Source organism: Neopsephotus bourkii, unplaced genomic scaffold (genome assembly GCF_033783945.1).
Source record: "Neopsephotus bourkii isolate Nb327-2 ecotype Australia unplaced genomic scaffold, CSIRO-AGI_Nbou_v1 NB_551, whole genome shotgun sequence".
Classification (NCBI taxonomy): domain Eukaryota; kingdom Metazoa; phylum Chordata; class Aves; order Psittaciformes; family Psittacidae; genus Neopsephotus; species Neopsephotus bourkii.
In genome coordinates, this window is record NW_026901052.1 from 32,511 (window position 1) to 104,599 (window position 72,089).

Genomic DNA, 72,089 nt, shown 5'->3' on the forward strand with positions numbered 1-72,089 from the left:
TCCAATTTCTGCAATACACATTAGTAGAAGAGGTAAGACAAAACAAGTCTATAGATTTCTAATGGACTGCTGTATGTTGAGCTCTTTGGGAAAGATCTGCTTACATGTAGAACCATGACTTCTAATTTTTTGAATATGTATCTGTGATACATCCTGAGGTCAGCTTCAAAAGAGTCCAGTTTTCTTTGTTACACTCTAAAGCCAGCATGTTTTCTGTGATAACATCAGAATTGTTCTGTAAAGCTCTTGACCCTCAAGTCAGGCATTTTACTTGATGTCTTCTCTGTTAACACTACTCACCATTCTATTGACTATGATTGGCACACAATAATTTCAGTCTTTATACGCAGTAGTTAGCTTAGTTTTAATGAAGGCCATCAGAATTTTAAAAAGTCCACCACAGACCTGCCATCTTACTCTCTCTTCCTATAGTGCCTTACTCTGTTTTTATCCCCAGTACTTCTGGCCTCAATTGCTACAGCATTTTAGGCTACAGAAGAAGCCCATCTCTATTTCAGTAAGTTGCAAGATAGTGTTGAACAAGGCCCTGTAAGCATAGGCCAAGCCCCAGCACGTTGCCATGATTTGTCTGTCTCTGGTATTGCCAGAATGACCACACACCTCATTTAAGTGTTTTACTAATTCTTCTGGATTATGCAGTTGTTCAGTGGTGAAATTCCAAAGTACTGGAGGGGCCCACTGACCTAGATACTTGCCTGTAGTATCCTACACACCCATGACTGTCCAGCCTCGGGGAAAATCTCTTGGTCCTCCTATATTGTCGTTTAACCCCAAACAAAACTCAAACCTGACTCTGCTTAACTCTTGAAATAAGGCAAAATGGTTGTGGGCAAAATACACTCTGTAGGCATGCCAACATGGTGATCCCCGTCACAATCAGCAAACAGGTCTCAAGGGTATTCAAAGGCCATTCAAAAACTTCAAAACTCTTAAATGATGCTGTAAACGATCTGGAGGTGGGACAGGGAAGGTAAAAGAATGTCTCCTTCACAGGTTGACCACCTGAGAAGGAGAAAAAAGACGTGTAATTGTATTCCTCCCAAAGTATAAAGGTGGTGACCACACTGGTAAGATAAGCCAGATCAGTTTCATGATCAATGATTCTATTGTATTACAAATCATTACCATAAAGTACAATGAAACAAGAACCTTAGCCAAAGCCCCACACTTAAAAAACACTAATACAGCAAATACCAGCTCAAAATAAGGTATGATATTCTGAAACTGTGAGACCAAGAGGAACAACTTTGAGAGCCAATAAATCAGCATTGTGACAAGTAACTATTAATCTGGACAGATCTGTGGTTATGTCAAGACTTCGTGCCCCACGTTGGGCGCCAAAAAGAACTTTGTGGTTTAAACCAAGCCAGACTGCTCGTTCACTCACTCTCCCTCCCCCCACACTTTTTCCCTCCCTCATTCTTTCCTTCCCCCCGCAACCCTCTCTGCTCCTGGAGGGATGAAGGAGAATCAAAAGAATGCAACTCCCACAGGTTGAGACAAGAACAGTCCAGCAACCAATGTACAACACAAATCACCACCACTACCACCAACAACAATGATAAGAGAAAATAACAAGGGAAGAGAATACAATGCCACCCACCGAAAAATGAGTTTGATCCAGAAGACCCTGTGTCCTTCCGGGTAACTCCCAGTAAATAGTCCAATTGCAATGCTGGAGACCCTCTCACAACCCCCACATCCTCTGGCCTTCAGCACCCCAACTCATCACCCCAGGGCTTGGTCAAAACACCAAGGCCTCAGAGCATATTCCCAAACCGTTCTTCATGCAAATCCTATTGCCTTTGCTCCCCACAAAGGTCACTGAAACTACAGTCCCCAGTTGGTCCAAAAGACTGGAGGGACTAGTACCGAGTTAATCCATTCACCACACTGGCGCCCTCAGTAAGCCACAAGCACATTGGAATCCTACCCTTAAGAAAGCCAACCTTCACTGAACTAGGTGGTGTAAACTGCACCCAATGCAAGGCAACATGATATGCAGCCATTCTGGTTACTGGGCTTTGTGATTCTGGTCATACTAAATATTTTTACCGGTACGCAAGCTTTGACTGATAAGTGTCATTTAAAAATCATATTCCCAGTAAACACAACAAATGTAATTGTTTTTGGCTAAGAGCTTGAGGCAAAAATAGTTTTAAGCAGCAGCTAGTGCAGCAGCTCCTGTAGATGCTACTGCAAATTTGATGTGCTACCAATAGTTCATAGCTGCACAAGAGTTTGAATATCACCTGTCAGTACACAAAAAACAAAGAATCACTTCCACTCCTCATTCCAGTACAGAACCAATAGAAAATAGATCTGAAGCCTGAATATTCCCCAAGTAGGGGCTGCCTTAAGGTGTGGGGAGCTGCTTAAGTCCCCAGGGTGGGTACAGAGTCTTAAGTTCAGCTCAGATTTCACCAAATTTTTGACTAGAGGAGACATTTCAGATACTTCACTGAAACTGCCTTTCTGTTTACTCCATTTAAGCCTCTCTTCCGTATATAAAGCCCTAATAACTTTTCTGTCACATGCTCTGCAATTAACAGATAATTGAATCAACTCAGCAAGAGCATGACTCATTAAGTGAGCAATATCCATTTTCAACAGGACAAAAATATCCATATAGGCCCAATTAATTGTTCCATGATACTATTTAGCATGTATTTAATTAATTAAAAGGCTTTCCTTCCTGTCAAAGGTATAATCAAGGCAATTTTCTTACAAACATAATCAAGAAACCGTGCAAGGAAAGCTGAGCAATATGAGCTATTTTTTCATGTGGAAAGTTAAGTGTTTTTCTATCATTTTTCCCCTCTGGGATTCAAATAGAGCTTTACAAAAGTTGTTGTTCTTTTATGTGCAATTGGTCCATGTGAACTTTCAGAGGTTACCTGAAACTAGGCCAGGAAAGTACTTTTTTGCCCTTTATCTTCTGAGAGATTGTATCAATAGTTCTTTAAAAAGAAGAATGACCTGAGGTCACAGAAAAATCAAGAATGCTTATACTAAAACAACTGACGTTTAAAACAGAGAAACTTTACTGTGAGGTAGCTACTGATGGGGGTGGTTTGAAGAAACACATGGTTTGGGGTTTTTTCCTCAGTGCTGGCACCAGAAGTAAAATTCCATCTGGAAAAGAAAGGTTAGGGAAGGTCAACTGAAATGCTTGAAAAAACTGAAAGCTCAGTTAAACCAACAAGTGATAATCATAGAATCACACAATGGTTTAGGTTGGAAGAGACCTTAAAGCTCATCCAGTTCCAAACCCCCCTGCATGGAAGGGACACCTTCCACTAGATCAGCTTGTCTGAGGCCCTGTCCAGCTGGGCCTTGAAAACTGACAGGGATGGACCAGCCACAGCTTCCATGGGAAACCTGTGCCAGTGCCTCACCAGCCTCATAATCATAACTATAACCACAACCATAATCATCATCAGTTGGCATTGGTATTCTCCCCTAGCTATTCCTTTGGGGAGGTGAGTGTGAGGCACATTTTGGAACATAAATTAAAATTACACTCTCCTCTGGGAAGCTTCTTGATAAGCTGCAGTTCCCTGGAAATGTCCCAGAGAAACGCAAGAGATGGCAGTGAAAGTCAGCATGTTTCCTGTGCTGATTCTCATAGAGCTACTGTGGGATGGGAGTATCAAGAGAAACTTACAGTGACCACAGGGAAAACTATTTTAAAGTTGATTGAACTGAGTTTTCTTCTGAATTATTTCAACCAGCAGCACCTCCCTGACTTGGGTAATACAAATGCTTCATAAAAATAAGGGCTTTACGCAATACACATCTATTGACATTGAAAAGTGGCTATCCAGAGGGAGCCTCTTAGGCTCTTGATGTGGAAAAGGTTCCCCCTTCCCATTGAAAAATGCAGCAATGCCACACCCTGTTATCTGTATATAACACTGGAACCAGATGATCTTTAAGGTCCCTTCCAACCCAACCCATTCTATGATTCTCTGATTATATGTTTATTGCTGTATAGTGTGGCTGTTAAGATCAGTAAAGGCAAGGAGGAAAAACAGTACAAGGAGCATGCCCTACAAATACAAATTTGTTACTGGTTTTGAATTCTGGAAAAAAAATTAACTTCATATATTCCAAAGTAAGACCAAATGTGATGTAATTTACTCAGGCAAAGCATTCAAGGCTGAGCTTGAAGTCATGAGCCACAGATCTACATACAGACACAGGTTTTCTCAAAGCCCTAATGTGGTTCCTATCCAACATTTCCTTTCAAGATTCTGGATTAAGGAGTTTATGTAAAAGAAGAAAAAAATAAAAGCCATCTCTCCTATACTAGCATGCAACTGTAATGCACTAGACTGCTCAGAAAAACAGAATATTTAAATAACACATCATTTGAATTTTTGCAAATGCTGGCAGTGATGAGTCATAAATGGGTTGCCATTCTGTGTACAAATCAAGATTTTATAGGGATGCCCTGGAACTAAGTCAGACTAAACCTACATCACTAAGATGTACCATCCTTTTTACCATTTTCAGAACTGGAATGCCAAGACAATAACAATCATAGCAAGCAAAATTCTCCAGACTTCAACCATTTGTTCTCACATGCCTTAGTCTTAGAGGGAAAATGATCAAATCCAGCTCCTAGCTGATGCAGTGCTTTGTTTCTATAGTATATTCTTCACCATTTTTTTTCAGATTTATTTTACTTAACCTTAGCCCACCAACTTCCCTTTGTGGTAGTTGCAGAGTCTAGTATATAAAATAGCATATATTCACAACAGAGAAAGAGAATAATATATATTCAAGGCCACGGGAGGGCTAGGACTGGATGAGCTTTAAGGTCCCTCCCAAACCAAACCAATCTGTGATTCTATGATTCTATATCTGAATTTCAGCAAGTTGTTTTTTTCCTAAATTTAACATAATTATGTTTTGTTCCTTATTTCATCACTTCTGTTACGAGAACTCTGTTTTTTCAGTAACATCTCTGAAGGATGACTTTAATTTGTTGGTTCTAGGGCAGTGAGTGAAAAGTGAAAAGAATAAATATTTCAAAAATGAAATTTGGACAAGTAGAGGATTCCAAGCGGATAAACACTTATTTGAATATTTCTGCTCAGAAATGCTCTCAATTGCAAGCACGTTGTAAAACACGCCCTGTAATACTATTACCCTTGGAATAGTAAGTAATTAAATTTGGATAGCTTGTTTGCCAGCACATTCATACTTGTGGGTTTGGGAGTGGAGTTTTATTCAGCCAGCTCTTTTGACAAGGAAGATTCTTGTACAACTATTGTAAAATCAAAAGAAAACATCAAGTGCCACATTCAGAGCACAGGCAATATTTGGCTGCTCAGCGAAACTCTCCTTCCACTAGCTTTCCTTCTTCCTGCTGTCAGCAGAAAGATACTCACTGGGCCATTATCTTTTTTATTGCTAATGTACATTATCAAGTACAGTTTACCTTATGAATGTTTATGAACATTAACTAGATCTGTGGAATTCTAGAAGTGTTTTAAAACCCAAAACAAAAAGTCTTAAATGGATCCTAATTTGGTTCTGGGAAATGCTATTCAGCTAGTGAGGCTGTCTGTACTTTTGACAGTCTGGATTTTGAAATACGTTACCAGAACCCTTGGTGGGCAGAGGGGTCAGATTGTCATCAGCTGACTTAAGCACAGGCAGCTTGTAATTAAATTTTCATTCAGTAAGCAGGCTGGCCAGTATTTACATTTTTCTGAATGATTGTTTTTAATGGCTTTGCAAATGCTAAGCTTGTGCATGATATTCTAATGGTGCCTGGCCCAGGCAGCAGCTTTGCATTTTTTTTTACTTGAAAAATTTATCCAGCAGGAAAGTCACTCTTCGCATTAATGCAGTGTCTTGTCAAGTTTAGGTAAGCTAGTTGCAAATTTGACATAGGAAAGACAAAAACAAAAATAAGGAAGAGAGGATGAAAAAATGCATCTCAACATTTCCCTCTCAAAGAACAAATGTGCAATCTGCATCAAATCTAAATGGCAGAAGCAACACTTCCAAGTAATTGGTAAAATTTGTCTACTAGCTAAGTCAGTCTGAGGAATATAAGCAACATGATAAATGACACTTGCCTCTTTCTAAGAATTATGCATATCATATTGCATATTACAAGGATTTATACATACAGATAGAAAGCAGATGAATTCAACAGAACTTACTAAAATTAAGGTTTACTTGCTGCAAGTACGTACCTGCACTCCAGAAAGTGCCACCAGATTCCTCAACCACAATAGCCACAAAAGAACGAAGTCTGTTGTAAAAGATGATAGAATGAGGCTAAAACCTTAATTTATAGTGTTAGCACTGCCACAAAATACACTGAAGAATCCTATACAATTTTTAATCTCATTTTAATGGCTCAAGAGGTAACTGGGTTGTAAATCTATTTGAATTACAAAATCATTACACTAATTTTTCAGCTGGGTATTCAAAGGTTCTCAAGAATTGTGTGAAGTTAACAGAATATTTTAGTATGGTTTATTATCTAGAAAAATGTATTTTTCCACTTAATGGTACTGCCTTTAGAATCCTTTTATCCATTATCTTCCTATACAGTTATTCCAACTGTCATGTTCCATAGTTTTTTTCTATGGGCAGGTCCCTGACTGCTATGTGTTTTGCAGTCCAGATGGGTACTAAATGGTTGCCTGAGAAAGGTTTGGTTAGAGATTTTTCAAAGTTTGGGAACATTCAGATTAAAGAGGGCTTTATTCAGTGTGAAGTTAGATTTAGGAACTTTGTTCAGATCTATCTTTGCTTATTATTTGGAAACATTTATGTGGATAGATGTACTGAACAAGACACCCCAGAGCACATAAAATTATAGATCAGGGGAATTTTGGAACTTTTTAGAAGTGCTGTAAATGAGACAAATACTTCTGAATTTTTCATAGGGCATTAAAATAGATTTCCATTTTAACTGTGGAGCACAGCAGTTGCAAATAAAGTATCCTGTCTATAAAAGTGACAGTACCTCTTAAGACTTGCTTTTCTTCTCACAAACTTGTCATAAACAAGCACTAAAACTATCTTCAGTCTAACTTTGTGGCATTTCACAGCACCTGCAAAATTGGCTTAGAGTACCTTGCCAGCAAAACACAAGGTGTCACCTCCAACAGCCAGCAGTCCCAAACTTACCAAACTCATCACCTTTTGAGAGGAGGTACAACTTAACACTATGTCAGAGAAAACTGTCTGTCTTTTTTTCCCAAGGGATAGGCAGTCATTTAGCACCCAGGTGAATTGCATATGTCCAAGACTGGCAAAAGTAGCCGCCTTTCAGTGAGAGGGTGCATCCCTCCGTGAGGAGCCCAGGACATGTGGTACCTCACAACCACCTGTGCTAACTGGCCTCACCACAAGAAAGCACACCATGATGGGAATGCACTGCGCTATCACAAGTGCTCAGCTCTCTGGTGAAGGGACCTCACCTCCTGAGACCAGAGGGAGCCCTTATCATGGGTTGGTCTGAAAACTGGGTGGCCTGAAAACACCAAGTCTGAACTTCAGCCTGTGAAGGGGGGTAGTAAGCCACTTGTTCAGCATGGTCCAAGAAAGTCATGAGGTCATAAAATCATAGAATCATGGAATGGTTTGGGTTGGAAGCTCCTCCAGTCCCAACTCCCTGCCACGGACAAGGACGCCTTCCACTAGACCAGGTTGCTCCAAGCCTCATCCAAACTGGCCTTGAACACTGCCACAGATGGGGCAGCCACAGCTTCTCTGGGAAGAACTTCTGCCTAAGAGCTCATCTCAATCTCCTCTCTGTCAGGTTAAAGCCATTCCCCCTTGTCCTGTGCCTACAGGCCCTTGTCAAAAGCCCATCTCCATCTTTCTTGTCAGCCCTTATTTCTTATTTCTGTATTTAGTGATGCCTTTATAAGAAAGTATGTTTTCACAAAAGATACCAGACACTTCTAAATTAATTCCAAGATAAAGCAAAGTTCACTTTCAATCCTTGCCAAGGTGCAGAGGGAGAAAAGAAAAAAAAAAACCCAACCAAACCCAACCCAAACTAAACCAAACAAATTTTAAAGCAGGTGGGAATCTTTATTAATGTGTTGCTGTAGAAAATATATGGACTCAGTCAGGGATCAATATGATCAGACCAAAGCCTTTTATTGCAAAGCCTTAACTTCTTATATACTATTGCTTATATACACTTACAGTGGTTTGGCATATTATGATTGGACACGTGTCTTGAAGACCCTTAGAGACTAGCATATAATTGGTTACGTACAGGTGTGAGAACTTGACCTCGAAAGCTTGCCAACAGTCCACAGTTCTCATAATTCGGTGAATTCCAGCTTCTTCTTATCTTGATTGCTTAAGCTTCCTTGGGCCTCTCATGGCCTTGCTGTATCTTTCGGGATTATTCAGAGTTCATGTACCAATTATCCTTTTTCCCGTGTGAACACTGTGTGTAATCAAGTTTCATGATTTGAACAGGACTTGAAAATACATGTGATATTTTTGTTAAAGCAAAAAGCAATGTTCTAAGCACACGCCACTACAGAAACTCCAAAATTACCAGAGTAAAATTAGTAACTGAATTGTTAAAGATGTTTTTTACATTTCAAGATATGTTTTTAATATTGCATGTTTGCATTGGCTGTGTATTTAAATATTTTCCCATCATGATAGTAGGTCATATACATAGCTATATATTCAGTAATGTTGAATCAGGAGCTGCTTTGGCTCCATATTCTTTCAGCTAAGACTGCAAATACCTGGGTCCCATCTGCTCCATATGAATACAAATGGCTTCAGTGGAGTTCTGCCAGTTTATAGCAGCAGAAAATCAAGGCCAGAGGATCAAAGGGTCTTCTCCATAAGCGTAGGGATTTGTTTCCATGCCATCTTCTTCAAGAGGTTCTGAATTATCTGGTGAGTGCTCTCCATACTAAAATTATGTATGTATTGTATGGAATGTAATGATACCTTTGTGCATTAATAGAAATATATTTAGAACCGTATCTGAGTCAGATTTGTCTGCATCTCTTCATTTCTTCCATTTTTATCTTACTCTTTCACAACCATTATCTCAGCAAATAATTACTCTTCCTTTTATGCGCACAAGAAGTAACTCTGAGCATTAGTAATATCTAAGCTTGCACCACAGCCAGCCAAGGTAACAACCATTCAGATTCCTACCCTAGTGGAAGGAATACTATTCTTTCCATAAAACTCCAGGAGTTCCTCCTCACAGCTCAGGATCCATCAAGACTGTGGAAAGAAACAGTCTGGTAACACCTTCCACTATATCATTCCCCCTTGTCTTACCATGACAGTCCCTTGTCTTATCATGACAGTACCTTGTCCAAAGCCCCTCTCCAGCTTTCTTATATGTCCCTTTAGGCACTGGAAGCTGCTCTTAGGTCTCTCCAGAGCCTTCTCTTCTCCAGGATGAACAAGCCCAGCCCTCTTTGCCTGTCTACAGATGAGCTCTCTGAATTATATGGATGCATATCTGTTGCACTTTGGACATCAGTGAAGTCACATACACAAAGGGGTTAGAGAGATGCATCACCCAGCCTTCACTTCCAAGGGGTTGACCCAATGTGAAAGATTCTGCAGTTCTAAATCCTTGCCAGTGTGTTAGGGATAAAGTCATATTTCCTACTGCAGCAGATCCTAAGTTGATTCCAAGTAGCACTTTTAAGTTTCCTGTTCCATGTGTGAGTTTTGCCTTTAATTCTTCTGGAAAAAAAAAGATAAATGTTTAGAGGAGACTGTAAATAGAAAAGGACAACACACCTCACAACTCATGCTGAATATTTTAAAGAGAATACAAGCTACAAGAGGAAAAGATGCATATTATTCAGACTTCGAACCACCTTAACACTGAAACAATTCCAGGTAACTAACTCCATGTACATGTATAAAATCGAACATGCACATTATGTTCTTAAAAATGACAACCTGGTAATGGAAAAGAGCGAAATACGCCTCCTCTGTGAAGGATAATCAATTGAAAGGTACAGTCCAAAAACAACCACAGGGGCAGGCCAATAAAATATTCAGAAAATGAAGCCTGCATTGCCTGACCACAACTGTGATATTCATCTCTCTTAAAAAAGAGCAAAAGTCTGTCTCATGAGTGGTGTAAATGTAAGTGAATTATCCCCATTCCTCTGTCACTAGAGTTCCAATTTTGTTGGGTATTTTTTATGTTTCTTTATATCAAACAGAACCATACAATGAGTAGACAGAATGATATTTACGGAGCATAATAGGTATTCTGAACATCTGGTAAAAGAATCATCTCATCATACGAGAGAAGGTCCTGAATGGCTGGATGTATCTCTAACGTACAGGGGAAGACTGATAATGAAATGAATAGAAAATGTATTAAGAGATTCCAGAGGTGATTTAGCCTGAAGATCATCATGAATCCCTGGACAAGATTTTTCATTCATGCTGCTGGCTGTAAGATTCCAACAGGACCAATCTCTAGTTTGTGTGTCTCATATCTTTTTCATAATAACATACAAAAAAGTGCTGAATTCATTATTCCACAAAAGTTCACCTTTATTTATGGTTGATTCTTTTTCTGCAGGATAGCAAACTCTGTACACACAGGTCTCTTGCTTTCTATTTGCTATACATACGTATATTAATGAGGCTGTCTCTCTTATTTCTCTGTTGAGGCTTTTAAAGGCAGACCTTGCTATCTTTGTGCAGTAGTTCTCCATTCCTTCCTCCCAGATTTGCCATTGGAACTCTTTCAGAACTTAGTTCTTATCCCTCCCATTTATACACATTAACTGTGTCTTCCAGAAGAAGATGAATTAATAATTAGATCTGCTCAGGAAATTTTATCTGAATGTTTCACTGGAATATTCCAGCTGGATCTGAAGCACTTCATTCAAAATATGTTGTGTTCAACAACACAATTCATGGAATTCAAATGAACTCACATTTAAAGCAAACAAAAAAAAAATGAAGATGTTTCCCAAACAACAGTAGAATCTGACAGATAGCAAATTATCTCAAAAACTACAGCACAGGCATCCTTATTAGTGTAAGTCTAAAACATTAATTTATCATTATCTCCTACAAGCAAGAACCTATACAGACTAGTTTTTCTATACAACACGCTGGCAGTTTTATATCACTCTCTTTAAACATCTTGTCTGAGGCCCCATTTCTTTTCTGAAGAGAAGGCTCCTGGGATACATACAGCAGTCATCCAGTACCTTAAAGGGTCAACAAGGAATTTGGAGAGGGGCTTCTGACAAGGTCCTTTAGGGACAGAACAAAGGGGAATAGCTTTAACCTGACAGAGGGGAGACTGAGATGAGCTCTTAGGCAAAAGTTCTTCCCTGTGAGGGTGGTGAAGCACTGGCACAGGCTGCCTAGAGAAGCTGTGGCTGCCCCATCTGTGGCAGTGTTCAAGGCCAGTTTGGATGGGGCTTGTAGCAACTTGGTCTAGTGAAAGGTGTCCCTGCTTGTGGGAGGGGTTGGGACTGAGTGAGCTTTAAGTCCCCTTGCAACCCAAACCAGTCTATGAATCTCACTCTTGAAATATATCCCCCTAATCAAGGTAAACACCATTTCTCAAAATAAATGCTATTCAGATTTCAGTGGTGTGTGATTATGGTCTACAAAATTAGTGATCCAGAACATTTGCTTTGGAGAATCAAAGCACCTTTCCTTGCTTTTCTAAATTGCCAATAATAGATCAGCCAACCACACATGGGGATTTCATTCACAGCCTTTAAGCAACCTGTGTTTTGGTCTCTAGTCCTCCTCCCTTCCTATATTGATCCCACTTCAGAAGTAATATATTCACCCACTTCAGAAGTAATGTAGATAGATAGGCTAAGGACAAAATGTTGGCCAACAGACTTTAGCTAATGTAGTTTTACCAGAAAACAATGAATAATACAATTCAGTGCAATGATGTTAAACCAAACCTCAATAGCGAAGCTTCCACAGTAAGCTGAAAAAAAAATAATTCTAAAAACCTCATAGCAGGAGTACATACGACCCTGTGTCAAAGATACACACCCTTCTCTCCACCCATACCACCTGACCTTTACTCAACTCCAGAGTATGCTGTATTTCAGTGATGCTTAGTATAAGCCATAAGCTGGAATTTGGAATCACCTCAATGCCAATTTTCAATGTCAGCTGAAATTTGTCTTTTCATGCCAATTCTTTTAATGGATGAGATGATTATTTTTTACTTTGTGTGGAAGGCATGAGTTCCTATTGTTAGGAGTTGTACAACATCAATTTTGATGAACTCAACAACTTTATTGGAAACAGGAATATTTATTTCTCGGCAGAATTGAAGTAGCTCAAAAACCAGAGAGAAAAAAAAAACCCCAACATTCCCATATTTGTCCACTCATGTAACTTCGTACATTTAAACCTTATAATGAAGTAAGAGAGTTTATAGACTGATCTGTCAGCTGCAGAAAGCTCTTACTTGCATTACTGAAAGAAGTAGATAAAAAGCAGCTCTAGGACTAGCTTAGCAGTAGTCAAGACCTGAGTCTGTACCAAATAGAAGCAATAGTAGCCATAGTGCTATTTTGAATTCCACCAGTTTGCTTTGGTCCTATAAAGCAATTACTCCAGCATACCTCACCTGAATCAATACAGGATGCACCCTGCTCAAGGATTTTTCTACAAAAGGGAATTCATGGTTGTCACTGGATACATCCTTCCAAATGCCTTGTACGACCTGGAAAACAGCATCATAGCTGAACACTGTAGATTAAAAATACTAGAATCATAGAATAGTTAGGGGTGGAAAGGATATTAAGATCATCAAGTTCCAACCCCCCCTGCCATGGGCAGGGATACCTTGCATTAAACCATATCACCCAAGGCCTTGTTCAACCTGGCCTTGAACGCTGCCAGGGAAGGAGCATTCACAACCTCCCTGGGCAACCTATTCCAGTGCCTCACCACCTTCATATGGGAGGTGCTCCAGTCCCCTGAGCATCCTCGTGGCCCTTTTCTGGACTTGTTCCAACAGTTCCATGTCCTTTTTATGTTGAGGACACCAGAACTGCACACAATACTCCAAGTGAGGTCTCACAAGAGCAGAGTAGAGGGGCAGGATTACCTCCTTCGACCTGCTGGTCACACTCCTTTTGATGCAGCCCAGGATACAGTTGGCTTTCTGGGCTGCAAGCGCACACAGCCAGCTCATGTTCATTTTCTCATCGACCATCACCCCCAAGTCCTCTGCAGGGCTGCTCTGAATCTCTTCTCTGTCCAGCCTGTAACTGTGCCTGGGATTGCTCCGACCCAGGTGTAGGACCTTGCACTTGTCATGGTCAAACTTCATGAGGTTGGCATCAGCCCACCTCACAAGCGTGTCAAGGACCCTCTGGATGGCATTCCTTCCCTCCAGCTTATCAACCGAATCACACAGCTTGGTGTCATCGGCAAACTTGCTGAGGGCGCACGCAATCCCACTGTCTATGTCACTGACAAAGATGTTGAACAAGACCGGTCCCAACACCGATCCTTGAGGGACACCACTTGTTACTGGTCTCCAGCTGGACATTGAGCCATTGACCACAACTCTTTGTGTGTGGCCATCCAGCCAGTTCTTTAGCCACCAAGTGGTCCGTCCATCAAATTGAGGTCTCTCCAATTTAGAGACAAGGATGCTGTGTGGGACAGTGTCAAATGCTTTACACAAGTCCAGGCAGATGACATCAACTGCTCTACCCCTGTCCATCATTTCTGTAGCCCCATCATAGAAGGCCACCAAATTGGTCAGGCAGGATTTCCCCTTAGTGAAGCCATGCTGGCTCTCACCAAGCACCTTGTTGATTTTCATGTGCCATAGCATGCCTTCCAGGAGAATCTGCTCCAAGATTTTGCCAGGCACAGAGGTGAGACTGACTGTCTGTAATTCCCCAAGTCAGCCATTTTCTCCTTCTTGAAAATGGGGGTTATATTTCCCTTTTTCCAGTCGTTGGGAACTTCCCCTGACTGCCATGATTTTTCAAATATGATGGCCAGTGGCTTAGCAACTTCATTCAACAGCTCCTTCAGGACCCACGGATGGATTTCATCAGGACCCATGGACTTGTGCATGTTCAGCTTTTTAAGACGGTCTCAAACCAGTTCCTCTCCTACAGTGGGTCCAAGGTCTTCATTCTCACAGTCCCTGCCTCTGCCTTCCAAGACTCAGGTGGTGTGGTCAGAGCCTTTGCCAGTGAAGACTGAGGTAAATAAGTCATTCAGAACCTCACCCTTCTCCAAATCCTGGGTAGCTAGTTCTCTGGGAGCTTCCTGGGGGGGCCTACATTCTCCCTAGTCCGTTTTTTACTTGCTATGTACCCGTAGAATCTCTTCCTGTTATCCTTAATATCCTTAGGCAAGTTTAATTCTAACTGGGCCTTAGCTTTCCTAACCTGGTCCCTAGCTTCCCGGACAACATCCCTGTACTATTCACAGGCCGCCTGTCCTTGCTTCCACTTTTTTATAAAAGGTTTATAACCTCTTTTTTCATTTGAATTTTCCTCAGCACCTCCTTATCCATCCAAGGAGGTCTCCTGGCCCTCCTGCTGCACTTCATTCTAGTTGGGATGCAAAACTCTTGAGCCTGTAGCAGGTGATCCTTGAATATCAACCAAGAGTCTTGGCCCCCCCTGCCCTCTAGGGCTATATCGCATGGAACCTTACTAAGCAGGTTCCTGAAGAGGCCAAAGTCTGCTCTTATAGAAAACAGTATTCATTCTGAAAGCAAATATTATCTTCCTTATTTCCATAGACAATAAAAGCTAAACCATCATTAACTTTTAGAAAGCACGGTCAAGAAATGTGTACGTGAGACAAAGCCTGCAAACAAGTTCTCTTTCCTATTAAGGTCAACTCCTCGACCTCCTCACCATATTCATGTCCAGTTTCATCTTTTCCACAGGCAAAACATCTTAAAATTCTATGCTAGTAATGGCACCAGCAACTGGGTTCATTACTGCCTGTCTTTCCCTAGCAGAAATCCAAAACACTCTTCTAAAATACAATGTAAGGTGCAAATATTTTTCAGTTTGTTTGATTGTAACAACAGCAAATGTTGTTTGCCAATGACACCAGGCTGTGTGGTACAGTCAAGGCACTGGAGGGAAGGAAAGCCCTCCAGAGAGCCCTTGGCAGTCTAGAGAGAAAGCAACAGAGATCCTCTGAGGACTGAAGCACCTCTGCTACGGAGACAGGCTGAGGAAGCTGAGCTTGTTCAGCCTGGAGAAGAGAAGGCTCTGGGGAGACCTTAGGGCAGCTTCCAGTACCTAAAGGCTCCTACAAGAAAACTGAAGAGGAGCTTTTGACAAGGCCTTCAGGGACAGAACAAGGGGAATGGCTTTAAACTGACAGAGGGGAGATTTATATTAGATGTTAGCCAGAAGTTCTTCCCTGTGAGGTTGGTGAGGAGGCACTGGCACAGAGAAGCTGTGGCTGCCCCATGCATGGCAGCGTTCAAGGCCAGGTTGGATGGGGCTTGGAGCACCCTTGTCCAGTGGAAGGTGTCCCTGCCCGCGGAATGGGGGGGTTGGAACCAGATGAACTTTAAAGGTCTCTTTCAACCCAAACCATGCTGTGATTCTATGAACATCTGTTACTACATTTATAGGTAACTAAGCTAAGAAGAGCTTAAATCACAGCAAGTCTTCATGAGGGTTCTACAAAACCAAATCTACGCTTCATCTACCAATATAGTTACTGAAAGTATACACATTCACTATGCCCTTGTGTTGACCTTGTTGTTCCAGGAACATTTTATGCATGTGCAGGGAAACAGTAGAAAAACTTTTGTTTAAAAACTCAACCCACAAATGCTTACGGAAATTAGATACCAAAGTAGAACATACCCAACTTCACTGCTAACAATTTTGTTACCCACTCATTGCACATTAGAAAAGTTTGTTCACACTGCATATTTACCAGTGTGCTTCATCCTTCAAATGAGTGCTCAGTGCACTAGGGAGTCTCTTTTTCCCTTCTTTTCCCAGAAAGTAATTCATTTCAACCTTCCACACAGACAAGTGGTCTAAAATTTTCATACTGCAAGCTGCAATTTTGATCTATTTCAAAAGTAAGACATGTTGCCACAGAACATTGAATAATCTAAGCTGATCAAGTTATTATCTTGTTACTTTTGCCTAAAGAGCTGAGAGAAATATGTGCATTTCAGGTGTCTAATTTAACATGTAATTGAAATCCTTTTGAGAGCTCTCTGGGAATAGAAATTTGCTCTATCAGAAAACTGACAGTAGCTTAAGATTGCTCCTGTAATTTATCCTGAAGAAAACAAATAATTTTCATTAACGGTTTGTGGATGTCCAAGTTAAAGCAGAAAAGACTGTAATATTCCTATTAATAATGAAAGTATTTTTCTAGAGGCTGGTTTTCAAAGTAATCTTATTAATAAAATACCTTAAAGTTGAGACTTTCAAAAGTCTATTGATAATTGGCAACTCAGTTCTCTTTAATAATCTGTGCAGTTACAGCTAACTGAACAGCTTGTCTCTGTCCTAGAATTTTTATTTCTGTGTAATTATGGCACTCTATGATTCACTTGTTCAAACTATGTGAAGTATGCACACATACTCACCAATGATTTCACTGTATACTCGAGGGAAAGCTTACTAAATCAGTAACAAGAAGTTAAAAATAAAATTTATATATAATGGTGTATGTCTTGAGCTTGGGGCACTGCATTGGGAGTCAATAAATCTTGACCAATTTCTCACTTCTACTTCATCATTCTGGACAAGTCACTCATTCTCTGTGTCTTACTGGCCTCTGAGAAGATGCAACTCTTACGTCTTCTTTCACTTACTCAGTCCTGTCTTTCAGTTCTTCCTTGTTCTTACTGCATTTATGCACAGCATGTAGGAGAAAAGAAAGCTCAGTTGAGGCCTGTAAGCAAAACCTTAAGCCAAAGAAACTCAACGGAAGCTGTACTTCAGGTGATAGGTACTGCCATTCTGCAGAGAAAGACAGAACCATAGAATCATAGAATCACAGCATCAACTGGGTTGGAAAAGACCTTTAAGATCATCAGGTCCAACCATCACCTCAGGACTGCCAAGGCCACCACTAAACCGTGGTCACTCAGGGCCTTGTCTACACAGTTTGTGAACACTTCTATGGACGGTGACTCCACCACAGCCCCAGGCAGCCTGTTCCAATGCCTGATCACTCTCCCTGTGAAGAAATTTTTCCTAATATCCACTCTAAACCTCCCCTGGCAGAGTCTGAGGCCATCACTTCTTGTCTTATCACTTGTTACGTGGGAGAAGAGGCCGACCCCCACCTCACTTTTAGGTAGTTGTAGAGAGTGATCAGGTTCCCCTTGAGCCTTCTCGTCTCAAGACTAGACTCCCCAGTTCCCTCAGTCATTCCTCATAAAACTCGTTCTCCAAACCCTTCAGCTTTGTTGCCCTTTTCTGGACTCACTCCAGCACCTCGATGTCTCTCTTGTCATGAGGGGCCAAGAACTTAACACAGGATTCGAGGTGGGGCCTCACCAGTGACAAGTACAAGGGGATGATCACTGCCCTGGTCCTGCTGGCCACCCTATTGATGATAACAGGCCAGGATGCTGTTGGCCTTCTTGGTTGCTGGGGCACAAGCTGGCTCATGTTTAGTTCTGTCAATCAGCACCCCCAGGCCCTTTTCCACCAAACAGCTTTCCAGCCCCTCTTCCCCAAGTCTGTAGCATTGCATGGGGTTGTGGCGACCCAAGTGCTGGACCCTGCACTTTGCCTTGTTGAACCTCATCCCACTGGCCACAGCCCATCAATCCAACCTGCCCAGGTCAAACTGCAAAAGCCTTCCTATCCTTCAGCTGATCAACACGCCTAGCCAACTTGGTGTCGTCTGCAGACTTACCAAGGGTGCACTCAATCCCCTCATCCAGGTCATCAATATTGAACAGCACTGGTCCTAACACTGAGCCCTGAGAGACACCACTAGTGACCAGTTGCCAACTAGATGTGACACCATTTACCACCATTCTTTGGGCTTGGCCATTCAGCCAGTTTTCAACCCAGCAAAGAATCCACCTTGAATAGGCCATGAGCCCACAGTTTCTCCAGGAGAATGCTGTGGGAAATTGTGTAAAATGCTTTATTTAAGTCCAAATTCAATGACCACAGCCTTTCCCTCATCAACCAGGTGGGTCACCTTATCATAAAAAGAGATCAGGTTGGTCAAGCAGGACCTGCTTCATAAACGCATGCTGACTGAGCCTTATCCCTCCATTTTCCCACACATGCTTTATGATCTCACTTAGGATCATCTCCTCCACAGCATTTCCCAGTACTGAGGTCAGGCTGACAGACCGGTAGTTTCTGGGTCTTCCTTTCTGCCCTTTTTGACCTCTAAACCTCTGGGACCTGCCAACTAGATCAGGGCGGCTGACAAATGATGGAGAGTGGCTTAGCAAGCTCCTTTGCCAGCTCCTTCAGCACTCTTGGGTGGAACCCATCCAGCCCTGTAGAACTTCCAGCTCCTCCTGTTTGCTGCCCATGATGCGGGCATTGACAGAAATGCATTTAAGTTGCCCTGTGGATCTCGAGTCCAACAGCAGCATGCTACCCTGTGGCTCATGTCTAGTGAGCCTGGTGTTATCCCCTTCCACCTTCAAACATAGCTTAAAGCTCTCTCCATAAGCCCTGCAAGCTCCTGGGCTAGCACCTGTTTCCCTCTTTGGGACAGGCATAACCGCCAGCAGGCCTGGTGCTGTATGAACTGACCCATGGTCAGAAAAACCCAAAATTCTGGCACTGACACCAGTCATGGAGCCAGGAATTACTTAATGCCATTTTTCTGATGTTACCACTGTCACTGTTTGTGGACTGGCAGGACAGATGACAACACTACTTGGGCTCCCGAACCCTGATCCAGTTGCCCCAAGGCCCTGAAGCCCTTCTTGAGTCCCCTCAGGCTTCTTGAGATTTCCTCATTGTCCACCTGGAAGGCTAATAAAGGATAGTAGTTGCAGGGCCATACCAGATGAGTGAGTTTTCTGGTGAAGTCCCTTACCCTGGACCCAGGGAGGCAGCAGACTCCTCTGAGTCTGGTCACAAGACAAAATGATAGGCATGATAAATACTTTTTTAAATGCTCAAATTAAAGACAAAGGATAATAGAAGGGTAGAATTAATTTTTCCTAATCCCAGCCATATAAAAATTAGGCTTCCAGATTAAGATGGTCAGTTAGCCAAAAAAGACTCAGCTGAGAGTCAGCTTGTGGACAGACACATACTACCATCATAGGACAAACAACTACAGCAAGTGGGATGAATCACTCGCTGGAAGTGCCTATCTCCCTTTCTGATGACAGAAGGACTAAATTAGACTACATTTAAAGCTGAAGGTAGGTGAGATGAACCCCAATTCAAATGCATGTTTATAGTGAGTGGATGGAAAATACGCATTCAACTGCACTCATATGTATGGGAGGTGAAGGGAAAATAAGGACAAATCCAGACCCTAGGAAGCAAAAAACTCTAATGTGTTTTGTGAAATAAAGTATTAAGTAGAAATAAAGGACAGAATAAATATCTGGGTAGGGAAGGTAAATGTTCTGTGATAACGTACTTTAACAATGGAGTTAATGCTGTTTGAATTTTCAGTGGCCTGTGGGAAGTCATGAATATTGCACTGTTAATATTGAAATTCAGGAATATATTTATGTTAAAACCAGGGAAGAAAGATGAAGCAACATTGGCAAACACCACAAATAATTTGCTGTGTCGTTCACTAAGCCTCCTTCCAACTGCTTTTGACAGAAAAACATTTTCAGGGAGACAATTTGTTCTTTAAAAATTAGCCAAGTCAGACACTGGGTCTTAGCAGAGCTTCATTTTTTAAACTTTCCCTAGCAATACATTCAGCAATACACACCTTGCCCTAACATCCTTCACAGATACATCTGTAACAGACATTTGACATCCTACATTGAACTATTTTTGAAGCTTGTTTGTTTTTCATAGGGAATAGTTTTGCCATTCCCTAACAGATTTGCTTTGATGGGCAGAATCCAGACTCATTTCAAAGTAGGAATGTCTCCAGGGAAAATACTTCTCTCTTTCTAAACTAGTCCTGCTATGAGCAATACAAACCTTAACTTCCAAGGCAATGACAATTTAAAGCACAGAATGATTTTAAAATGGACCTCTTCAGCCTTGACATTCTAAAAATCAGGCCACAGTTATATCATCTAAATGAAGCCACAAATACATGTATTATTTAGGGAATAGACTGCTTTCATCTTGAGTAGCTTGGCACCAACCAAATAGTTATGAAAATCTTAAGTCATTCTCCCGAAAAATGCAGCACAGAGGCACTGGCACAGGCTGTCCAGAGAAGCTGTGGTTACCCTATCCCTGGCAGAGTTCAAAGCCAGGTTGGATGGGCTTGGAGCAATCTCGTCTAGTGTAAGGTGTCCCTGCCTGTGACAGGGAGTGGAACTGGATGAGCTTTAAGGTCCCTTCCAACCCAAACCAATCTGTGACTCTATGATTCTATGAAACTTTAAGCAATGTAATAGTACTGTTTCTCTTTTATAAAGCAACTTTTACTCAAATGCAAAGGAATTTTGCATGCAGTGGGATCTTCATCTATTTTTCATGAGTTATAGTTTAAAGGGTCACATGCAATCCTTTATGAACACTGTAGGCTGCTACAACCCTCCTTTGGTTTTATACAGAAGTTATCAGATAAGAAAACTATAAAACGTCATTCTAGGTTGGGTTTTTTGTGTGCCAAAGGATACTTCTCAAGGTAAAAACCTTTAATTATGTCAGTCCTTAGGGAAAAGGGTCAGCATTTTTATTCACAAAGTGGTGGATATTAAACCTTGAAAGGTCATTTTAGAACACTTACTTTTTCCCAAAGCAGACTTGTTCCTTATACTAAACAGTTTATTGCAAAGAACTAAATGCAATTGAGCTCAGGAAAGGAGGTACCATATGCACTGCTGTAACATCAAACTTTCACTGGTCACACATCATTTCTAAACTTGACTTAAGCCTCACGGGACATCAATAAGCATATGAAACTATCAAAACTGACCCATTTCAGCCAGCACCTAACTTCAGCTTCTATTACAATGATCAGGCAGGCAAAAAGAGTGGTGAAGAACTCTGCAATAGAAATCCCCAAAACTTAATGCTCACACTCTACTTGAACAGGAAGCTTTAATGACTTAAAATCAGCCTGTAAGCCATCCACACCTTCTGGAAGCTTGGAAAGACCTTAAGTTATGAGGAAAAATGGCCATTTTCATGTAGCAATTGTGACTGATTAAAAGACCCCATAAAGCAAACCTCTCCACATCAGACCTCGACAATGCAGATTCTCAGCAGCATCTTGCTACTGTTCATTTCCAAGAGGAAAATGACCAATTCATATCACAATATATTCTAAAACCTTCTTTACTTTTAAATGTCACGTTAAAGGGATTATTCGTTAACTCTTTGTTGCAAAAGATGTTTCCTATCTTCAGCCCAATGAAAGTTGTATTGTCATAAGGTCATTAGTTCACTGGAAAATTACATGGCTCATCATTCTACATGAGTTTGTTGATTTTAAATTATAGCAATGATTTGTTAAAAAGTCAGGAAGTGCAAGAGTTTACTTGAATATCTTGTGAGTTGCACCAACTAAATACTAAAAATCCCACACACAGTTTAAAGTATTGAAGTACACATTTTGCAAATGTCAGATTATACAGTAGCACTGTGCAAGACAAAATAGTAACTGTCTGTTAAGAGTTTTATCTCAGTTCTTAATGTATTTTTAATTAATTCTTAATGAAAAAAATCAATTATGTGACTTTTTAACTTATAGCAGTTCCACATTCTCCATCTTTATCTCTCTGTTTTTGTGGAAATAATGTTAGACACCAATATTTAAATAAACAAACTTGACCTCATACCTCCTGGGTTTTGGTATACGATGGCTGTGGAAGCGTGGTTAGCAGGCAAGGGTTACGTTCCCATGGCTGAACTTGGCCAGGGACCAGTTTTGTAAAAGTCACTAAGAAACCCAGCTCGGTAAAAACCACCAGCTGTGCAGGGGGATAAACTGACCTTGTAGTTAACGAGTATCTTGAAGGGAGGAATAAGGATGTTAGAAAAAGGGATGTGCCTGTAAATAATGAAACCACAGGGGTTTCCCAAGAATATGTGTGTATAGCAGCCTAGCTCTATATATACCCTAGGCTTAAGCAGAATAGATGGATCACTTTTATCAATCATATTGGTTGTGCTGTGTTCCCTCCGAATTGCGACGACATGGAGTCTCTGACAAATTGGCGCCCGAACAAGGGACTTAGACCCAGGCAAGACAAAGAAACCCAGGTATCCGTAGAGGCTGGGGTCGACGCGAGCAGAGTGGGGAAGCTCCAGAAAAGCAGCATCTGGAGGGTCAAAGGCACCGATCTTGCTGGACAAGAGTACCGAGTTGCCTCGAGGACCTGGAGGAGAGGAGCCAGTTCACTGGTAGAGGAGCCTCTGCCTTCACCGCCCGCTAATTTGTCTGTCTGTGGGGTAAGCTGCATTGGCACCAAAGCTGTGTAACTCGTGAAGAATATAAAAAGCTAGCTGTGTAATTCATGAAGAATATAAAAAGCTGTGTAAGAATATAAAAAGCTGTGTAAGAATATAAAAAGCGCTGCAAGAATATAAAAAGCTCTGTAAAACTGTGTAAAGCTGTGTAAAGCTGTGCAACTTGCGAAGAATAGCAAGCTGTGTAAGAATGTAAAAAGCTGTGTAAGAATATAAAAAGCTGTGTAATTTGTGAGGAATATAAAAATGGATATGGAAAGACAGGCAGCCTATGATTTATTTAAATGCTTCTTAGAGAAGCGAGGTATAGGGAAAGAAATAGACTTAGGGAAAGAGTTTACCGCCCTTCTCGATTATGCACCTCAGAAGACTCCTCAGCATAAGCAGGAAGATAAAGTGAAACAGTGCTCGCGTCCGAAAGTACAAGTAGAAAGTGCAAACGCGAACACCTTCGACGCAGAGGAAGAAGACCCCAAATCGGAATTGAAACCAGACCCAGAGTCTCCGGCAGAACCGGACTTGTACCCTTCCCTTCCTGATCCCGACTCAGACTCAGACAATTCAGACAGTTCGGCTTGTTGGCAGATGCGAACCAGCCTCACTGATGGTCAACTGTGGCAGCTGCTGAAGAAATTAAAGTATTGGAGACAAAAGAAACCTCCGAACCCTCTGGCCCACCCTCCTACAATCCAGGAGTAAAGAAAGGGGAGTGGGAGGGGGGTGTTGGGCATGGGGGAGGGGATTACGGTAATAACCCTGCTAAAGGTTGGCGAGGGATGATCAAAAATGCAATTGTTATGGAGGAATTTTCGGCTATGTGTCCCTCGGCATTCCTGGTATTTAACACTCCACAGTGGGGAAAGGAGTGGGAGGCATTGGATTTAAAGGTAGTAAAGGAGGTGCGTCAACTGGTAACAACCTACGGGTTAAAATCATCGTATACTGGACGTATTTTTTCTGCATATATCTTAACACCATATGATATCTGTATGATAGCTCAATTGTTGCTTACTCCCCACCTTCAGATGTGATTTAAAGTGAGCACAGCAGAGGAAAAGGCTGGATACATGGCTACTGCCTTTTCTGCTGCTGTTAAACCCCTTTTACAATCAGGTTAGGGCAATCGTGGGGGGATAATTGTGGACAGACGGGACATTTTAAAAAGAAACAGTGTACTGTAAAGAAAATTAATTCAGCAGCCCGCCGCCCCCCAATAGTGTTATTCATTTTGCAGATAAATGTATTAGATGTCAACAAATTTGGACACAAAACAATTGAATGTCGTTGCTTTGCAACCTAGCTTGCCTAGCCCTTTAATGATACCTCAGGGTTGGGATTTAATAGTAATTGATTTAAAAGACTGTTTTTTCACAATTCCTCTACACCCAAGCGATTGTGAAAAATTTGCTTTCTCTGTCCCAGCAGTTAACAAAGGAGAGCCTGCTAAGAGATAGGAATGGGTTGTTTTACTTCAAGGTATGAAAAATTCTCCTGTTCTTTGTCAACTGTATGTTGCCTGAGTATTGCAACCAATCCGATAAAAACTGCAAAAATGTGTTATCTACCACTATACATAACATATCCTAATTGCAGGCAAAGATTTAAACAAGGACCATCTGCTCTACCTGCTACAATCAGAATTAGCGAAAGCAGGACTGGTAATTGCACCAGACAGAGAGCAACATAAAGCCCTTGGAAATATCTCGGGTGGATCATTTCCGGAACTGAAATTAGGCCTCAAAAAAGTTAAAATTACCACACAGATAAAAACCTTGTTTGACGTGCAGAAATTGATGGGTGAAGCACTGGAAAGAGTCAGCACCACCCCAGGACACCCCCCCTTGTCAGTGATTGAATGAACTGAAATTTGATCTTAGGACATCCGTTTTATGGATGTTTTCAGTCCTTCTTAAGGTGAAGGGAGCAACCTTTTTTACGTTAAAGTTCTGCATCAAGACCCGCAGTGGAAAGGTCTGTGATGGACTGTGGACTTATGACCCCATATACAACTCAATACATTTTCTCTGTGATACTCATGGACTAGAAGTTGGTAAAAATAAGTACGTCCAGGTTTCTATCGACCTTTGGAGACCTTTATAAATACTGCTGGCTACTTCTTCCAACATAGGCTGGCCACCTGTGTCGGAATGAGTGTGCGTTTTGGTCAGTATAAAAGCCGAAGCCTCATGCAATGTGGGGGGAGGCAGAGCCTCTGCAGGGACGCCTGCTAAGGTTGAGCCTGCTGCCTCGCACTGCGATGATGCTTCTTGGAGCTGGTTTTCCTGTTAGTCTCCACAGGGTCCTTGTGCCACGTTCTGTACGTGGAATTGTGTAGCGGAAGTAATGGTTGTTGGGATTTTGTGCTTCAAATATTGTAGTTGCGTGGACTGTGCTTGTGGGATCCCATATGTATGTGTGTGTCTGTGTGTGTGTTGAGGGCAGACAGTGTTCTGTGTATTTTTTGTTGTTGGGTTCATGTAAAAGTTTCTAATAGAGAGTAGTTTAACATTTCAGACAAGATAGGGTTAATGAAAGCGTGAGGTTGCCGGCAGGTATTTATGGTTGCTGCTGAAGCAGGCAGGCTGCTGTAGCTGCTGCCAGGCAGGGAGGCGTTTGTAGCCGTGCAAAGCAGGGTGAGCAACTTCAAAAAAAAAAAAAAAAAAAAAAAGTTATTTGATAAGAGTTCAGTCCCCATGTTCAAAAACAGCTGCCCTCCGATTCGGCTCCTGGTGCTCCACCGGTGGAAGGACCAGGATGTACACCAGGGCCAGGAGAGAAAAAACAAAACAAAATAAAACAAAACCAAGCTTAATACGTTTAAAGTATGAATCCAAGACTTGGAGGAACAGATAGATCGGTTGAAACAAGAACTGCTAACTGAAAAAGAGAGAGGGGTAGTGCAAGCACAAGCCTTGCGAGCCGTCACCTAAGCAGCAGCAGGGTGGCAGATAAAGAACCTATCTACTTCTCAAGAACTGATAACCTGGAGGAGGGGGTATATTTGTGTCCTCCTGCCTACAGGTCCATGGCAACTGACTGCAAAGTTTGTCAAGCCTTGCCATGAGCTGGACAGACGAATGGAGGAAGCCGAGATGCCTCAGCTGCAGGACCTGAACATGAATACCCCAAGCAGAATGAGATAGAGGAAGAGAAAAACCAATGATTGCTAAACATCATTTGGCGGCAACTGAAAAGTAACAGCTCGAATATGTGTGTTTGTAAAGTAGCTATTGTTAGAGGCTTTGATTTTGTGTATGAAACCACCTGTATTTACTAGCCAGTTGCTGATAAGAAACTACACCTTGTATTGTATAGATTTGTCACTTGTAAAAGAGATGTTAAAGCATGCAAATTTGTAGTAGCTGCTAGAAAATACTAAAGCAAAAGATATAAATATTTTAATACAATGGTAGTGTTATAAAGCAAGTAATGGAACAAATTAAGAGGGTGAGAGAATTCCACTGGTAAAAAATTTCTTTGGCTAGTCCCTTGCTGGCATCAGCATCTTCAACATGCTGCTGCACCCTGTAATAGTTACTCTGCTAATGTAAATCTGTGTGTGTGCCTTGCCGTAATAACAACTTGTTATTGAATGAAGCAGGTGAAACTGCATTGACAACAAGGTGCAAGGACTGAGGCTGACCAAATGCCTGCTACCACAATCAAGGGCAAGACTGGGTTGGCCTTTGTGTTTGCCACCAAGAAGAACATTTAGCTCTGCTGCTGGCTGCAACCCAGCAGGCGTGGAGCAGTGGGGACACATGCCATGCCAGACCTTGATGTGAAGGATGGCCTCCCCTGTTAGCAGAGAGCCGTATGTGTTGCATGAATCTCTCAGACCATAGTAGCTCTATTCACAAGGAGCTGCAACAACTCAAAGACAACTTGCAGAAGTTAAAGGAGGGTGACTCTTGGGACCTCACCTCTTGGTTAAGATCACTGGGACTAGGATCATGGTTAAGCAGTATTTTAAGCCACTTTTTGCCTGTATGTATCTTGCTTTTGCTTATCTCGATTTGTTTGCCTTGTATTATGCAATGTATTCAGCAAAGCCTTATGAAAATTGTAACAAATATGCTTGAAAAAGAAAAAGGGGAAACTGTGGAAGAGTGGTTAGCAGGCAAGGGTTACGTTCCCATGGCTGAACTTGGCCAGGGACCAGTTTTGTAAAAGTCACTAAGAAACCCAGCTCGGTAAAAACCACCAGCTGTGCAGGGGGATAAACTGACCTTGTAGTTAACGAGTATCTTGAAGGGAGGAATAAGGATGTTAGAAAAAGGGATGTGCCTGTAAATAATGAAACCACAGGAGTTTCCCAAGAATATGTGTGTATAGCAGCCTAGCTCTATATATACCCTAGGCTTAAGCAGAATAGACGGATCACTTTTATCAATCATATTGGTTGTGCTGTGTTCCCTCCGCATCGCTATGACATGGAGTCTCCGACAGATGGCTGGGGAACTGACAAGGTCCTGGATTTCAGTTGCAAGGGTTTATTAAAAAAGGGTGCACAATAAGTCACTGTCTGTTCCACCTCTCCTGGGAGAAGTAATGACCCTGTTGAATTAAAAAAAAAAATAAAATAAATCAACTTCAACCTTCCATTCAATGTATAAATTTCAAAATCCTGTGTAAAAGCCTGTAGTGCTCAGACACAGGCAGCAGCTTGTTATTCAAAGTGTGCTGGACTTATTTTTGCATAATATAGGCAGCTATCTTTAAAACAGATCCATGCGGTCCCTGAGCTAAAAGCTAGATAGTGTAGTACACTGTGCTAAGGAAAAATCTAACTTGGTTGAAAACAGGCAGGTAGCTCTTCTTTCTTGAGGATACTGAATTAAAAATCAGGATGTAGACACTCCTAAACTCAGAGAGCACCTGGGATTCAGTTCATCTCTTTCATAGTAAAATAGGAAGGTGCTGAGCAGAGATGTCTGCAGCAGGAGTTATAAAATACCAGACTGAATCCTGGTCTTGCCATTGATTAACTGGGCAGTCTCATTCAATTCTCTTTCACTGGACTTTCACCACTTGTACATTGGGCATAAAGATCTTTGCATCTTAAAATACTCTCCTGAAACACTAAGTAAAAGCACCTGCTGGAACTACTAATACTCCCCACTGCAATGATGGATGGCTCTTTTGTCCAAGGATATTTCATGGATGTTGGCTCCTCCAAGAGCTTCAAAAAAAAAAGAGGTACCTGAGAGGACTTCCCTACACCTGGGACATGGAAACAAATAACCTTTCCACACAGTCAGGATTTGGTCCACTGTTTACAAATGCACAGACTTTCTGAATCACTTTTTCTTTACATATTTAAGCAAAATGTGTCTATTAGGAACAGTGGATTTGCTTTCTGTGACAGCTCAGAAGGATATGCCTTAGGTTTAGAAATATCCTTTAACATGAATCAGTCTCAGCTCTGCTACAGCACAGATGGATCTATCTTGTCTCAGTAATGTTTTTATGAAGGTACTTCAGAGGACCATATATTTTGCAATTTATTCAAATAATTATGTAAAACTACCTACTATTTTTTCTGGCTGATACACTAGTTTCTTTGCAGCTTTATAGTACATTTTAGTAGCTTGTTTTCCTCTTGAAATCTCAAGACTAAATTTTCAAAGTGTTGCTTGAGTGTTAGTTAAAGGAAGCAGTAAGATGGTACATAGATCCAGGGTTAAAAGGAAGAAATGGCTATTTACCTTTACCTGCACACTTTTACCACAGTAGTGGAGTTACACACTTTTCATTCTCCTATATACCTGCATTTGACCACAATGATTTCCTAGCTAGGCCTTCATAAAAAAATCCATGATTTAATTCTTCATTTAGTTTTCTTCTGGGAATTGCACAGTATTTCAAAGCCAGCAGGGCTTTGGAATTGTATAGTAGAATGTTCTTTAAAATAAGAGCTCACGCAAAATGAATTCATTCTTTGGGGTATTTCATTCCTGGGGTTTTAGTCTTTTAGTTCATAATTCATGTATAAGTGGTTTCATTTTCATCCCTATTACATTGATTGCTTTTATCTATCTCTAGTTACTTATGTGCTTCCAGTCCTTGTTCTCAGCACAGCATCTTACCTTATTCTGCATCAGTTATATGAGAAAGCTTTCTGAAAAGAACAGTGCAGCCCACAAGTATATATGCCATGTCTTCACACACTCTTCAGCTCCTTTTTTCCATCTTTTAGAAGTTGGGCCAAAACTATCTGTAGGACAGAAGGATGATTTGAATGCTCCTTTAAAGGCAACTGCATTCTCCACTGCTGGTTACAAATAAATATATACCACCACTGAAGGAAGGAAAGCCTGGACATCAGGAGGTTTGTATCACTTCTTGATAGAAACACTTCTTTATTGAGAGGGCTCACCCTCTCAACAAACCAACCTGTGGAGAGAAGATGAGGAGGAAGCACTGTGACACAACAGGCTGGCAATGGCTCAGAAAGGCAACCCTTAAAAATGAGGACAACAGAAGGAAAGGTATTTTTGCTTTTAGCAAGAAATACTTGTCATACTCAGAATGTCAACTCCACTATTTTAAGGCTCATTAGTAATGCAAACAATGTTTCAGATTGCTTTCAATCACCCCATATGAACGTGGTAATCAATCTGTTTGCCAGTATACATGCCAGACATGAACTTTGTTTCTCTACCCTGGCTGCGTGACAGTATATGAAAGTCTAATTGGTAAATTCTGCTTTCCCTGATAATGTTTAATCAAGAAACTCCTTCAGAAAGATTAGGGAGTTTTGACACTCTTCCTTCTTAGCAGAAGCTCCTAAAGGAACGGTACAGTATTGTAAGTTCTGGCCAGTACCTCACAGTTGGTTTAGCCTGATGTTACAGCACTAGTGGATGATGATCCTAATTAAGCCACTAAGTATGTTCCTGTGGAGGTGAAAGGAAAAATAAATCCTTGGAAAGCCTTGGATCCTGCCAATGGCACCACATACAGAGATAACAGGGGGCAGCGATACCAAAAATCTGAAATTTCGGAACACACCTCTCACACCATGAAGAATGAACTTCCTGGTGATACAGCAGAAAACTCCAATGGTTTAGCCATGTCCAGCACACTTTAATGAGGGCATATTTGGAAACTGAGCAATTTTCTGTTCAGTCCCTTTGCACCTATACACAAAAAACAGACCCACAAAAAGTGATTACTAAATGTGTGAACACTACTCAGTTGGGATTCTTTCCTCATTTTGTACCATTGACATTAATTACAAGTATAGGAAAATAAATCTGTTGACACAAATCTGATTTGAACTTTCAGGAGTGAAATTCAAAGTTTTGTCTGTATCTTTAGCTTTACTGTAGCCAAATGATGCTCAGCTGGTAAAACATCGGTCTTACCACCTTCAGACACTACACTTCATGAAAATGCTGTCGATGGGGATGTGAGGACAGAGGCAGTGATAAAGAAAAAACTTAAAAGCTAAATGTTCTTGTCTCCTCTGATTCTCAGTCTTCAGGCTGTTGGCGCCAAAGACCTACCTAGTGTGAAATCATCGCGGCAGTGTTAAATGATTGCAAAGAAAGAAGAAATAAAAAAGGGAGAGATTTACCAGTTGAAGGGAACCCTGTACTTCAAAAAAATCCACATAATTTAACTAAATCCTCTTCCTCAACATGATTTTTCTGGATATCCCTGGCACTGTTCAAGACCTGGTTGGATGGAGTCTTGGGTGACATGCTTTAGTGTGTGGTGTCCCTACCTATGGCAGGAGTCTTGGAACTAGATGATATTTGGGTCCTTTCCAACCCAAACTATTCTGTGATTCTATGATTCTCCTCAACCTCTGCAGGGTAACAGAGAACTGAAACCTTGAAAAGTTTACAGTATATCAGCACTCCAAGTTGAATTAGGACGAAACTGTTATGATAGAATCATAGACCGGTTTGTGTTGGAAGGGACCTTAGAGCTCATCTAGTTCCAATGCCCTGTCCCAGGCTTGGAGCAGCCTGGTCTAGTGGAAGGTGTCCCTGCCTATGTATGAGCTTTAAGGTCCCTTCCAACCCTAACCATTCTATGATTCTATTTTGTACCATGCTTCTCACACTGTAAACTTTGAGCCACTTACCCTTGAGTGTGAATATTGTGCTAATGTACGATTGCTGACTAAGTTTACTGATCTGCCCTTTAAAGCTAAACAAAAAATGAAGATACTCAACTACTGCCAATGACAAGCAGAGATAAAAGCTTGTTATACTAGCAAGGTAAGATATTTTTTGCTAGGTGTCCTAGCTTGTTTTCTCAATAAGAAGTATTTAATCTACCATTTGTTCTGACATACAGGTGGCAGCATTTAAAAAGGTCAACAACAGAATGGCTTTCAAATTCTGTCACACTTCACGTCACTAACAAACTAACTGGAATTACTCAGAATTAATACTTTACTTAAGTGGTTAGTACAGCTAATTTTTTTATATTACTTTATTACTACAAACAATAGAAGCAACACCATTTTGTATTTTGATTAGCATTTTGTTGCTATGGTTTCTATGTAGTTGCCCCATCCCTGGCAGTGTTCCAGGCTAGGTTGGATGGGGCTTGGAACAACCTGGTCTAGTGGAAGGTGTTCTAGTCTAGTGGAAAGGGTTGGAACTGGATGAGATTTAAGGTCCCTTCCAACCCAAACCAGTCTGGGATTCTATGATTCTCTGAAATTGTTTCTTTCTGCACTGAAGCAGACTGTGCAGAGTTTGTGCAGGGAGTGCTGTCTCCTAGAATTGCTGAGGAGAGCAGAGATTCAAAGCCAAATCAAATGTCATGTAAAAAGCGAGTAGTTCGCACACTGATCTACAGTAGTGGTAGTATAATGTTATGTTTATTGTTTTTATTATCACCTATAAAAGCACTAACTGAAAAGTTTTCCCAGTGTGGCTTGCATAAAGTGCTATTCAGATACTACAAGCAGAGGATCATTTTGTAATTCTCATCCTGTTCAAATACAGTCTGTTTTACTAGGAGTTTCTAAATGTGATTAACATTTAGTCCCGCAGACAAAAAATACACAGATGACTGAAAAACCTAGAGAGAAACATGGTCCAGAGAGTGGTGAGCTATTATCAAGCTCTAGCAGAGCTCTTCTTTCCTCACTGCCCTGCTTGATATTTTAGTGTGGGGTTTATTTCTCATCATCCAACTTTTGGTCTGTTTTGAACCAGAGCTATCTAACTATACTTCCACGAACTAGACAGATTCAATTCTCATTTCATTACGATACAAGTGAACTGTAGGTTTATTCTTCCACTAGTAAGCCCTGGGAAAATATAGATATTACCAGAAATTAAAGCGTAAACACAAAACAATGTCCTAAAAAGGGAAAAATGGGTACATTTGAACACAGCAATCAAAAGAAATTTTTGTACCTGATACAGCACTTCTACCTTACTTCTTCCTTCCTGAGATACCCACGTTGGAGAAAATATTCGCTGTAAACCTGACATGCTGATTTATTATTTTCTTGCGAGTTACAGTCAAACTCCAAATATTAAATCAACTAGAAGTTTAGAGGGCTTAAAAATCTCTAAGCCCTCTGACCTCACCTACAGCAAGGAAAGACTAAACAAATCTTTAATATATTAGACAGACTCATCAAATAACAATAACTAAGGACCAAAGTCCTGTTCTGTATCAACTTCTTTCAGTGACCTTAAGCAAATCTGTGTAGCTTGGTTTCTTTGTGCAGTAACAGCTATAGATGAGGAAAAATAATTTAATCACTAAAAGGTCATCAATGCTGATGGTAATAAAGACCACACAAGCAACTATGACAGACAAATAACTATGGACACTAAGTTTCTCTTTACTTGATAGAGTTGGGAGAGTTATAATTATTATAGATATACAGAACACTTGAGCAGAAATCCAAATGCTCCTAATTGGAATTCTTAAAGGAGTTTACTGTAAATTCAAAATCAGACTCATTTATTAACCCCAGGATGGAATAATTTTAATACGTAGAGACATTCTTATTAAATATTTCCACTTTACAGAAGTCTCTTAGCATCCACCATACTTTGTGGAAAAATCTTCGTAATCAAAATAATTTCTATATAAAACAGAAGTACAGAAAAAATGTGGAAATGATGCTAAAAAATAAGCTCTTTTCAATTCTGAAAAAAACCCCACCAAAATCCAAACAAACAAAAAAAAAAAACACCTGACCAAAAAACCCCCAAACAAACAAAACCAAAAAAGAACAAAAAGTCCCCAGCCCTGCTCACCAGGACTGACACAGTATAATAATTATTCCTTATAATTTATTATCTCATTACCTCCTAGAGTAAATAAATAAATGCTTTGATTTGGGGAATTTTCTAACAATACAACTGAGGAAGAATATCTTTTTTAGAGGAGAAAAAGTTATTTAAACAAAGTCCATACACTTGCATCCAAAGACAGACAATGATAGTAAATATGAAGTGGGGGGAGGGACCCTACCACTGCACATCTCTTCATCTGTCAGTATCTTCCAAATATACGGCCCTGTCTACCTGTCATTAGAAAAAAGAAAAAAGAAAGCAAAGTAGATTAATGTATAAATTTCATAATATAATGAAATGGGGTTTGGAACTAGATGATCTTAAGATCCTTTCCAACACTAACTATTCTATTATATTCTGTAATCCAAAGCAAAGCAAAAAAGCAGCACAGTCTGCTTCATCTTATCCATTCTCCCATGCATTTTTCCAAGAAAGCGTATGAATTTTCTTTGAAATACGTAGCCCAAAGGAAATAATTTTACCTATAAGCAAAGAACTGCTGCCAAAATTGCTGTATATCAATTACTGCAATGGGAAAGAACCTCAAGCTGTACATCAACTTTTTCAGGAACTTAGTGGGAAGGTGGAGAAATAAAATATATATGACAAGTTACTCTGCAGTTTTTGCAAGCTCACTGCATACGGCACAGAGATAATACATGCTTCAGGCAAAGAAAAGCTTTTGCTACTAATGGTGAACAGAATCAAAAATGAAAAAGCTAAGAATTATTACATTTTTGATACATGGGCTTTTGACAAGGGCCTGTAGGGATAGGACAAGGGGCAATGGCTTTGACTTGACAGAGAGGAGATTGAGATGAGCTCTTAGGAATTTCTACCCTGTGAGGGTGCTGAGGTGCTGGCACAGATTGCCCAGAAAAGCTGTGGCTTGCTCCATCCCTGGCAGTGCTCAAGGCCAGGTTGGACTGGTCTAGTGGAAGGTGTCCCTGCTTGTGGCAGGAGCGGGTTGGAACTAGATGAGCTTTAGAGTGCCTTCCAACCCAAACCAGTCTGTGATTCTGATTCTGTGTTTCTTATTTCATGTAGCACTCTGAACTGATGTGCAAGGTGGGAGCCAAAGGCCTTTGCCTGCCTATGTGTGCATATTGTTACAAATGGAAGATTTACTACATGCTGTGTTTCCATAGATTAAATATGCTCCTAGATAATTTTATGAATTGATTTGACACCATTCTCATCCAACACCTACATAACCTTTACATACTCATTAACAGTGGGGAGAAAAAAAAATCCTGGGTGGTGATATGCTCATCCTTCTTTCCCACCTGTGGAAAAAAAAAACCCATCAAAGTATTGCAAGTACTTTGTAAATGAAAACAGATAAAATCAGGCATGTTCTGCTCATCTTCCCCACTTCGAAGAAAAACAAAGAAAACCTAACCTTCACTCTTTCAGACAATCTGAGATTGTTTTCATCAGGGCCACCAGCTTTCCAGCTCTTGTTCATCACTGGCTGTAGACAGACAGGTGGAAATACTTACATCCATGAAACAAAACCATACCACAGTCAAAGATCCTACATTAGTATATACAGATCTTTTACAGTGTACTTAATTTAAAAAAAAAAGCTGCATGCAATGTTCCTGAAAATAGAACAGATGCAGGTAACCCTCTAAAGTCATACACAGGATTAGACTGAATCAATTGGAACAACAGTGCAAGAAATCATAATACACCTAAAAAGCAGCATTTAGAATAGAATCACTGTTTTCAATAACAGGTTTTTTTTTACTCTTTCCTCAGGGCAGGCTTAAAGGTTCCAGTGGCCAACTTACTGTGTTACAGCCTCTTCCTGCTAGCAATTTTTCTGATGTATTCTACTATAACTGTATTTGTTTCTTAAACTGCTAATGTGACAAAAATGTGCAGCCATGCCTGAAACTTTTTTGTTCTATAACAACAAAGTATTAAGCTGTTCCATCATATAAAGAATAAAGGAAGTTACCCATTGCTTTATGGGGCAGAAAGACAATTCAAAGGGGCTAAAGTACGAGACCTAAGGCAGTCTATCCCAATTAGGCAACCATATTCTTCATGAGAAGAATGGCAAAAAGATTATTTATTATACAGTCAGTTGGCAGAATGTGATTGTTTTAAAAGCCTTACTTGACTCCTTCTCAAAGGCACATGCTAGTAGTGAGGAAAATGAGGCCTGGCAGGCCCATCACTTGAAAGCACTTAAGTATATTGCTCTGCGTATTGTACAAAATGAGCTAGTACTTCTTTTTTAATAAAAAGTTTAATGAAGGGAATAGTACAGGCTGGATCACAGCTTAGGTATTTGTCATTCAGGTAGGACATCAGAAGTCCTTAACAAGTGGACAAAGATTTCCATTTTGCTCTCTCAGGTGATGTCTGTTTTTTTCCTGAACCTACACAGTAAAATCCCTAATCTCATATGTTTCAGAAGATTAAAAATGCTGCTGGCCTGCCTACTGTTTACTTTAGGTAGCTGAAGCAATCTAGCTTCTGTAACACAGAAGTCAGGACCTGCTAAAATCCTCAAAAATCAAAATAAATCTGTGCATGCGGCATTCATACACTCAAGTTCTTTTCCTTTTTGCCAACCCTACCACTAACTGTAGTGTTCAGTGAAGGCATAGCAAAGGTCCTTGCAGGATGCCTTATTTATCAGTCACACTATGGCAGCTCTTCAGTAGAGCAAATGCCACAGCCAAATGTGATCCCTGCAGGTGCCTCTGTAAGCATTACACATCAAGGTAGCATTTTAAATATCTGCATCAGATGAGATTAAATACCACTAGCCTTTAATACTTAGACAGTGTATCTCCACATATTTCCGTCTGTTTGAATATGGTGCTTGTCCAGATGGATGAATGTTAACTCATTACCTTATTCTCACTTGGCAGCTGTGTTAGAAGAGACACCCCAATTTTCTTGCTTCTTCCACGTGAGCCATCCCATTTATTTCTGTTTGGTAATTCAGAAGTATAAAATACTTTCCTCAATGAGTCAACTTTACTTCCATGAATTGTCTTCCTCTCTTCCTCTGCAAGGAGAACCATACCAGATCAGATAACATAATGCACTATCCAAGAAAAAGAAAAATGTGAATTTCATTAAATCTAATATTGACTTATTTCACACATTCACTTTTCCTCTCATGCTCAGAGCTTCCATGTGCATTGTATACATGCATTTTGCAATCATTATCACAAAACTGAATATGCAGTTTGAACTTCAAGTGCAGAGTATCACCTATTCCTCAATATTGAACAATTCATTGCCTCAAAAGCTTATGAAATATATAGAAAACTTGACAAAACAACATGAAAGATGAAAATTCAAAAAAAAAATCAAGACAGTGAGGAAAGTTACACTTCAGTTTTTACTTCAAAACTTTGTTTAATCACTTTCTGAAATCTGTACAAAATGGTACATAACGTTTCTGCCCATGCCTTCATCTGGCACTTGCAAACACCAGACATATGAAAAGTATCTTTTTTGCAACACCACTACAAACTCCCTAGCGCCTGCACAGGCTCAGCACAGCTATTTTAGTTACACATTTTTAGAATTAAAGCCAAAACTCCCCCTCATTCCCCAAAACCAACACATACATTTAACACTTTGTGTCTAGTTTTAAAAGTCCAACAACTGTGCTTATGTGGAATCTCTCCTCATAAAATCACTTGATCTCTTCAGAAGTTCAGGTGCACATATTCATAGAATCACAAAACCACAGACTGGTTTAGGTTAGAGGGCACCTTAAAGTTCATCCAGTTCCAAACCCCTGCCATGGGCAGGGACACCTTCCACTAGACGAGGTTGCTCCAAGCCCTGTCCAGCCTGGCCTTGAACGCTGCCAGGCATGGGGCAGCCACAGCTTCCATGGACACACAACCTCTCCAGACCTTCCTTTTCTTCACATTACCAAACCAATGGTGTACTTTCTTACCAAGCACAAGACAGGACTATGATTTTGATCACAGTACAGCAATGACCTGGTCCAAAATTGGAGTAGTTCTTGTATCTTCTATCTCAACATCTTGGTTGTCACCCTGTTTAGACCATCAGGAAACCTCAAAACTGTTAGAGCAAATGCCCATGTTGCCTAGGATAGAAGTGAACCTTGGCAGCTCTTGTCAGAGCTAATACTGATAATAGCTGGTGAATCTGACCAGGGCTAGCACCCACAGAGCTCTCAGGTGTCCACGGGCACCATTGTCAGAATCTCCACCAGTCCAAGACCATTTGATGAGATGTACTAACAGGCCCCATAACATAGTCCCTGTACCTCTGGTTTGTAAAAGGTGTCCCTACCCATGGCAGGGGGGTGGAACTGGATGATCTTGAAGGTCCCTTCCAACCCAAACCATTCTATGATTCTAAGATTCTTTGATAAAATACCTCACTTGAGCTGATTTCTTTAGACACTGCTGCTTTCAGTGTTTAACAAGTAAAGTATGCTCTTGACTTAGCTTATTACCGATCTGATTTCTTCCCTGTATCAGCAATCTGACTGGGTGGGAAAATTTTGCAAGTATACATTTTTTTACTGGGAATCAGACTAACAAACAGCAGTGCACCAGTGACATCTAATTGCCAGAAGTTTAGATCCTGAGATTAAAGATGAAATACAGATGTTTAAGCAGGGTTTGCTCCCTTAGGAGATTCCTTTACTCTTGAAAGACAGATTGGAAAAATGCTTTGTCAGTGAATTGACAGAAAATTGTAAAAACTTTTCTCATGTTTATTTTATGCATCAATAGTGGCTGATCAGGCCCTCAATGAAAACAGGGAACTATTCAGAAACAGAACTCAGTCTTTCAATGATAGTTTGTGACATCTTTCAGGCCTTTAACAACTCCTTGGACAGCAAGAGCAACTTGCTCTTGCTCAACAACTATTACTACAACAACTATGTCGTTCAACAACTATTACTGCTTCTGACTGTTCTACCAGCCAGGTCCATGGGGCATGGAGCAGCAGGCAAAATTAGGGTACCGCTAGGTGATCATCATATGAAACCTCAAAATAACTGACTTGATCTAGGAGCTGATAACAGAACAGGAGAAGTATGTGCATGGAAGTATGGATTTCCAAACCTATGCTGAATGTTATTAGGGTTTTATTTTCCCACAACATGCCAAAAAATATGTTGATTATGACCAAAATAAATCACAGCATCACATAATCACACAACCATAAAATCCCAGACTGGTTTGGGTTGGAAGGGACCTTAAAACTCATCCAGTTCCAACCCCTTGCCATGGGCATGGACACCTTCCACTAGACCAGCTTGCTCCAAGCCCTATCCAATCTGGCCTTGAACACTGCCAGGGATGGCGCAGCCACAGCGTCTCTGGTCAACCTGTGCCAGTGTCTCACCACTCTCACAGGGAAGAACTTTTGCCTAAGAGCTCATCTCAATCTTCCCTCTGTCAGGTTAAAGCCATTGCCCCTTGTCCTGTCCCCACCTGCCTGTGTCCAAAGCCCTTCTCCAGCTTTCCTGTTGACCCCTTTAGGCACTGGAAGCTGCTTCTCTAGGCTGAACAAAAGAAGACTCCAAGGAGACCTTATAGCAGACTTTCTAGTACCCAGAGGAGACCTACAAGAATTATGCAAAATAATTATGAAAAATAAAAATGCAGGACTTTTTATTTCAAAAAATCCCATTACCAAATATGAAGCAGCTATAGGACAAATCATTCAAATGAACTTCACACCACATGTTCTTAATGAAAAATAAATGCTCATTTAACAGAGTTTCTTTGGCTTAGTTTCAAAAATTTACTTTGCAGCAGTAAGAAACACTGCAGTGCATTTCTAAAGCATAACTCTATGTAACAAGCATTGAAGTGATTGATGTGGAAAGATTTAATGATGTTCTTGGGATTACTACATTGAGCTACCCACTAAAGAATTATTAATCCCAAGGGACAGCCCTGTGCTGCAGTCACCTTGACACCCAGAAAGGGCACGCAGTCTGGGTGTAATGTAAAGTCCTCACTCAAAAGAGTCAAGATTCATAGAATGGAAATTGCACCAGAATAGAGCAAACAGATTTTAACACTCAGACCACAGATGGATCCTCTGAATAATCCCTAAATTCCACATCTCTTGCTACAACTTCTGGGTTCTACCTCTCTTTTTAGTAAGTACTTTCTTATAACAGCATTTGGAAGCATCAGTACATATGGGCAAGCTCTTCCTCCAATACAGTCTTTGTCAAGCCACAGAAATGAAGCAGTACTACACAAGAAATCCTCTTTTAAATTCTTGACAGGTAAAATGGTCACCCAATATTTACAGTATTTTTACTGACAGCCTTTTTTATAGGAAGAACTGGATTACTAACCGAAAAAGCTTCAATCTTTTGTTATTTAGTGTTATTAGTTAGTAGGACAGGATGGGCTTCCTGTTTTATACAAAGAAGTTACATGTGTTTTATATTTAGGAATGACAAGACACAAAAGGATATTTACTGTATTTTAAGGTATGTATTAGCAAAATATGCTGACGAATATGTACAGACTTACAGAGTAAAAATAGGGACTGAGGACCCAGCAACCGTCCTGTGCACATCTGTAGCCTTTGTGCATGAGAAGTGAGGAAAGGTTTCTGGAAGCCATACACTTTCCTCAGTCAGGTCAACAGAGAGACAAAAGGCATCACCAACTGGCATAACCAGCAACATAATTCATATGGCAAAAAAAATCTGAATAAACATGACACTTCTGAACAAGGCCATGTCTATCTTGGATACCACTGTGCTCATTCTTCTGGGATATAAATCATGTCATCCTTCTCCAAAATACAGGTCCCAAATTCTCCAAATAAAATATCACTTTTAGCATCAAAAGACCTGTGACACATAGTTGGGCAGTAATAATTAGAGAGTACACAGGAGCTGGCAAACTTATTTTCTGAGGTTATATATCTTATGGACAGCTGAGCTATTGTCATAGATAAAACCCTGAATAAATTAAAGGAGCTAATAAGAAATCATAGAATCATAGAATAGTTAGAGTTTGGAAAGGACCCTAACACCACCTAGTTCCAACGCCCCTGCTGTGGTGAGAGACGTCTCACACTAGATCACGTCGCCCAAGACTCCGTCCAACCTGGCCTTGAACACTGCCAGGGATGGAGCATTTATCACTTCTGTGGGCAACATGTTCCAGTGCCTCACCACCCTTACAGTAAAGAACTTCCTCCTTACATCTAACCTAAACTTCCCCTGTTTTAAGTTTGAACCCGTTACCCCTTGTTCTATCACTACAGTCCCTGATGAAGAGACCTTCTCAGGCATCCTTGTAGCCCCCATTTAGATACTGGTAGGCTGCTATGACATCTCTATGCAGCCTTCTCTTCTCCAGGCTGTATAGCCCAATTTTCTCAGCCTGTCTTCATACGGGAGGTGCTCCATCCCCCTTATCATCCTCATGGCCCTCCTCTGGACTTGTTCCAACAGCTCCATGTCCTTTTTATGTTGAGGACACCAGAACTGTACACAATACTCCAAGTGAGGTCTCATAAGAGCTGAGTAGAGGGGCAGGATCACCATTGTCTATCTGCTGGTCACGCTTCTTTTGATGCAGCCCAGGATACGGTTGGCTTTCTGGGGTGCAAGTGTACACTGCCACCTCATGCTCAGGTCCTCATCAATCGACACCCACAAGTCCTTCTCCACAGGCTGCTCTGAATCTCTTCTCAACCTGTAGCTGTGCCTGGGATTGCCCTGACCGTGGTGTAGGACCTTGCACTTTGCATTGTTGAACTTCATGAGGTTGGCATTGGCCCACTTACTTAGGGCACCTCAATCCCACTGTCTATGTCGCTGACAAATATTGAACAAGATCTTTACCCTTACAGTAAAGAACAAGTTGAACACCTCGTTGTTTTTCATGTGCCTTAGCATGCTTTGCAGGAGAATCTCCTCCATGATTGTGCCAGGTATAGAGGTGAGACTGACTGGTCTGTAGTTCCCTGAGTCTTCCATTTTTCCCTTCTTGAAAATGGGGGCTATATCTCCCTTTTTCCAGTCATTGGGAACTTCACTTGACTGCTGTGATTTTTCAAATATGATAGTGGCTTAGCAAGTTGATCCACCACTTCCTTCACTTGCTGGTGAAGACTGAGGCAAAGAAATCATTAAGAAACTCATCCTTCCCCAAAGCCAGGGTAGCTAGTTCTCCCATTTTCTTCTGGAGAGGGCCCACATTATCCCTAGTCTGTCTTTTGCTTGTGACATATCTATAGAAGCCCTTCCTGTTACCCTTGACATGCCTGGCCAGACTTTGGGCCTATCTGGGCCTTAGCTTTTCTGACCTGGTCCCTAGCTTCCTGGAGAACATCCCTGTATTCTTCCCAGGCCACCTACCGCTGTTTCCACCTTTTATAAGATTCTTTTTCCCCTCTTAAATATATGAATGCACTTGCTGGGAAAGCTTATGTGCCATTTAACAATCCCAGACTATAGCTAGAAGCACTATCCCTTTTCGTAAGAGATCAGTCATAAACTGCTGTCAGAAACTTTTCTCTACTTAAGGCCATTACACAGTTACTGTGTTACAGAATAATAAACATTGTATTTGATGATGAAACGTACACAACTGCAATGTGATACTAGATTCATGACTGCAAGTGAAGAAAAATTAAGAAGAAAAAAAGTCTAAACCCAAAGCAGTTTTGAAATGGATGCTGTGGGCAGAGTATCAGTTATGCAATCATGTGCATAATGAGGCTACACCACATTAAATGAAAGCAGAAGGAGAGTCAAACATTACATCCCTCAGGGCCAGTAGGATCCACCTTCAGATGGCCAAAGCAACTACTGATATCTGTAGTTTCTCAATGCACATGCCACATAACTGGCTCTTTTGAAGCAGTAATAGTCATGATCTTAAAAAATACTATCAAAACTAACACACATAAATTGTTCTAAATCTAAAAAAACTACAAGAGGAGAAATGTAACAGTTGTATTCCTTTGACAGAGTTCTGAAGTTCAATCATTTCTGTCCTTACTTTTGAAAGAGAAAGGAGGGAGGATCACATTCAAGCCAGAAAGAGGATTATTCTGCCTTCGCCCTGCTTAACTGCTAACTGATTTACTAGTCACAGTTCTCAACCCGCCAGGACCCAGATGTACAACACTGGTCTTTACAACATGCGACATGTGTCCAAAATAACGTATACAAACACAGCAAAAAGTAGCACAAGAAGGAGGCTGAAATGATGGAAAGATTCACATATTCAGGCTGCACAGCGTTTTTCAATCTTAGAAATTCCACTGTCAATACCTTTACAATGAAATAACAATCTAGCTTATAGGTCTCTAGAAAAAGTATATGAGTTCCTCAGGAGTAGTATCATAACTGTGTGCCACTGAAAAGTATGCTGCAAACTTCAGAAACATGTTTCTCTCAGAAAGTATATCCAGCTGGATAAATCTTTTTCTCTCCTGCTATGTATCCTGTATATTGATTAAAATTCCCTTGTCTTCCACTTTGGAAGGGAATCTTTTGAAAATGTCCACTGATCACCCACATATTTCAAAGAATAATGAACTCACTTATTACAAAGCCAGAGAAAACTGATACCAGGATTAGCAGAAAAAATCCCATCAGTGAAATCTGTTAGATGAAATAGTACCCCCAGAGGAATGATAGAAGTCTCATGGTCTGAAACACTTCAAAGCCAGACCACACACAACAATCAATAACAAAAGCCTATAGAAAACACTGGGCAAAACAATAGAAATTACCAGGTATTTCCTGTCTTTTTCAATTGAATGAATTCATTCCCCACCAAAAACAAATCATGTGAGAATAAAAAATAGGCCCTTTCAAGTAGATACTGAAAAAATTATACAGCAACGCTGCTATTGTAAATTCCAATTTACTCCTTTGTCCTCAAAATGCTGGACTAGGCAAGGGCCAGCAGAAGGCCTGTGAACTTCTTAAATGTCTTCCAAATTATGCTTTGATGGAAAACCTGGGATTCAAATAATCACAGAAACATAGACTGGTTTAGGTTGGAAGGGACCTTAAGGTCATCCAGTTCAAACCCCCTGCAACGGACAAGGGCACCTTCCACTACACCAGGTTGCTCCAAGCCCCATCCAACCTGGCCTTGAACACTGCCAGGGATGGGGAAAATACAGCTTCTCTGGGAAACCTGTGCCCGCACTTCACCACCCTCTCAAGGCAGAACTTTCAATATCTAATCTAAATGTCCCCTGTCAGTTTAAAGCCATTCCTCCTTCTCCTGTCCCTACAGACCCTTGTTCAAAGTCCCTCTCCTGGTTTCTTGTGACCTCTTTAGGCACTGGAAGCTGCTCTAAGGTCCCCCCTTAAGGAGCCTTCCCTTCCCCAGGCTGAACAAGCCCAGCTCTCTCAGCCTGGCTCCATAGTAGAGCTGCTCCAGCCTTCGCAGCATCTCTGTGGCCTCCTCTGGACTCACTCCAAAGGCTCCACATCCGTCTTGTATTGTTGTCCCCAGAGCTGGCCACAGGATTTGCAACCCAGAGTGGTGTAGTGGGGAAGAATAATACAGTGATTTAGTGCAGGACTCCCAAACAAAAAATTATTCTACTCACCGTAGCACGCTAACTGTGTTGTACACAGATCATGAGTACAAATCTCATGTTCATTCACCATCTCCATTCTTCAAGCAAATCATCAGCAAACAGACACATTTTAAAACCAGATGAAACCCTATCACTGACATGTTTCCATAAAATATCACTGTGCCATATTCACAAGACGCAAACATACCTATATTACAACATATTTACTATTATGTACACTGTTGTATACTGAGTTCATGTACCATAAATGACAATCTGTAAGCGTAAAAAACAGATTTAAAGGCTGAAATACAATTTGTTTGGGAAGATAATTTTTAAAGCCTTCTACTTCTTTTTCATAATTGAATCAAACCAACTCCCAGATTTTTTGCAGTAACCCAATCAAAAACTTGCAGCCTCCTTCTGCTTGTATATTGCTCAGCTGATAATAGTAGGTAATGTTTTCAAGCTACTCAGTCCAGAAAACCTGCTCTGATTTAAATTCTCAAGCTATCTTCCTTTTTCCATGTATTAAAAAAACATGAATCTCTGTAAATGAATGTCATTTGACAACTTTTCATGACAAAAAGTCCAAGTATCCCATATAGTAAGTATCTGTGGGATTTCAGTATTAGACTCCTACATGCCAGTACATAAGAGCAATCCAGATGCACCTGAATTTCGTTATATAGTCCTCCTTTAAGAGTCTTAGGGCATCCTACATGGCCTCTTGTTGCCAGCCACAAAGACAGTGTATGTTCCATAGATACCATATCCTATCTGCCAACCTTAAGCACCTGAATTGTCTAACCCCTAGTTATTTGAATTCCTGAAGTCCTTATTTCAATCTTACTCAACCAAAACCCTCACTACTTCCGATGACAGTAATCTTGCAGTAGCATTGAACAAGCAGAACTCTTCTGCCAATGTACCTTGATCTATACAGCAGAGAAAAGAATTTACTTGCCTAAGTGGGCAAATTAGTCTTTGTAACACACCTTGAAAGTCCAGTATGTCACAGATTGTGGCCTTCCCTTTCTACACTTCACCTCCACTTAAGAGTATTTTTGCTGTAGTGTCTCCTTTACTGTAGTGTTTCCTTCACTGTAGTGTTTCCTCATTGTAACTCACTCCTACCTCAGGAATTTTCTCTTTAAACCAGAACAGAGATTCTGCTGAAGCAGCTCTGCTCTGGAGCCACACTGAGAGAGCTGGGCTTGTTCAGCGTGGAGAGAAGTCTCTGGGGAGACCTTAGAAGAGCTTCCAATGCCTAAAGAGACATACAAGAAACCTGGAGAGAGGCTTTGGACAAGGGCCTGTAGGGACAGGACAAGCGGGAATGGCTTTAACCTGACAGAGGTAAGATCTTAGGAAGAAGTTCTTCTCTGTGAAAGTGGTGAGCCACTGGCACAGGTTGCTCAGAGAAGACACAGCTTACATCTTTGACCTTATGTCTAATTTAAATCTATCCTCTTTCAGCTTAAAAGCCATTCTTCCTTATACTGCTTTGTGTCATTCCCATCACTGGAAAAGAGGACTTCCTCATCTCAGTGCAATGACATGAAATGTAGCCAATAGCTGCATTTAGCACACTTGGATGTTTTCAAGGCAAGTGACAAGCTGGAGCAAGAGTTCATTCTGTGTTACTGCTTTGTGTAGTACTACAGAATTCAACCATAGCCAGTATGTGTCTAGGACCACTTCATCCAATAGGATGAAATCTGTACCAGAGCATGAGGAGCAAAATTAGTAAACATTTCCCTTTTTCTACATTCTAGAAAATCTTATGTTATGCAACAGAATGAAAATATGTTTTTTTCCACTTGAAACAATCTTTAGAAATGGTTTTGTAATAAAGGCATCACAGAAAAGAATGTGTCTCAGGGCAGCACTACTGTTTAAGGGCTGTCAACATTTCCAGGAGTCCAAGTGACTATCCTTATCTGCTGCTGCCAGTGAGCTGCTGTGCACACACAGATTATTTCCCTTCTTCACAACCCATTTTTTTTTCTGTCTCTACAATGGAGATGAAGGACTTTCCATGGCAAGTACTGTTGAGATCTAAGGACAACAAATGTCCATAAAGCAGATCAGCTCTTATTATTTAAAAATAATCTGTTATGTTTGCATTCCTATGTCTGTTTGGTTTTCTACATTTAGGGGCTCTGTATGATATTTGATTTCATACTACATTAAATGAATGTTACATACAGGTAACTACCAAATTTATGTTCAATAGAAAAACCACCAGTATTTTCTCCCAAATAATTCTTTCCAATGATCTAGCACTACACATTAATAAAAAGCTCTACATTGATGCTGTTTCCCTATTTCATGCCCTATTCTGGAGCCACACTGAGAGATCTGGGCTTGTTCAGCATGGAGAGAAGTCTCTGGGGAGACCTTAGAACAGCTTCCAATGCCTAAAGAGACATATAAGAAACCTGGAGAGAGGCTTTGGACAAGGGCCTGTAGGGACAGGACAAGCGGGAATGATCTCAGGGGATCACAGAATCATAGAATAATTAGGGTTGGAAAGGACCTTAAGATCACCTAGTTCCAACCCCCCTGCCACGGGCAGGAATGCCTCACACTAGACCATGTCGCCCAAGGCTCTGTCTAGCCCGGCCTTGAACACTGCTAGGGATAGAGCATTTATCACTTCTGTGGGCAACCTGTTCCAGTGCCTCACCACCCTAACAGTAAAGAACTTCCTCCTTATATCTAACCTAAACTTCCCTTGTTTAAGTTTGAACCTGTTACCTTTTATCCTATCACTACAGTTCCTGATGAAGAGGCCCTTTCTGGCAGTTCATTAATTATACTGAATTATCTAGTTGCTTTTATTGACAAATCCACTCATAGGAAAAAGGCTGCAAATTCCTCTTCAGGTTAGCATTGTCCTACTGGTCCATTTTTTAAATAAAAGCAAATTTACTGTCATTTCTTATATAGTTTTCTGCAATGCTTTTGCTGTTAAGACTCACATTTGTGAAGTGAAAGTGCCCCCACTGACACGTATATAGGAAGTTGAAAGTTGTTGTTTTTCCTAAATGTGGTTAATGAAAAAAAAAAGGAGATAACTACTGTCAAACGGACTGTGAACTAAACATGTTGCTCAGCCTTCACTGGGGAATTCAATTAGTCTAATAACAACCCAGAATACAGACTTTGCATGCCACCTGGAAGCAGAGCCATGCTCGGCCACTTTCCAACTTCCTCTGCTTGACAGCTTGCTTGGCACAGGGGCATCAAAACAACTGCACTGAGGCTATGAAGTATATATCCAAGGTTCAGTTTCCTTAGAGATGGGGCTGATCACCACCCTCAGGCTTTAAGGCATTGCCACATAGTGTGAGGTATATGAGATCAAACGCAGCTAACAGCAGGAATGGACTGAATTTAATCCCAGTGGTCAAATGTCCCAGACCATTGAAAAAAAAAAAGTATCTAATTTGGTTTGGGTAAGAATTTTATTCATGGCAGCATTTTTCTATGCAGCTGATTGATCCAGGATCCTATATTTTTAGAAGTGGGAGAGGACTAATTAGAAATCTAGATGAAAAATTTGAAGCTTAAACAATTATTTTTTCCTTTATGGTAAAAGTTCAAATAAGATGTCTTATGCTCCAGGGAATTTCCCAATCTTCCTCTGAGTTTAGAAAAACAAACAGATGCTGCTTTCTAATTCTGGATATTATAGTTCTCTCCACCAGATTTTGAACACTCTTCCTAAGATTTAAAAGAGTCTCTTGCCCTGTATGGCAAGTGGGGATTAGATTTATTTCCATGAGATTTTCATCCAAAGTTGTTCGAGAAAGTGTTTAGTTCTGAAGAGACCAAACATTGAACAAATCTACATAACTTTGTGTCATAGATTCCTTGGTAAATCAAACTCTTCTAAGGCTTCTTCTCTGTGAGGGTGAGGCACTGGTATAAGTTGTCTAGAGAAGATGTGGTTGTCCCACCCCTGACAGTGCTCAAGGCCAGGTTGGACAGGGCTTGGAGCAACCTGCTCTAGTGGAAGGTGTCCTTGCCTGTGGCAAGGCATTGGAACTGGATGAGCTTTAAGGTCCCTTCCAACACAAACCAGACTGGGATTATATGATTCTATGATTCTTCAACTGCACAGTCAAGAAATCTTTGACTTAAGATTTTTCTCTGGACAAATACCTGAAAGCAAGCACCAGTTACCTGTTCTATTATCATCTTGTTTTTATACTCAAAGGTAAAAGAACAAGCTAACAAAATTAAATATTAACTGGACATATGCATAAGGGGGTTCAGTGATTCTAAAAACAGCATATATTAATGTATTAATAAATGACTAATGAAATGATTCCTCTAACCAACATGTTTGCTTTGGATTTGCACAAGAGGTGGGTTTGGGGCTTTTTTTACAAATGCTGAAAAATTCTGCAAAACTTTACAGTGAGCATGACAGTTTCATTTCTGGACCTGGGCTCTAATCACTAAATTACATTCCAATGGGTTCACCAAGCCTTTCATCTATCTGTTAGTTTTGTTAATATTACCCTTTTGACAAAAAAAAAAACAAAAATACAAACACAAAAAACAAACCTACTTTGGATGCTCTAAGTAGGAAAACTAAGAGACTTACAGAATCTTAAACTAGCCCCAAATGTCCATCCATTACAGAATCAATAAGAATGGTTTAAAAATTTCCAGTTATGGAGTAAGTGCTTAGATACTTTTTCAATATTATACATTTAAGATATATAGGCCCTGTTTGTTAAGAGTATATATAGGTTTTAAAAGATGAGCTCAGAGTTTTTAAATTACACAGAAGTATGTTTATCTAGGTCCCATCAGATATCACAGAAGTGAGGTAAAAGCTTTACTCTGGGATTTACTTGTCAATTAGCCTATGAATCTCTTTCACAGACACCCCCTTGTCGTGGGGAAAGAGCTTGTGTGCCCTTGTGAAGTTGGGAGTTATGCTGGTGGTGGCTTATGCTTCTGGTAGGGTCTCCCATGCCAGTCAGCTCTCAAATGAAGGGTCAGACAAAGTGTGTCCATGGGCAGGATGGGCTCACTAGCCTTCAGGCAACCATCCTAGGAGAAGAACAACTCCAACTTCAAACCCGGGCAGATGGAGCTCGTGTAGCCCTGTAAGGCCATCCGTCTAAGAGAAGGATACTCTAATTAAACCTACGACCTGAGGACTTTGCTGTCACCGTCCAAGCTTGCTAGGCCCTGGCAGATAAACCTCAGGTGTAAAGGGTGAGGCCAGTTCTGCGCACGCTGTGCCTCACCTAAAATAAATCCACTGCGCAGGCCCGAAGGGTTTACCCACACTTGCAAAGCCCTGCAGCGACAGGCGAGGGATGAAACGGCAGGTGATAAGGTGCACTGGAAGTCGCAGACCCAACCCTGCATGCAGGCGGTTCAGGACATTGGTCGCTCAAGTCTGACCCAGGAGATGACAGTCTTGTTCGGCAGCATCCTGAATGACCAAGCAGCCTTTTTCAAGGACAGCACTGCTTGCTCCATATGGAGAGAGGCCTAGAAAAGGTGGCCTAACCAAAGCTCATCTCCCCCTCCACCTGGTTGGCTAGCCGCGGCCAACGGGCATCTTCTATTGCGGTCAATTAAAAACAAAGAGACAAAGGCATACACCTGCCTCCAAAGGTGTGTCCAGATTGACACTCGCATGTTGGAACATCAGAACCATGCTTGATACAGTGAACAGTGGGCGTCCTGAGCGCCGTTCTGTGCTAATTGCCCATGAATTGTCACGTCTTAACATCGATATCGCTGCACTCAGTGAAGTTCGCCTTCATGAGGAAGGTAGCCTCAAAGAACATGGTGCTGGCTGTACACTCTACTGGTCAGGCAAACCCAAAACTGAAAGTCATCTTTCTGGAGTCGGCTTCATGATCAAAAACTCCATAGCCTCCAAACTTGAAAATTTGCCGATAGGTCATTCCAACCGTATTATCTCCTTACGTCTTCCACTACACAATAAGCAACACGTTGTTCTTTTCAGCATATATGCTCCAACTCTGCAAGCTGACCCTGCAGAAAAAGAAAAATTCTACTCCGACCTGCGTCACCTCACTCAGAAAGTTCCTATAGAAGATAAGATCATAATCCTTGGTGACTTCAACGCCCGAGTAGGAAAGAACTTTGAAGCCTGGAAAGGAGTACTAGGCAAGCACGGTGTTGGCAACTGCAATGATAATGGTCGTCTCTTACTAGAGTTCTGTGCAGAGCAACAGCTTACCATCACCAACACTATCTTCCAGCAGAAAGACAGCTGGAAGACAACCTGGATGCATCCACGATCTAAACATTGGCACCTTATTGATTATGTTTTAGTGCGCCAGAGAAATATTCGTGATGTCTGCCAGACCAGAGTGATGCCTAGTGCAGAATGCCAAACAGACCACCGCCTTGTGCGTTGCAAACTTAATTTCCACTTCAAGCCCAAACCTAAGAGGGGAGGCATTCCAAGGAGGAGGCTCAATGTTGATAATCTTCAAATAGCTGCAGTGAGGGACAGCTTTCAGGCTAACCTTCAAACTAGGCTTGAAGACCAACTTATAGATTCTTCTCCTGAAGCGCTTTGGCAACATATCAAAAACAGCATCCTGCAGTCCTCCGTAGAATCCATTGGGTTCTCCTCAAAGAAAAACAAAGACTGGTTTGACGATAGCAACCAGGAGGTCCAGGAACTGCTGACAAAAAAGAGATCTGTTCATCAAGCACACCTCGCTCAGCCACTCTGCCATGTAAGAAAAGCAGCCTTTCGTCTTGCATGTAGCAAACTCCAACAGAAACTTAGAGACATCCAGAACAAGTGGTGGGTCAACCTAGCAGAAAAGACTCAACTATGTGCAGATTTGGGTGACCACAGAGGATTCTATGAGGCTCTGAAGGCAGTGTATGGACCCACATTCCAGGTTCAAAGCCCCTTACTTGGTGCAGATGGCCAAACGCTTCTTACAGATAAATTCTCCATCCTGAATCGTTGGTCTGAACATTTTCAAACCCTCTTTAGTGCAAATCGTGTAGTCCAAGGTGAAGGAATCCAGCACATTCTGCAACATCCGGTGAAAAACGAATTGGATTTAGCCCCTACCATGGGAGAGACTCTTAAGGCCATACAGCAGGTGAAAACTGGCAAGGCAGCTGGGGTTGACGGAGTCCCACCTGAAATATGGAAGCATGGAGGCCAAGCACTCCACGCTAAATCTCATGAGCTAGTTGTGTGCTGTTGGGAACAAGGCAAAATACCGTCAGACTTTCGTGACGCAATCATCGTCACTCTGTATAAGAAAAAAGGTGCCAAGTCAGACTGCTCAAACTACCGTGGTATAACTCTGCTCTCCATTGCTGGTAAAATTCTTGCAAGAATACTATTGAACAGACTAGTACCTGCTATCGCAGAAGAACTTCTACCTGAAAGTCAGTGTGGTTTCAGGGCTAATAGAAGTACCACAGACATGGTATTTGTTCTCCGACAATTGCAAGAAAAGTGTAGAGAACAGAATAAGGGGTTATACGTAACTTTCGTTGACCTCACCAAAGCTTTTGACACTGTGAGCAGGAAAGGCTTGTGGCTGATCTTAGAACGATTAGGTTGTCCCCCCAAGTTCCTGAAAATGATTATTCTGTTACATGAGGATCAGCAAGGCCAAGTCAGGTATGGTGATGCACTCTCTGAGCCTTTCCCAATAACCAATGGTGTGAAACAAGGTTGCGTTCTCGCACCAACCTTATTCACAATCTTCTTCAGCATGATGCTCCAAAGGGCTACAGCAGACCTCGACGAACAAGATGGCATTTATATTCGATATCGTACCGATGGTAGCCTATTCAATCTAAGGCGACTGAAGGCCCACACTAAGACCCTAAACCATCTTGTCCGTGAACTGCTCTTTGCTGATGATGCCGCCCTTGTTGCCCACACAGAAGCAGCTCTGCAGCGTTTAACATCTTGCTTTGCGGAGGCGGCTGAGGTTTTTGGGCTGGAAGTCAGCTTGAAGAAGACAGTAGTCCTCTACCAACCTGCACCCCAAGAAGATTATCGCCATCCCCATATTACCATCGGCGAGTCAGAGCTTAAGACAGTTCAGCAGTTCAGCTATCTGGGAAGCATCATTTCCTCGGATGCCACGATCGACAAAGAGATAGACAACAGAATAGCAAAGGCATATAGAGCCTTTGGAAAACTCCATAAAAGAGTCTGGTGTAATAAACACCTGAAGAAAGTACAAAGATCAGTGTCTACAGAGCCATTGTATTGTCTACTCTTTTATATGGGTCTGAATCATGGGTCATCTACCGTCATCACCTGCGACTCCTGGAACGCTTTCATCAGCGCTGCCTCCGTACAATTCTAAACATCCATTGGACTGACTATGTGTCTAATGTCACTGTCCTCGAACAGGCAGGGGTCACCAGCATCGAGGCCACATTGCTGAAACTGCAGCTGCGCTGGGCAGGGCACGTCTCTAGAATGAAGGATCACCGCCTCCCCAAGATCGTGTTTTACGGTGAACTTGACACTGGAAGCCGCAAGAGAGGTGCCCCAAAGAAGAGATACAAGGACTCCCTGAAACAATACCTTAGCCTTGGCCATATTGACTACCATCAGTGGTCCACCTTGGCTTCCAATCGGGAGACTTGGAGGCACACCATACATAATGCCGCTGACTCCTTTGAGAGTTCACGAAGAACTAGTCTCGAGGAGAAAAGACAACGCAGGAAGAATCGTGTCCCACCTGTTCCACCCAAGGAGACCTTCTGCTGTGCTTTTTGTAGCCGGATTTGCCTATCCCACATTGGCCTTCTTAGTCATCAGCGCGCTTGTAGTAAGCGTGGGTAAATGCCCTTCCCAAATCTTCGTTCGCGAAGTCAAGCCATGATGATGATGAGCCTATGAATTCTCATTCTGTCACAGCATCAAGCACAGTTTTAAAAAGAGAATCATTAGGGGGTTTCAGGAATACTAAAATTAGGAAGATTAAATTCCTATATCAAAGATAAAATTTTATGATTCAACTAATTTATAAGGTATCTCTGTGCTATTTAAGCCATAAACATATCACTAAATCAACTACACAGAATTTAGAAAGACCTTATTTTGACTGCTTGAGCTAAGACAGCACTTTTTCTAATAGCACAAGGAAGAATAGGAGTTAGCTAAAGATAATTATCATACGTTCAGACATAAAAAGACAACATTCTAAAAATGCAACTTTCTTGATTAGGATATTAGAAATCCTTAAAAAAAGCCAATGGAAGTCAGGAATGCAAAAAATTCAGTAATACTGAATTCCCTTATTTACAACAACGGAACTATTCCGTCAGCAGAAGACCCTAAGGTCTAATAAACTGAGAATGTGATATTCTATAAAGTATTTTGCACTGTTCTGATGCTAAAATGCCTCATGCTTTAAGTGGAAGTGCACGGGTCATTGGTTCATAATGCAAACCATTGTGGTATTTTTTAAGGAAAATGAAGGCGGAAGGAAAACAAGCTGAGCTGTTTTGTTTATACCAGCATAGGCAACTGCATTTCTAAGTATTTGATTCAGCTGAAGCTCTAGCTTTTATGCAGTTTTAGTGGCAGATGCTATAGCAACAATGAAAGTGACTGAAATACACGCTGAGGCTTTTTGCAAGTAGCATTATGATATGCAGCATACGTCTAAGATAGGAGCTATCTCCAACATATCCATCATACATAAACAAGACCAGAAACTAATTTTCAGTCCTCTTGTCTCATCCCCCAGTGTCTCTTTTCTCTTCTATTTTTTACTGGGAGGAGAGACAAAAGGTTGCCACAAGATTATTTCAATGGCAGCTTCAACTCCCCCAGCGGGTTTTCTCCTCAACGCCTGTGACTTGGTTGGCCTGAAGGACACAACAGATTTCTGAGTGTGAATCACTGGAGCATGCCACATGCTGTAAGTGAAAAATACAGTGCTACGGCAGTAGCATAAGGACATCATTTTTAATGCAAAGCTGTGGTAAAGAGAATTGTGAGTTGTATGTAGCTAGCATTTATTTTATGGCATCTGACTTAACATGAATAAAAGAAATGAACCTGAGCTGGAGTTTGGACCCAGCTCTAAACTGCCTGTAATTCAGCAATGCCCAGATCAGTGTTAAGCCCCACCTCTTATTTCATCTGCAGAGCATGAAACCTCTTCAGACTGACCATCCTAATTTGATGTCCTGATGTGCCTTCATCTGAGTTATCTGCTAGCATGGCAAACACAACAGCAAAACTCAGCAAGCTAGTCTCAGTAAACCTGTGAAAGTATCCAAATGGCACAGCCCTTATCTTAGGCCATCTGATACTATTAAGGACCTCCCTTAGACTCTTCCTCTTTTATGGAAACTTCTCTATCAAAACAATGCAGAACATACTTAGGAAAAGCCTATGAATACAAATAGTGCAAGAAAACCATGGTTCACCACCGATAGAGACCTACCTTAGCAGTTTGTGAACCAAGCTAAGGAAAGTTATCCTTAGGGATTCCACTGATAGGAGAAACAAAAGAATCACAAGGATTTGCCTAAGGTGACAAAACAAGTGGGTAGCAGAATGACACTAAATACTACTGCTTCTCCTCTTGCCTTCATTTCTGGCTGTGATTTCTAATGGGAGATTTGGAAAGTTACATACCTGTCAAAAGATAACTGTGTTTAGAAACTCTTCATAAGACTACTCATGGCTATTAATGAATTGATCAAGGATGCTGCTGTTCAACAGTTGTTCTCCCATTATCCACACCTTGTCAGTCGAACAGGTATATCTGCTTTAGTAGGCTGTTTCTGCAAAAGAAAGGAGCTGTATGCATCTGCAGGCAGAAAACATTTTAAGAGTACCTAACTCAAATAGATGAGCACCAGAACATCCACTTTTTATCCTCTCCTTTGAAGTTCCGATCTTGCTAACATTTCCCCCCAAATTCAAGTGATCATAGTAATTTTAAACACAAAGGGAGAGACTGATGCCTGAAATTTCTGTCCTCGGTAAGTATGAGCCACAGAAGTGCCAAACTCTCTTGGTGGTGCTCACTCCCCCTCATTTTCACAGACTCATAGAATCACACAATAGTTTGGGTCGGAAGGGAACTTTTAGCTCATCTAGTTCCAATGACCTGCTGCAGGCAGGGACACTTCCCACTAGACGAGGTTGCTCAAAGCACCATCCAACCTGGTGGTGTTTAGTCTTACAACAGCTGCCTTCTTTGCAGAAACTGTGCCAACAGTCACTTGCATGATGAATTTCACAACAGTGACACCCGTACATACAAAACTTGGACTGGATCCATCATTTTGCAGGTGCACTTCTCTGCACCATCAAAGCCACTAAACTCAGCTTCTGGAGGGCATGTTAAATCATGACGACACGTGTGTATGCTGAAACAGTACACAGAATAGGAAGGGTAGGATGAGACTGGGCAGCCACATAGGAAGGCAACGGACATTCTCAAGACAGGAACAAATGCTGAGAGCTGAAGGAATCCCATAGAAGCTTCTCTGGACTTGAAAGCTCCACTGGCCATGTCACACAGCATTTTGCTAGTCTAAAATTAATGGTCCTGACATGGTCCTCAGTAAAATATGTTAAAATTAACTTGCCCCTCACTTATAAAAGCTGTGTAAATAATAGAATCACAGAATGGTTTGATTTGGAAGGGACCTTAAAACTCACCCAGTTGCAACCCCCCTGCCAGAGGCAGGGACACCTTCCACTAGACCAGCTTGCCCCGAGCCCCATCCAACCTAGGCTTGAACACTGCCAGGGATGGGGCAGGCACAGCTTCTCTGGGAAACCTGTGTCAGTGCCTCAGCACCCTCACAGAGAAGAACTTCTGCCTAAGAGCTCATCTCGATATCCCCTCTGTCACGTTAAAGCCATTCCTCCTTGTCCTGCCCCTACAAACGCCTCTCCAGGTTTCTTGTAGCCCCTTTAGACACTGGAAGCTGCTGTAAGGTCACCCCAGAGCCTTCTTTTCTCCAGGCTGAACAAGCTCAGCTCTCTCAGCCTGGCTCCAGAGCAGAGCTGCTCCAGCCCTTGCAGAGTCTCCGTGGCCTCCTCTAGACTTGCTCCAACAGCTCTACATCCCTCTTGTGTTGTTGCCCCAGAGCTGGATGCAGGGCTGCTGAGGAGGCCTCCCCAGAGCACAGCAGAGGCGAAGAATCCCCTCCCTCAACCTGCTGGTCACACTCTGGGGATGCATCCCAGCACATAGTGGGGGTTCTGGCCTCAAGCACTCACTGCCAGGGCATGGAAGCTTCTTGTTACCCACCACCTCTAAGTCCTTCTCAGTTACCCAACACCTCTATGTCCTTCTCAGCAAGGCTGCTCTCAATTCAGTCTCTGCCCAACCTGTATTTGTGCTTCAGATTGCACCAAATAGTTAATAATATTATTAAGTTTATACACATTGGACCAGACTATTAGAAGCAAAAAAACACAGGTGAGAGACACATATAACTGGCATATTTGACAACTTAATGAAAAAAATTGAATTACCATTTTGCACATCTAACAAAGATGCAAGAATGCATTATACACTATATATCTGATTTTCATATGTTCCTGTGCTGCTTCTCAATTTACCACAGCATTAAGAAGTGGTGTTTGGGAATGAAAACTTAATTTTTCAGCAAAACTACAAATCAAAGGCTGCCAACCTGATTTTAAAGTTAGATAAGTTCAAATAAGAATTGTTCAGAGCCCAGCAGGAAAATAAAGTGTGATTTCTTATGTAAAACTCTAATGTCATTGGATTGCCAGCTTGTAAAGAAGACTACTGTTCTGAAGATATAAAAACACATGCACACCCACATAACCTAAACTTTAAGCCTTTCATTGTTTTACAAAAAACCAAATCAGTATTAACCTCTTGGTGAACTGACCAAACAGAATGTCATTTACCAGATTCTCAGAGTGGTTTATGCAAATGGCAGTGGTTTTAGAAGGAAGCGGTGCCTTCTTTCCTCATTATTGTTCAGGTATTACAGTCTTTATTTGTGGTAAATTTCATTATATGAAGGACAGCAGTGATTTTTAAGGCTAGTGTCAAGGGGAAAAAAAATAATATTTAATCAAGAAAATGGTAATATAATCTTTTGTTGGTCTTTGTCTTCTGGTGTCTAGGCTCTCCAAGTCCTCTATAAACACTAATGAAATAAACTTCACAATAATCACATGAGGAACAGCAAACAAATATTATTCCAAATAACAAATGAAAAAACTGAGTCACCAGGAGTTTAAAAGACTTCAAAGCAAATTAGAGGAGGGCTGGCAGTAAATCTTAGATTTCTTGAATCCAAAATATTCTAGGAAGATAGAAAATCATCAGCCTGAGATTAAGCAAAATCTCGGGTGTTATCAAAATGCTATAGGTCAATTCTTACTCTGCTGTGCAGCCTCTACTTCCTACATAGCAATGCCATTCTAGTATCTCTACTCCATCACTTTTTATAAGAACTTTGGGGCTCTGCTTCAAAAATCTGAAGCAGGAAATAGAATGCCAAATGGACTAGAGAGGTGCTAGTCCAACACAGCTCTGAAATCTTTTCACAGCTGTTATTGACATCTACAGAATCATCTCCTCGTGGAAAGGAAAACCATCCAGGTTCTAATGAAAGCCTAGATTCTGTCAGAAGAACAGCATTCACTCACAGAGACTGGCAGCTGGAACTACCTGTGTTCCCCCTGTTTTCAACTGTTTTGAAGAACTGCAGAGTGCTGCTGCATCCTTTTAAATGAAAGCAAGCACAGAGGAAGGTATTTGGAGAACACCTACTATCCCTGAAACTGAACATACGCTTCAGGTAGGATGAATGGCATTAGGAAACAAGGCATTTGACACTGACCCGCACAAGATCCTTGTCTCTGAACTGGAGAGGCATGGATTTGACAGATGGACCACCTGGTGATACCCAAAAGAGGTGTGGTCAGCAGCTTGATGTCCAAGTAGAGACCAGCAAAAAGTGGTGTTCCTCAGGCGTTGGTGTTGGGACCAGCACAATTCAACATCTTTGTTGGTGACATGGGCAATGGGATTGAGTGCGCCCCCAGCAAGTTTGCCAATGATACTAAGCTTTGTGGTGTAGTTAACATGCTAGAGGAAAGCCATGGGATCCAGAAGGACCTGGACAAGGTGGAGAAGTGGCACCACGTGAACCTCAGGAAGTTCAACAAGGCCAAGTGCAAGGTCCCACGCTTGGGTCAGGGCAATCCCAAGCATAAATACAGGCTTGGGGAGACTGAATGGAGCACCCCTTAGTAGATAACTTGGGGGTGTTGGGTGATGAGAAGCTCCCCATGACCAGCAGTGTGCACTTGAGCCCAGAAACCCCCCTGTGTGCTGGGCTGCACCCCCAGAGCATGAGCAGCAGCTCAAGGGAGGGGATTCTCTAGTTCGTGAAGCACCTCTGCTATGGAGACAGGCTGAGAAAACCGGGCTTGTTCAGCCTGAAGAAGACTCCAGGGAGACCTTAGGGCAGCTTTCAGCCTAAGGGGGACTACAAGAAATTTGGAGAGGAACTTCTGACAAGGGTGTATAGGAACAGGACAAGGGGGAATGGCTTTAATGTGACAGAGGTACAATTTTAGGCAAAGTTCTTCCCTGTGAGGGTGGTGAGGCACTGGTACTGGTTGCCCAAAAGAAGCTGTGGCTGCCCCATCCCGTCAGTGTTCAAGGCCAGGTTGGACAGGGGATGGAGCAAGCTGGTCTAGTGGAAGGTGTCCCTGCCTATGGCAAAGGGTTGGAGCTACATGAGCTTTAACATCCCTTCCAACCCAAATACGGTTCTATGACTCAATGATTCATGGTACAACAGAGGTGTTCAGAAACTTATTGAAACCTATCAAGGTTTTTGAGTTTTTCCTTTTTACTCCACTTTGGTTTCCTGCTGCTTGCCACCTATTTTATTCCTGAGCATCTCTTAAATGAACACCATACTTAGGTAAGCTTCAGAGTAGTCTGGTGATATGAACAGCTGAAGCCAGGCTGATCAGAAGACTCTTGTTTGCTAAACATCTAACTAGTAGATTCCACATTCAGTAAAAGGTTTCAGCAACCATCTAATTCCCAGCCTCAAGGCAACGACTTACTTGAACCATCATGAGAAAAAAAAGAAAAAAAAAAAAAAACCACAAAAAAACCCGTACAATAATTGATTGGAATCACAGTTTATGAACTGGATAACATCACATCTCCATGAATGCAAGGACTCCACTGCTCTGCTAGAGAGTAACTAATCCTGACACCAAAACTCATCATCCTTTTCCCAAAAGGCATCAAACTAACTTGGAGGTTTCAAAAAGGCAAGTAAGGGAAGGGTATCTGATCCTTTTCCCATGCTGGCTCTGAATGGTTTCAGAGTCAAATATCAGTAAATGATGCATTCAAGCAACAACTGTACTTTCTTCTTGTATCTCTTGCTTTTTCATCCAAAATACTATAATGAGGTTTCTTGAGGCAATCATTCACTAAGCTTTGGTGATCATGAGCAGACTGTGAAAAATCAGTTTTATTTCTCTAAATACAGTCTTCTTCCCAGCAGTTCAAGGCAAAGCAGAAATCTCTGCCGCAGGTCAAGTGAGTATCAGCATGATTTCAACTATACAGTTATTAGTTCTATTAAACAATAAAAAATGTGGTAGAATATAGGCTTCCTGCTTTATGCTGCATTTTTGAGGACTTTATTTTGGTTACTTTAAATATAATATAGGCAGTGAAATAAAAATCAAGATTATGAATTTTAAATGGAATGAGCAATAAGCTAATCCTTTTTACAAACTCACTAAAACCTGGCATAATTTTATTTTTAGGGGGGGGGGAAACAACTTTACTAGTATTTCTGGCATAGGTTTAAGTCAGGTTTCTACACTATAAATTTGCTCTCCCAACAGATCACTTATAATTTCATGGAAAACATTACTGAATACACCTGTTCTCTAGATTTTATAACCTGTGTCTGCAAAAATAAGACTGAACATAAATACATTATTTTTTATCTTATACTCTGTTATCACTAGACAATGTCTGATCTTTTTCCTTATGGAGCTAACACAGTACCTACACTGGTCACAACTTTTTCTTCCAAAATAATTTCATAGAACCACAGAATGGCTTGAGTTGGAAGGAATGTTAAAGCTCATGGAGTTCCAACTCCCTGCCACAGGCAGGGACACCTTTCACTAGACCGGGCTCCATGAAGCTCCGTCCAACCTGGCCTTGAACACTGTCACGGATGGGGCAGCCACAGCTTCTCTTGGGCAACCTGTGCCAGGGCCTCTCCACCCTCAAAGGGAAAGACTTCTTCCTAATACCTCATCACATCTCCCCTCTGTGGTATAGCTAAACACAACTGCGGTCACTACCTTAACAAATATTTCAGGATGGCACTGTGAAAGTGGGCCTAGTGACCATAGTGATTCCAGGAATTCCTGCTCCCAGAAAGACACACTTTTGAGGTGGGACAGCAATGGAAGGTTACCCCCTTTCCAGAAAGCAGTCAACTGTTTCCTTCTTGTTCACACATCTGCAAAGCTACAGTTACAAAAGAAAGCCCTTTTATCTACTACCCTGCCCTACTTTTCTGCCTCATCCTCCCAACTCCTCACCACCTGCAGGGAGACAGAGCTCCTAGAGCAAACTCAACAGCAGCAAGCTCTGGCCACAGACAGGTGTAAGTCAACTGTAGCAGGGAAATAAACTGAAAGACAATTACAAAGGAATAAGAAACTTAAAGATGAGGTTCCCTGCAGTGTTTCTCAATTCAATGTGATGTGTAACAGCTAACCCTGTTTGCATCAACTGGATGTTTGCCACTGCCTTCAGCAGGACACTTTAAGGGCACATACTTAATGCATCAGCAATTTGCATGGGTAGAAGCTGCATTTGCTGGCATGAGTGCATTACTGAGCCTCAGAGCCAACCCTGGCAATGGTCGAAAATATGTGCCTCTGGTGCTCAGCTTGTAAAAGCTTTTAAGGCACGTATCACAGAATCACAGAAATCACAGATTTGAATTGGAAGGGACCTTATAAAGCTCATTCAGTTCAAACCCCCTGCCATGGACAAAGACACCTTCCACTAGAGCAGCTTGCTCCAAGCCCCATCCAGCCTGGCCTTGAACACTGCCAGGGATGGGGCAGTCACAGCTTCTCTGGGCAACCTGTGCCAGTGCCCCAGCACCCTCACAGGGAAGAACTTCTGCCTAAGAACTCATCTCAATCTCCCCTCTGTCAGGTTAAAGCCACTCCCCCTTGTCCTGTCCCTACAAGCCCTTGTCAAAAGCCCCTCTCCAGGTTTCTTGTAGCCCCTTTAGGCACTGGAAGCTCCTCTAAGGTCTCCCCTTAAGAAGTCTTCTCCAGGCTGAACAAGCCCAGCTCTCTCAGCCTGGCTCCAGAGCAGAGCTGCTCCAGCCCTCACAGCATCTCAGTGTCTTCCTCTGTACTCACTCCAACAGCTCCATGTAACTCTTGTATTGTTCCCAGAGCAGAGGGGGAGAATCCCCTTCCTCAGCCTGCTGCTCATGCTCTGGGGGATGCAGCCCAGGACACGGGGGGTGGTTCTGGACTCCAGTACACACTGAAGTCAGGCCATGGAAAGCTTCTCATATATTCTCAACATACCTAAATGCTCCTCCTCAGGGCAGCTCCATCCAGTCTCCCAGCCTGTATTTTTGCTTAGAATTGCCCTGACCTAGGGGCAGGACCTTACCCTTGGCCTTGTTGATCTCCATGAGGTTTCATCATATATGTCTAAGGGCTTTAACTGCAAGCAAGCACATTGATTCTGTTTGATTTCAGTGTTATTGTATCAGCCCCACAGATGATCACAAGTATTTTTTAATGCACTTCCAATGGCTTGTCCCTTTAAAGACTACTTGGAGGCCTCTGACAAGGGTAACATTTTCTGTGCACCAAACACTCCTCTCAAACATGGCAGCCTGCAATGCAGTTACCCTGCATTTGATAGTCAAAGCACAGCTGGAGTCAGTCCACTATTTTAGGTGAGGCCTGCCCCTCACATGTTAAATACTGGTTACTGATGGGTTTAGATGAGACATAAAATTGCAGACTGTGGGATGGTGGGCTCCCTGTGCCATTTTTCCATAGGTTTTAGCCTTTGCACCCTGGCTAAATATCCAGCATGTCTGCATTCTGGCTGGCTAACCCTGCACAAATTTGAGTAAGGCAGCCTTCCCTTTCCCTGCTGGAATGCATTAATTCAGCCCACAGCAAGTGAGCTACATTCCAGCTCTGAGATTACTGTGTTTTTCTGGCAGAAAATACAGTGAAAAGTCTGACTAAAAAACTCAATGCAATTTTGAATTATATGAAGAAGATGTAAACCACAAATTATTTTAAGTAATTAGTTGTGGAAGAAGAAAATCAAGTGGAACAAAGCATTTCCACAGCAGTGAGCAATCTGCTGAAAACATATTACCCATGTCAGTGCTATTAAAAAAGAAAGTATGAAAGAAAAGTCTACTTATTCATTTTCACAAGTTCTCTTCCAAATAAATTTAGAATGCAAATCCTACATGTTCTTGCTATGACCTGGACAGTTCCAAACACTATTTTCCTGCCTTGTACATACATTATTCTGAAGCTACTTGCTGCACCTCCTCCAAAGCAGCTTGTCGCTGACAGTTACAAAAGACCAGCTTGTACATACCGTGTCCTCATCCAAAACCAACATGTTGTTGCCAAAAAACTTAATTTCTCCAACTTCTCAACCACAGTAATTGCAAAAAGAATGTCTAAATATAAGGCAGGTCAACTGGCAAGATGAGAGTAAAATTAATCTGAAATATTCAATGAGACACAACTGTGGGGGCTGGACATTTTCCATAAACATTTATACCTCTTTTGCCAGTAGATCTTTTATCACAGACCCAAACAATGGTCAGAGTATGAATAAGAAGCACTTGAATAAGAAGCTGTTGCATATCATCTAGGTGCTACTGAAGACAGAAATCGATGTAATCTGACTGCTCTTAAATTTGGGGCAAGTTCAGTTCTTCAGCATTCAACTCTGCAGGGTAGTCTTTCATCCTTGTTTCAGTAGAGAATAGGCCCATATGGATGCTACAGGGCACAGTGCCTTAGAGCTGCTGTATCTCAGATGAGAAACATCCTCTCTGCACTGCAATGTCTCAAGTCAATTTTCACAAATATTCGATATGTTTTCTTAGCTGTACTAATCAAATTCCATTTCAAGCTCTATTTCACAGCAGTTTCAAATGGGAGATGAGGTATTTCTAGAACACTGTGCAGCAGATATTGTAACTCGGGAGTGGGTGAAATAAGGCTGGGAAAACAAAAGCAGGAAGCTATGAAAAGTGAATTGGTTTCCAGGTTTCTCTGTTTCCTTGCTGTGCTATGTTATGCAAATGGCTTATCCTCTGTGCCCTAGCACTGCTAGCTGTTGAAAGGATATGTTCCCAGAGGACTTCACAGGAGTCTAAGAATTTTTTGTTGGAGAAAAGCACTGGGAAACTGATAAGAATGCCACAGAAGGGTGCAAAATTTTATTAGTCTTTTAAGGTCTGATCAGAAGGCCACTGAAGGATAAAAAAAGATATTCCTAATGACCTCAGTGGACCCTGAACTGGACTTCCAATGAGCCCTCTCTCAGTACTTTGCATATATTTGTTATTTCCTTTGCTCTGTTTCAGTGTCACTACCCACCTGCAGTGGAGCATTCCTGGGAAAAGCAGTAGTATGCCCATCAACAGGGGTTGTTTTTTTTTTACTAGCTATTGAAATTATCTTTTAACCTAAAGATTACATTTTTATATTACAACAGCACTGAAAAATCCCCAAAAGATCATGAGGTTGACAGTGTAAAAAATCAAACTATACTGCAGCAAATGCAGCATATGATGCATACATTTACAATCTAACTACCAGGGATCTACTGACACTCTGGTCTGATCCTACTGCAAAGAGTTAAAACTTCTAGAGGCTAGTGGGTTTCTTGCTGTTCCATCTGAAGACGAGAGGAAAGAGGTAAAAAAAACTGCACAGCCAGTTAGCCACAGCAGACTGAGTTCTCAAGCGCACATCTGCAAATTCATCAGATAGATTCTCCTCGTCAGGCTGTGTTTCTATGCCACAAGCTCCCTGTGCTGTTAGAGAAGATTCCTCAAAGTGCTCACATTTGAATCCAAACTACACACAAAGATTTCGGAGGACGCATAAACCCCTATCAGCCAGGTACGTTGAACTTACTGTTTTGCCCAAAGCAAACCTGGTTGATACACTTAGCAAATGTTCTCAGAAATACTATGTAAATTTTCCCTAAGTCTGATTATGGAGGACTTCAAAACTCTGTGTCTGAATATTATTTTGATTGTGCATAATTTGGGAACAGCACTTGCTTTTCAGGGGTATGCTTTTTCACTTTGCAAAGGGATACCCTGCAGATCAGTAAAAGAAAAAAAATATATATATATATAGAACATTGCAAATTAAATTTAATTGTCAAAATAAATGTAATTCTACTGTATATATCTGTGTTTAAGCCAAGTTAAAAATAACTGCAAACTAATGACAGAATTTAATGGTCAGCAGTGAGTATTTAGCAAGTATGACTGTGCTATCCTGTAATCCATTCTCTCAGTGTCCAATCAGTGCTCTTTCAGACTCTTTATCTCTGTGTAAATTAAATGTGGTTAGGGTTTGCTACAGTTCATAAGATAAAATCATTCACTATTTTGTAGCATTCAGATTATTGTGAAATTACAATGAACATAGCATTTTTTTCATATTGGTAACAAATATTAAGATGAAAAATCATGCTATACAACAGACCTGATTATTTATTGCTCTCCTGGTTAAAATTATTTTGTTGCTTCATCAGGTAACTGGCACAGCACAGAGGTCAACAATTATTACACAGGGTCAACCAAAACAATAAGTAGTAAACACAGTTTGGAAGGGACTCAGTGCCAAAACATAGTAATGTAGTGACCTTTATAAGCCTTAAATTTACTAGGACCTAGGAGACAGTACCTATGGGAGACTTGCTGCCTTCCATAGAATACAATAATATCCCATGGCATATGAAACGTCACTTGATATTGAGGTGCCTGAATCCTACCCTTTGTTTCTAAAACACATTCATCCTATAAAACACATTCTGAAATAATACCCTACATACAAAATTGGAAGTACATCCACCTACTTCCATACCAAGCACATTTCAATTAAATTAGCTAGTGACTTTAAAAAACACCTCTCTTTCTTTGATCAGTCTGTAAGTAAATCTCCCAACGAATCCATCTAAACGCGAATACCTTGTAATCTCTTCTTGCCAGACAAACAACTATCACCTTGAAAACACCCAGCTCAAAATCATGTTTGTTTTTAAAATGAGATAAAGGTGAATATTAAGTTTCTTCTTTCTGTTTAAAAAAACTAGCTTTCAGGTCAGATCTCTACAGTACACTTCTCAAATATGGAGGTTTTAAAAACAGTGCTGGAATTCTCACTTATTTGTGTAATCCTTGGAGCTTTGCCTTTTATAAAAATAATAAATATGATGAAGCATGACTCAAGTCACCTTAACTGGTAATTGTCTATGTAACTCCACCCTTCATTATTTATCCATCTTTGATTCTGACAGTGGCTTTTCCCCGCTATTTTAACTAATGCTAATCTGACTCCACAATGACATGGTTTTGAGCCTAAAGCCACCAAAAAAAAACCTTAATTTTTTTGTTTTAAGTTTAGATTTTCACCTTTTGGCCACCTTGAAGCTGTTCAGGGTCAGATGAGGGAACAGCAGCAGCGTTGGAAGGTTAGAGGTGCAGGACAGCACAACCAAATATCAACCACACTGTATTAATACATCATAATTAACATGAAACAACCTGGAAAGATAAAGCAATTCCAGCAAGTGCCTAAGGAGCTACTCCTGTCAGAGGTCACTTCTCCACTGTCTATATGCATCAGTCTCTTCAGACAGTATACTCTGGATTGAGTACTGCTCTAGATTTGGGAAATAGTTTGGGACATTGTGGACACATAATTATCATATGTGGAGATTATTTATATCTGTAAGAATATAAGACGAATGCCAGCATTCTAATTAAATTGCTGGACATTTTTAATACTCTAGTTAGACCTTAAACATAAACCAGCCACCAAATGTAGGATACTAGTATTACAAAACACAGAGCACTATTTACACATGCACTTGTGTTATCTTCACCGCGAAGACACATATTACTTTTTCGAAAGATCTTGTAAAAACAAGCTAAGAAATCACTCAGTATGAAAGAAGAGACAAAGGAAATCTAACTCAGCAAACCAAATTTAGTGCAAGATTCTCTAACAACATCATTTTTAATGGTTTATAAGAAACAAGCATCAGAGATTCCTGTTTAGCATATCACCTGAGAGTAAATAACTGGGCAAATCTTTCTTCATGCAAATAATAAAACCAAAACCTGACATGTATACTGACAGAACTGTATTTTAGCACAGCAGTTTGCATATCAGATTCTAGGCAGGCAGCACAACAGCTCCTGCTGTGCACAAGAACATGCACTGATGGCAATCTGATGTAGTCAGTATCCTCAGCTCCCATAGGTTTACACAGTACACTGTGTTTTTTCACAGTCCTCAGGTTTTGATGTCACACAAGTAGAAGACACCAATCTTGCCTTAAAAAAGAAACACTATGTGCCCCGTTTTTGTTGTTAGAGCAAAATGAAAAGCAGGAGCAAGGAAAATATGAATCCTACAGATTTCAAAACATGGAACTGTATTTTAAAATGTGAGCATTGTTGGGATTTTTTGTTTGTTTTCAAATACTGTATTTGAAAGCTAGTGCATGCTTTTAAGTTCTAGGGATTTGGCAAAGGCTGGGACAGTGAACCTGGACATTTACTACAAGGCACAACTAAGCTGTCACCAAGGGACTGTGCCAATGAACTAGCCAGTTGTTTCCCTCCATTGTGTCTGTGCTTTCTGAAGCTCTTCCAGTGTTATTATCCAGGCTGACTACTACAAACTCTTTCAGATTTTGAACAAAGAGGTAAAAAAAGGTAAAAGATACACCTTGAAACCTACCCATGAAAGCATAAGTGAGCAGCAAACATCAACGATACAGAATTTGTTCACACTGAAAACACTTGGCAGCAAGACTCCCAAGCAACAAATTCACTTCGAACAGGCAGTTCAGCGTAAGTGTTCAAGATTCACCCCAGCACTAAAAGCTGCTGCTTCAAGATACCTACCTATACAGTTAGAAATACAGTTAGCACTGACTGCTCTTACATGTCTTCAGTAAATTTTGGTATCTTTCTTGTAAACCTGCAAAACAGAATTCCAGACAGGTTTGTGTTGGAAGGGACCTTAAAGCTCATCCAGTTCCAAGCCCCTGCCATGGGCAGGGGCACCTTCCACTAGACCAGGTTGCTGCAAGTCTCATCCAACCTGGCCTTGAACACTGCCAGGGAGGTGGCAGCCACAGCTTCTCTGGGCACCCTGTGCCAGCGCCTCAGCACCCTCACAGGGAAGAGCTTCTGCTAAGAGCTTGTCTCAACCTCCCCTCTGTCAGGTTAAAACCATTCCCCTTTGGCCTGTCCCTACAGGCCCTTGTCTAAAGCCCCTCTCCCGGTTTCCTGTAACCCTTTTAGGCACTGGAAGCTGCTCTAAGGTCTCCTGGAGTCTTCTCTACTCCAGGATCAACAACAACCCCGGTTCTGTTCCCTTGCAGATCCTGTGCTGCCTGCTGAGACGGCCTGCGGAGCACAGACGGCCCCAGGGGTCCTGCTCAACTTTCCTCCCCGGTTTGCCGGCAGTCTCGGGGAGAGAGAAGGCAGGGAAAAAAACCGCCTCGTGTCACCGGTCACACCAGACTTTTAATCCTTCCGCCCCGGGGCCACACTCACCCGCCTCCTGCCCGCTAACAGCTTCCAAACCCGTTTCCTGAGGACCGCAGCTAGGCCGGCCTCATGCGACAGCTACCAGCCTCAGACAACTACCAACCCCAGCAGGCCGCGGGTCCGCCGTTTCCATGGCAGCAGGCGGGCCCGGAGCGGGGCGGTTCTCCGTCCCAGAGCCGAGAGGAGGGCCCAGAGGCGGTAGGCTCTGCAGCATTAGGATGTTAGGAGTTAGCGGGCTGTAGTTCGTACAAAATCCTGCGGAACTGCACACGTCTCACCTTGATTCATGCCTTGAATCGTAGGAAAGGGTGTCTTTTAGGGTCTCAAAGTGTGAACCGGTAACACAACTTCAACACTATTTAAGCCCTGCTAAACAACTCACTATTCAAGCACTGCTAACAATTCTTACAACAGTGTCAAAAGCATATTTAATCTGCTTCTTTGTGTTTGTTTTCCTCAGCTACTGAACCAAATATGGCCCAGTCAGCAGACAAAATGTTGCTGGAGGTAGTATCAGCGGTCAGTAATTCATCGCTGCTTCAGCCAGGCTTCTCTCTCCTGAATTTTGATGGACACACTTTCCTTTTTGGGCAGAAAGGATGGCCAAAGAGGTCTTGTCCTACTGGTGTTTTCCTCCTCGATATAAAGGAGAATGAGCTCAAAATGAAACCTGCCTTATTCTCTAATGATTCCTGTTACCTGCCCCCTCTCCGCTACCCTGCCATTTGCAAGCTCAGAGGCAACATGGAGTCTGATGAGTACCAGTATATCATCCATGGTGGAAAAACACCTAACAATGACCTTTCGAATAAGATTTATATTATGAGTCTGATAAGCAAAAATAGTAAGAAAACCACATTTCAATGTATTGAGAAAGACCTGGATGGAGATGTCCCTGAAGCTAGATACGGGCATACAATTAACATAGTTCATAGTCAGGGAAAAAGCATGAGCGTTATATTTGGAGGGAGATCATATATTCCTCTTGCACAAAGAACCACTGAAAAATGGAACAGTGTAGTTGACTGTTTGCCATCTGTGTTTCTGGTTGATTTTGAGTTGGGATGCTGTACCTCATACATACTTCCAGAGCTTCAGGATGGACTTGCTTTCCATGTTTCAGTTGCCAGAAATGATACAATATACATTTTGGGAGGCCATTCACTTCAAAATAACACCAGGTCCCCCAGCTTGTACAAGCTAAAAGTTGATCTCCCGCTGGGCAGCCCAGCCGTGACCTGCACCATCTTGCCAGGGGGGATATCTGTGTCGAGTGCTATAGTGACTCAAACCAGTGACACCGAATTTGTCCTTGTTGGGGGATACCAGTCTGAGAACCTGAAACGGTTGGTATGTAACACCATAGTTCTGGAAGACAGTAATATACAGATTGTTGAAAGGGAGAGCCCAGACTGGACACCAGATATTAAACACTGCAGGATGTGGTTTGGCAGTGATATGGGCAAAGGGTCTGTATTGCTGGGCATTCCAGGGACCAACAAACAGTTAATCTCAGATGCAAACTACTTCTACATTTTGAGATGCAAAGGAGAAGAGGACAAGAAAGAAGAACTGACAGCACAAATTTGCAGTCAGACGTCAACTGAAGACCCTAAAGACTCCACTCCATCTGAAGATTCTGAAGAGTTTTGTTTGAGTGCTGAAGCCAATAGATTTGATACTGACACTTACAATGAAGATGATGAAGATGAATCAGAAACAGGCTACTGGATCACCTGCTCTGCCAGTTGCAATATTGACAATAACACCTGGGTCCCTTTCTATTCAACAGAATTCAACAAGCCTGCTATGATCCTCTGTTCCAGCGGGGCTGGCCACTGGGTCCATGCTCAATGTATGGATCTCTCAGAGACCATGCTTCTGCATCTCTCAGAAGCAAATGTCAAGTACTTCTGCAATGAGCACATTGACATTAATAAAGGGCTACAAACTCCCCAAAAGGTGGTGCCCCTGAAAAAACAACCCATGAAACCACTGCGCAAAAAGACAACCATGAAGTTAACATCACCAGCGAAAAAGCCCTTTCTTCGGAGGTTGTTTTAATAGATTTACTCTGCTGGTTTGTATTCACCTGGAAGGAAGTGAAATCACAGAGACAGCTGGTAATGGTTGAAATAGAACTGGTTATTTGATTTCCATTATCTCAATATTTCAGTTGCATTTCAAAGCTCATGAATTTATTTCGTTTCTTGTGTGTATTTTTATAACATCCAGATAGGAACCCCATCACAGAGGGCACTGTGCAAACACACAGCCAGATGCTGGTAACTGTGTTCTGTGTTTTATGGCACAAATTACCCCCTCATTATCCCCAGTGAGTTTAATGGAACTGCTGGTAGAATATTACCCCATGTATTGAATGATTATATGTCAGTTTTGACTACAGTTCTGGAATATCATCTCATAATAAAAATCAAACCCTTTTTTTAAACCACTGTACTCAACAACTTCTTCGTATTTTTAAAAAGCTAGTAAGCTAATAAAGTTTATAATACAAGTTATTGAATTTTTTTCACCTACACATGGGGTAAATCAAGCACTGTAAATCCCAAAATCTACAAAAGGACAGCATGTGTGCTTAGGAGGTCCATCTGAAGCCTGGTAAGGGGTCTAGCTTCACATCCACCCCACTCTATGAGCTCCTACTGACTTCAGAAGGTCCTTCTGATGAACAGGACTTTTATAATTTACTCCAGCTCCTCCCCTATGCATTTCTTTCTCTGCTCTCCCAGGGTGACTGTGTAGAGTGTGAAAGCTTAAAAGTGCAAGCTGCAGGTCAGAGCATTTCACTGAGCCAGTGGACCACTGTGAGGGTGGGAACAAATGCAGCTGGCTTCTCAAAGCACAAGATTGGATTCAGATTGAAAAGGATATTGTCAAGGTTGAATAGCCCAAGAGTTTACTAAGATTTCTGTGGGTTCTTTTACTGCCTATTCATAAAGCCTCATCACTTTATTTTTTTATTTTTATTACTGCTCCAAACATCTTTTCCAAAAATCTATACCATCAGCTCGTTTGTGAGCCAACAATAATAGCTCAGTATACACAATCCAGCTCTCATGCTGGACACCCATATAGAAAAGAAAACCAAGAGTAGCTGTCAGCCATTTGATCACTATGTGCAGTCTCTGAGCAGCCATGCCTTTACAAATTAGTATGTGCAGCACAGTATTCCTATGAACAGTCATTTATGCACAGTACTCCCCTTAAAACCTTCACAACTCAACAGCAGAGGGAAGTAAAAGTCAACCATATAAAGATTCTTTTTCCAACCTTTTCATCTGCTGAGGGAGCTTATAGTTCAGGTAGAGCTTGTAAATGGGAAGTATTCACCTCCACCATGTTCACTGTCATCTCACCAGTCTGATACTGGTATAAATTTGCAGATTTCAGTGCCAGCTGTTTTCTTTGCCATGCTACTTTACGTAAGATCTGAATAGAGGTTTTTTATATGTTTTCCAAGGAATAAATGAGTATCATACCCATGTAAAGTCCCTTCAAACTGGTGAAATTAAATTATCATCCCCATTCCCTTTTGTAGGTTAGTCACAGCTCTTACTGAGCAGAATTGTCATTAAAATATTCATTCATCATGCATTTTTCATAGACTTCATTTGCATCAAACAAAAAAGAAAACTCATGATGAAACTGAAGCTACAACATCACAAAAGCAACAAAGGTAGACAATATACTCAAACAACAAAACTCCACCCCCCATCCCTTCACCATTGTACAACAAAAGACTCCCCACATAAGCTGTACCAGTGCAGAAATGTTCCATGGACTGAAGCAGCTCTGCTCTGGAGCCGGGCTGAGAGAGTTGGGCTTGTTCAGCCTGGAGAAGAGAAGGCTCTGGGGAGACCTTAGAGAAGCTTCCAGTGCCTAAAGGGGCTACAAGAAACCTGCAGAGGGGCTTTGGGCAAGGGCCTGTAGGAATAGGACAAGGGGGAATAGCTTTAACCTGACAGAGGAGAGATTGAGATGAGCTCTTAGGCAGAAGTTCTTCCCTGTGAGGGTGGTGAGGCCCTGCACAGGTTGCCCACTGAAGCTGTGGCTGCTCCATCCATGGCAGTTTTCAAGGCCAGGTTGGAAAGGGCTTGTAGCAACGTGGTCCAGTGAAAGGTGTCCTTGCCTATGGCAGGGGCTTGGAACTGGATGAGCTTTAAGGTCCCTTCCTACCCTAAACCATTCTATGATTCTATGAAGTGACGTTCAAGCTGAGATAATGTCTGGTGGCTCAGGCACTGGTGGCATGGTTGCAGTATGTTGGGAGCATCTCTTTATTTCCAGAACTGACTTCTGCAGTCCCTAGGAGCTCAGAGCATGTTGCAAACAGAAGCCCACATTACGGCGCCTTCGAATTCTTATCTGTCATTCTTTACTTTAAGGCTGTGGCTATGACAATTCAGAGTCAATCTTTACAATATTCCTCATCAGGCACATACCATTAGTTTATTGTAAGCTTAAACTGTAGAGTTTTTTAATGGTTTATTTGAGCAGGATGGAGAAATTGCTTTGTCAAACCACATCTGAGCCTCCCAATAAAGGGCATTAAATCACAGCTCAGAGACTGTAGTCACTGCAGGCAGAAAAAAATCATAAGTAAAGCAAAATATAATATTCCAAAGGACTCAAGGAGATACATGAACATTAGCCTGTGAAAAAGACATCTGACATAGCATTTGAGGCTGAAGAAGGTACTTAATTCCCTGGT

At 41.5% G+C, this 72,089-nt stretch overlaps 2 protein-coding genes across 2 annotated transcripts; one reads left to right on the plus strand and one right to left on the minus strand.

The window, feature by feature from the left end:
- Window positions 1-27,021: 27,021 nt before the first annotated feature.
- On the minus strand, window positions 27,022-54,700 carry LOC133211064 (intraflagellar transport-associated protein-like). Its single transcript, XM_061351134.1, is given in 8 exon segments — window positions 27,022-27,152; window positions 33,060-33,079; window positions 33,081-33,112; window positions 35,755-35,912; window positions 41,262-41,274; window positions 51,960-51,965; window positions 54,117-54,209; window positions 54,656-54,700. Coding segments are annotated over 8 exon segments (498 nt in total).
- A 13,057-nt stretch (window positions 54,701-67,757) lies between these two features.
- Window positions 67,758-69,795, plus strand: RAG2 (recombination activating 2). Its single transcript, XM_061351087.1, has one exon. It carries the CDS (start codon window positions 67,829-67,831, stop codon window positions 69,416-69,418), a length of 1,590 nt encoding a protein of 529 aa, XP_061207071.1. The 5' UTR covers window positions 67,758-67,828; the 3' UTR covers window positions 69,419-69,795.
- The last annotated feature ends 2,294 nt before the right edge of the window (window positions 69,796-72,089 follow it).

What these genes read in the sequence shown, in the direction of transcription:
- RAG2 (XM_061351087.1), top strand. Translation starts at nt 67,829, where the DNA reads ATGGCCCAGTCAGCAGACAAAATGTTGCTGGAGGTAGTATCAGCGGTC.